General features: G+C 37.9%; 1 protein-coding gene, 1 long non-coding RNA gene and 1 other non-coding gene across 4 annotated transcripts; all 3 read left to right on the top strand.

The window, feature by feature from the left end:
* The first annotated feature begins 12488 nt into the window (after positions 1 to 12488).
* On the top strand, positions 12489 to 48440 carry LOC148208634 (uncharacterized). 2 transcript variants are annotated; one of them, XR_015788407.1, is made up of 4 exons: positions 12489 to 12751; positions 13455 to 13498; positions 47574 to 47689; positions 48230 to 48440. It is a non-coding gene; the product is annotated as an uncharacterized LOC148208634 (long non-coding RNA). The 2 variants fall into 2 exon arrangements; XR_015788406.1 differs by lacking the exons at positions 12489 to 12751; positions 13455 to 13498 and adding an exon at positions 37834 to 47472.
* Positions 33030 to 33136, top strand: LOC148208635 (small nucleolar RNA R71). Its single transcript, XR_015788648.1, has one exon. It is a non-coding gene; the product is annotated as a small nucleolar RNA R71 (small nucleolar RNA).
* A 2498-nt stretch (positions 48441 to 50938) lies between the features above and the next one.
* On the top strand, positions 50939 to 59699 carry LOC148208636 (exopolygalacturonase-like). Its single transcript, XM_088119131.1, has 5 exons — positions 50939 to 50956; positions 52350 to 52685; positions 58258 to 58557; positions 58881 to 59399; positions 59448 to 59699. The coding sequence occupies exons 1-5, from the start codon at positions 50939 to 50941 to the stop codon at positions 59697 to 59699; spliced, it is 1425 nt and encodes a 474-aa protein (XP_087975257.1).
* Positions 59700 to 72089: the final 12390 nt, after the last annotated feature.

Here is a 72089-nt window from a genome sequence, read left to right on the forward strand (position 1 = left end):
AATAGCAGAAACAAAGATAGGCAACAAGGAATAATAACAGCAGATTAACCTTACCGTACAAGCGGCCTAACGTCGGGATTGTCGGGACTCCAAACCCACGACTCACTAGCCATTGCCCCACTTAAGCTAGCACTCACTCTACCCTCCCTATGTTGGTACTCCAGGTCTAACTCTTCGAGGCGTAACGGCGCTTGACATTTATCCCCAAGGCACTGACCCTCTTCTACCCCGCTTGGTGCTCGACCTTGCCATTTATTCCCAAGGCCTTGAATTATTACCCATACACATCACTTCACATTAGTCCCCCAAGTCTAACTCTTCGAGTGTATTGGCCCTTGACATTTATTCCCAAGATACCAATACTCCTCTACAGAAGCTTGACGTTCGGCCTTGCCATATATCCCAAGGCCTTGAACTGTGCACCAGTCCTTGACATTTATCCCCAAGGTACCGATGACTACCCGGCGTATTGGTCCTTGACATTTATCCCCAAGACACCAATACTCCTGTACAGAAAACTGTGGTTCGGCCTTGCCATTTATCCCCAAGGCACTCACTCAAGGCTTTGCGTAACCAAGCTACCAAGCTACTAGTGTGCAATTTCTCTTCAAACGACCCCCGGTTAACGAACCACTAACCCATCACATCACACCTGACAATTTCTACTAATCCCTCCAAGACAACCCATAAGCACATCACCCACCCTTCAATTCACAGCACAATTTACCAGCATTCTTTTCATTATGCCAAACAAAATCACTAACACAACATCCTCCAACAAAAATAACCAAACAATAAAAACTATGTAACAGGCTTTCAGCACTTGTATATCATTCACAGCACAATTTTACCAACATGCTTTTCATCATACCCAACAGATCACTAACACAACAGCTTCCAACAAAATATAACAAAACAATAAAACTATATAACAGGCTTTCAGTACGTGTATTTCATCTTCGACCTGTTTACAAACATCATAGGCCAATTACTCCCAACCACTACAATCAGAAAAGACCAGCCCCCTCCAACGATAATAAGTCATGCAATTTTTTATTACGTCTAGCAATGAAAGAGTATCACGAAACTCGACACAATCGCTAGAAGCCCTCAAAACCAAGACTAACAACTCCTACATTCACGAAATAAATTATTTTAATTAAAAATCAGCACAAAACTACTCCGTTAACACTAAACAACGCACGCACACGCCCCCTGGTGCTACTTACACACTGTTATGCTCCTATATCTTGCGTCGATTCACCACCTAAGCAACAATAGACAAACGAAATAATTAATACAAAATTTCCAGCCGTCTAAATTCATTATAAGAGATCTTGTAATGTCCATTACCGCAAAAATCGACTTCGTATAGGTGCGGGTAACTCAGGACTAAGTCAAATAAATGTGGGTTGCGTATATCGAGCCTCTAATGGTTATGGGTAGGCGCCGAGATCGAAAACTGCTGCCGTCCGGACTATTTCAGCAGTAAAAACTCACCAAAACGATACCCACGACGCTGTGTGCAGCAAGGACCCGCGCCAGGACCCGCTGCTACCGGAATCCGCGCACCACCACTGCTGCCCGACAACCCGCACACCGCTGCTGTCCGACGCCCGCGCACGTCTGCTGCTGCCAGAAATTCGTGCACCCGCTGCTGCCCGACGCCGCGCACCACCGCTGCCCGGAGTCCCCCGCCGCCGCTGCCTGCCGCGCCGCCTCCTGCTGTCAATCGGAGGTCGCCGTCCGTCGAGTGATTCGGGGAGGGTTGAGGCGCTGGTAGGAAAAACGAAAACTAAAACGGGGGGGAAAAGGGAGATGCTTCGCGAATGGGAGGGGTTTTTGGGACTAGGGTTTTCTTCTTACCTTTCTTTTGTTTTTACAAAGAAGGGACCCACTTGGGCTAGGGTTTTTCCTTTTCCCTCTTGTTTTAAAACAAGGAAGGCCCACTACCTAGATACTTAATTTGGGCCCAACGAACCAGAACAATTATAGAGAAAACAATTTCCTCGTTAAACAATAATTAGATACGTAAGTATACGTCAACACTCATAACAATTACCGCAGCAGCTCGAAATAAAATGAAATGGAACAATTAAATTAAATAAAAATGAAATTTCTAAGAAAGGAGGCCCCGAGACTCGAGGGTAAACTAACCTGAGTAACGCGGGGCGTTACATATACGACCATTAATGACGAGTCAATCCTTCACGAGTGTTCGTAACTCAAGTTGGATAAAATTACCGTTTTACCCCTGAGTTACATCTTACTCCTTAAACACCACTGCTCCTCTAATGAACAACCCGGTTATGGTCCAACGAATAACCGGAAGTCCCTCTCGGCCAATGAGAGGGTGGCGTCCCTTGTTCAAGTCCCGGAGTCAGCATTTAACGGAACACTCATCTACTTCCCTAAAGTCGGGGAGGAGTGAATTCCATCTTGTGAAGTTATGTTCCCAGCTCCACACTCAGTCTCGTCCCAAAATGGTAGGAATGTTGAGTCGGCGACTCGGGCCACCCTCACCCATACATATCAAAGGACGAGCCCTCACGGGCAGGAGTCCATAACTCACTCAAGATTGAGAATGAGTTGCCTGGTCATCCTAAGAAATAGCAACCTATTAGTTAACGGTGTTACATCTAAAGACTGCCTATTTCGTGGTCCGGTCTTATACAAACTCATTGTATAGGATTCCCCCACTCACATGTCTCCACACGAAGGACCTGGATTGAGTCGTCTGTAACCTTTACAGAGTGGACCTTATTCATAGTGTTGCCAGGATAAGGTACCCAGCCTTATCCATATACTATAGACCCTTTATGTTATTCACGGGACATTATACATTCATATATCAGGGGTATATCAAATATATACCCCGTATATCAACTATATACTCAGTATATATACTGTCCCGATTACGTCATAAATAACGTTGAATGTTTAGTTTATTGGATTTTGGACAAGGCAAAGCTATGATTCAACAACAAATTTATTTAATAAACTTTATTAAATAGACATTTGTTTTTACAAAAATACAAAGTACGAGTTTAGGGCAACACACCCAACAAACTCCCACTTGAACTGAACTCGAGTGGGGTGTACATTATCATAAAGCAAAAGGGAAAATACAATAAACTAGGGCATACACTATACCCAATTACATTTCTCCCACTTGCCCTAGACTAACTGTACAAAGCTCGTAAACCTAGACTTTCTAGACGACCCTCAAACACTTTAGCCGTGAGTGCCTTCGTAAAAGGATCAACAATATTGTGCTCTGTAGCGATCTTTGTGACAATCACATCTCCTCGCTGCACTATTTCCCGTATAAGGTAGTACTTCCTTTCGATGTGTTTGCCTCTCTTATGGCTTCGAGGTTCTTTAGAATTTGCCACAGCACCACTGTTATCACAATAAAGTGTGATGGGCAATTTCATGTTTGGAACGACTTCCAAATCTGTCAAGAACTTTCTAAGCCAAACCACCTCTTTTGCTACTTCACAAGCTGCAACATATTCAGCCTCCATGGTGGAGTCTGCGATACATCCTTGTTTGATGCTTCGCCAAACCGCTCCTCCGTTAAGAGTAAATACTGACCCCGACGTGGATTTCCTTGAGTCCTTGTTTGTTTGGAAGTCAGAGTCAGTTTATCCTGTAAGGATCAAATCCTTAGCGCCATACACGAGCTTGTAATCCCTCGTTCTCCGTAGATACTTGAGGATTCCTTTAACAACAATCCAGTGATCATATCCTAGGTTGCATTGGTACCTACTAACTATCCCTACCGCATAGCAAATGTCAGGCCTAGTGCACAGCATAGCGTACATCAGGCTGCCCACTGCTGAAGCATAGGGTATACGTCTCATATCCTCAACTTATTGAGGTGTCTTAGGACACTGTTCCTTAGACAGATGAATTCCATGCCTGAAGGGTAATAAACCTTTCTTGGAATTCTGCATCGAATATCGAGCACGCATCTTGTCGATATAAGTTGCTTGAGACAGGGCTAACGTTCTGTTCTTACGATCCCTTAGAATTTGGATGCCAATAACATACTGAGCTTCTCCAAAATCCTTCATTTGTAACTCAGTCGCTAGCCACTTCTTTATGTGAGTAAGGTATCCTACATCATTCCCAATGAGTAGAATATCATCCACATACAACACTAAAAAGGCTACGGTGTTGTTGACGATCTTCTTGTATACACAAGGCTCATCAACGTTTTGGTCAAAACCATAAGATTTGATCGCAGTATCGAACCTTATGTTCCAAGATCGAGATGCTTGTTTTAGTCCATATATGGACCCTTTAAGCTTGCAAACCTTTTGCTCTTGACCTTGTTCTATGAACCCTTCGGGTTGAGACATAAATACTTTCTTCAAGATTGCCATTCAGAAAAGCAGTCTTGACGTCCATTTGTCATATCTCATAGTCATAATATGTGGCAATGGACAAAAGTATTCTAATAGACTTAAGCATAGCTACAAGGGATAAGGTTTCTTCATAGTCCACCATTTTCCTTTGTGTGTAGCCTTTTGCCACAAGTCTCGCCTTATAGGTCTGTACGTTTCCTTCGGCGTCTCGTTTTCGCTTATAGATCCATTTGCACCCTATGGGTTTTACCCCGTCAGGTTGATCTACAAGTTCCCAAACGGAATTGAAGTACATCGACTCCATTTCCAGGTCCATTGCTTTGACCCATTTGTCCTTGTCAGTATCTTCCATTGCCTTCTTATAGGTTAATGGATCCTCGACGCCGTCATCAGGTATGACAACTTGAGTTTCAGTTAAACCCACGTAGCGGTCAGGTTGTGACACAATCCTCCCACTCGTCGAGGCACCCTCAACACTTGAGGTGGATGTGAATGATGCGATGTACTGGCGTCATCAACAACTCTTGTTGTAGCGCCAGCTTGATCAACAACTCTTGTTGACGTGTTTGTAGCCTCTTCGAAAATCTCGTTAATTACTAACTTACTCTGTGGTTTATGATCTCGAACATGGCCTTCTTCTAAGAAAGTAGCATTTGTCGATACAAACACTCTGTTTTCTTTATGATCGAAGAAGAGGCCACCTCTCGTCTCTTTAGGGTAACCTACGAATAGGCATACTTTTGAACAAGGTTCAGTTTCTTCGAGTTAGTCATGAGCACGTGTGCCGGGCATCCCCAAATGCGAAAGTGACGTAAACTAGGTTTACGACCCTTCCATAGCTCAAAGGGTGTTTCAGAAACACTCTTTGATGGAACTACGTTCAAAATATAAACTGCAGTATCCACTGCATAACCCCAAAACGAGTTAGGCAACTAAGCATAACTGATCATTGATCGAACCATGTCCAACAGGGTTCTGTTTCTCCTTTCTGATACACCGTTTTGTTGAGGTGTACCAGGGGCTAAGAGTTGGGACGTGATTCCATGTTCTATCATATAGTCCTGGAATCTCAAGTCCATATACTCTCCACCCCGATCTGATCGAAGTGTTTTAATGGTTTTACCTAATTGATTTTCAACTTCAGTCTTGTACTCCTTGAATTTTTCAAGGGCTTCAGACTTATGTTGCATTAGGTATAAATAACCATACCTTGAATAATCATCGATAAAAGAGATGAAGTATTCATACCCTCATCGAGCTCTAACATTCATTGGACCACAAAGGTCTGAATGTATAAGTTCTAAGGGCTCTTTGGCTCTATAACCTTTTTCCAGTAAAAGGTCTTTTAGTCATCTTGCCTTCAAGACAAGACTCACATGGTGGTAAAGAATCGTCTTCTAACTCACTTAGAATGTCATTCTTAACCAACCTCTCAATCCTATCGAGATTAATGTGACCTAATCTTAAGTGCCAAAGCTAGGTATCTTCCTTTTGAGAAACTTTTTGCATTTTATTTTGAGTTCTAGCATTTTCAAAGAACTCGGTATTTAAACCTGCTTTAGTTATGGTTGGTCTTAGCACATAGAAGTTGTTTTCAAGTAAAGCTGAACAAATATTAACACCATTTCTTGAAATGAACGCTTCATTTAAATGAAATGAAATTGAATACATCTGTTCTAACAAACAAGAATTGAAATTAAGTTCCTTTTAATTTGAGGAACAACATACACATTATTTAATAACATATACATATTCTTGTTTGTAAACAACTTGAGCTCCCCTACCGCCACAGCTGAGACGACCTCTCCCGTTCCGACCTTGAGAGTCATCTCTCTGGCGTCAAGCGGCCTCCAGGAACTAATTCCCTGAAATGAAGAACAAACGTGATTAGTGGCTCCTGAATCCAGTATCCAGGCGGAGTCATAATTCTCCACTAAACATGTTTCCAATACAAGTAAATCATATTTACCTTCGTTGGATTTCTTCTTTTCGGCCAAGTACTTTAGACAGTTGCGCTTCCAACGCCCGTCCATATTTCAGTGGAAACACTTTCCTTTCTCTGCAACCTTGACCTTGCCTTTATGGGCAGCAGCAGCTGAGTCAGGTTTAGATCCCTTACCAGCAGCCTTATTCTTCTTAAAAGTCTTACTTCCAGAAGAAGAGGGCGCAGACTTGGTTCCAGAGGACGATCCTCTGTTGAAGCTCTTTGAGGTGGCAACATTTGCCTCCTTTTCTTGTCCCTTACATTTCATAAGAGACTGGTAGGTCTGCAGCTTGTTTAGGAGCGTGGTAAGAGTGTACTCCAGCTTATTCATAACCGCATTGCTGCGGAATGGCAGGAAACTCTTCGGAAGAGATTCCAGAATGAAGCTGACCTGACTTTGCTCGTCTATGACGGCCCCGTTTGACTCAGCCACGTTGAAGTTGACCATCAGGTTGAGAACATGTTCTCGCACTGAGGAGCCCTCCTTCATGCGGGAGTTGTAAACGGACTTAAGGGCTTCATGTCGAGCCTGTGAGGACGGTTGTCCAAACATGCTTTGCAGCGAGTCCATGATCTCCTTAGCGGTGACCGTGTCCTCGTGCTTCTTAGCAAGCACATGAGATATGCTCGCCAAGATGTAGACCTTGGCCTTGTCATTGGCCTTGATCCACCTGTCATAGGCATTGCGCACCGCCACAATGGCGTTAGGCGATGGAGCTTGAGGACAATCCTCTTGTAAGACGAACCTAAGATCATCTATCACGAGAATAGTGTTTAGGTTTGACTTCCATTGTTTGTAATTTTCGCCATTAAGTCTTTACGCGGCTATGAGTGCAATAATAGAAGTAGACATGCTCAAAGTAAAAAACAAATCTATATTAGTTTCATGCATTAGCCTTTTAAACCCAATCAAAATTTTAGCAAAAGTAATTAAGCACCCTAACAAAATTGTTTTGCAACGACGCTTCAGTGATTTAGACCAACAGCCACCGTAGGGCGGACAGGTACTCCTTCACTGAATTGAGACATTCTCAACTAAATTTTACACCAGAATAACTCTTATTCCTATAAATTTTAGTCATCGTTTATTTGGTCAGGAAATTGCTAACTAACTTAACAACTCCTCGTAAGTGTGACCCAACATTTTCGGACCTCAGAGGTCCATCCCAATAATCCTGCCATAGGGAAGGAAAATATTGGAGCAAAACCTAAGAGACTCCTATCCATTTCTGGAGTTTGCCTTGGTTTTGATTTCCATACAATGAACCGTCCGTATGGATGGTCGCTCCAGGACGACACGCACGCCATGTATGAAACCTCACGGTGCAAACCAATTGCGGAGACCGCAGGATGTGTTGTCACACGTCCTTCTCCCACTTACTATGAACACTATCTCCATTCACCTCGATATTGAACCATACAAACACCTTCCGTAGGGAGGCCGCGGCCAGGGCGACACGAGGTCGAGCATGGAACTCACAGCGTGAATTTAAAGGAGAACGTGAGAGAGAGAGTAAAGTATGTTATATATACTTTGTATATCAAATATATACGCTGTATATTACATATTCTCTTTTGCTCCCACTTAGTATTCTAAGACTAGGGTAAATTACTTAGATAAATCCCGACTAAGTGAAATTAACTAAGTGAACTTTTAGTCGGCCAATATAACTATTATATCGGAAGTTGTACAATAATGTTTTAGTTCGTTAAACACTTTAATAAACCAACGACATTATTGCTTGTATATAAAATATTAACTAATTCAACCCCCAGGTCGGTTCCCAGGTAGAAGTGTTCCCTTACGGTCAGCTTAAATACCTCAACCTAGACAGAACCTTCCTTAGACAGGGTTCCCTTATAGACAACATTTTATATTTAGTCTTTTATTATTTCATTTTAAACCTAGTTAAAACAAAATAAAAGACTACCCCCTAATCACATTAGAAGATATAACCTAAGGTCTAATTAATTTTAAACCCCTTTAAAATTAATTAACTTAGACCATATGTTTGCATGCAACTCTTTATTATAGATTTTAATATCTATCTACCACATTTTATAACTCTTATAAAATTTAAGAAATTAAAACTATAAACATGCATTGAAAGCATACATTAATATAACAATTATACTATCCAAAATAATGTCATGCTCAATGCAACTTTATTTTCATCTAATTAATACAACACTTATATTAATTATGAGAATAAAACATGCATACATACATTATAACATTTATAACTATATGATGCATGACCATACATACATACTATATACCAAACATACATATTATGCATGTAACCTATGGTGGGATTTTAAAACTATATGGCATACAATATGCAATATGATTTGAATTAAAATACACATTCATAATGCATAAAATAATTAAATAGCAAATTTGGAACGGTTTTTGGCACCCTAAGAAAACGAAATAATAAAAAATAAGAAAACCGACTGCATCCGCCATCGAACCGCGAACCGGAGCCTCGGAATCGCGCCGAAAAACATCCGGGACAGCGCCTCAGCGCCTAAGGGCAGCGCCACGGTGCTGCTGCAGCAAAACGATGCAGCAGTAGCGCCATGGCGCTGCACAGTGCCGCGGCGCTATAGTGTAGCGCCGTGGCACTGTGTGCTGTCCCGCAGCGCCATGGCACTGTCTGCGCAGTCTGCTTCGTCTTCTTCGCTGTTTTCTGCAACTTTTTGTCCAATCCGACGCCACGAACGACTTTCGAGCGACCCATACTTACAGAAACAAAGCAGAAACATAATGCCCAAAACACCGGGCTCTTACATGATCGAATCACGAAGAAAAACGCTATCTAAGTGCCAAAACTGGAAATTTTCCAACCCGCAAACCCACATTTCGAAAACATGAAATCACCCACCAAACACAGCGATTTTGATCCCAAAAAATCAGAACTACAACCTGGCTCTGATACCAATTGAAGGGATGTGATTCCCGGAGCGGAAGCGGATCTTCGTTGTTGTTTCTCGGGATACAAAATCCAAATGGAAAGAAGGAAATACAGGGGGAAAATCAAACCTTTGAAGAACGTTTCTTCAGTGAGTTCCCCTCGAACACCACCACCGGATCTTCCTCGCTATCCTCTTGGGTCTCGGGATCATGCTTGTGGTAGCACCTTGGTCGAAGAGAGGGAGAGATTGAGAGAATTTGAGAGAAAAAAGTGATGGGAGTTTCCTTATTTTTTTTTTGTTCTGTAAGACCTCTCTTCTAATTCTCCAACACTTGGAGAAGAAGAAGGGTGACGTGGGGTAACTCCCCACGTCACAAAACCTCCCACTCCCCTGCAATATTGCAGGGGAGTTTAATAATAATAATATTTATTATTATTATTAATAAATAATAATATAATATATATATATATATATCATAATTAATATATATATATAATTAATTAATATATATATAATTAATTAATCAAATTAATTAATTAATAAATATAATTAATTATTAATCCAATTAATAATTAATAAATATATATACATAAATAATTAACACTTAATTATTTATTATAAAATTAGAATCATATTCTAAAACATTTCTCTCGTATAACCTATAGTTTGTACATCTTATGTACATTATTTTTAACCTATAGTTTTAATATGAATCTTATTCATATTAATTTTATTTGAATCTCATTCAAATAATATCTCTCATAATATATAGTTTTAATTTACAATTAACTATATATATTATAATGTATCAATATACATATAATCCCTTAAGTAATTTGAACAATTCAAATTCAAATACAAAATTTTGATCCTCGTTTTACCCGTTATGAGCTAGCAAGCGGACCTAATGGACCTACAGATCCGAAGCTCCAACGATGCAAGATTAATCGGTCAAACTCATTGACCGAGTTAATCTAGATTCGTTAACTATGGGTCATTCCACTAAAGACCTGCAGTTGCACTCTTCTCACTGCAGAATGTTTTCGTGTCCATGGATATACGACCATTAATGACGAGTCAATCCTTCACGTGTGTTCGTAACTCAAGTTGGGTCAAATTACCGTTTTATCCCTGAGTTACATCTTACTCCTTAAACACCACTGCTCCTCTAATGAACAACCCGGTTATGGTCCAACCAATAACTGGAAGTCCCTCTCGGCCAATGAGAGGGTGGGGCCCCTTGTTCAAGTCCCAGAGTCAGCATTTAAGGGAACACTCACCTACTTCCCTAAAGTTGGGGAGGAGTGAATTCCATCTTGTGAAGTTATGTTCCCAGCTTCCCACTCGGTCTCGTCCCCAAAATGGTAGGAATGTTGAGTCGGCGACTCAAGCCACTCTCACCCATACAGTTCAAAGAACGAGCCCTCACGGGTAGGAGTCCATAACTCACTAAGGATTGAGAATGAGTTGCCTGCTCATCCTAAGAAATGGCAATCTATTAGTTAACGGTGTTACATCTAAAGATTGCCTATTTCGCGGTCCGGTCTTATACAAACTCATTGTACAGGATACCCCCACTCGCATGTCTCCACACGAACGACTTGGATCGAGTCGTCTATAACCTTTACAGAGTGGCCCGTATCCATAGTGTTGCCAGGATAAGTTACCCAGCCTTATCCATATACTATAGACCCTTTAGGTTATTCACGGGATATTATCCATTCATATATCAGGGGTATATCAAATATATACCCCATATATTAACTATATACCCAATATATATACTGTCCCGATTACATCAAAAATAACCTTGGATGTTTAGTTTATTGGATTTTGGACAATGCAAAGCTATGATTCAACAACAAATTTATTGAATAAAACTTTATTAAATAGACATTTGTTTTTATAAAATACAAACTACGAGTTTAGGGCAACACACCCAACAACAGCATAGTTAGGGTGGCCTAGAAGAGTCAACTTAATCTCCCCCTTGCACACTTTTTTTTTTACAAGATCTTACTGAGTGATTGTGGATGTTGGGTACTTCTAACGAATTTACCCCTTGTGTTTGCTTTGCGATATTTGTTTCAAAGTCTATTCTCAACACTGTTTAGTTATTGTTTGGAAGAAAATTCTCTTGCTTGTTGCAATACTTTCTTGAGTGATTATTGAGTGTTTAAGCATTTAGTCTCTGTGGATTCGAAGTTTTACTACTTGCTACGACGATTGTGTACACCTGCATATAGAAGAATTGGTCGCACAATTAGTGGACAACAACGGCGGCGGTGGCAGACGGAAGGTGTCAAGCGGTGGTGATTGCAGACGGAAGGTGTCGTCGGTGGATGACGAGACGAGGGGCGGACGATGCAAGGTATTTTTAGGTGGAGGCGGGTGACGGGACGCCTCGTCAGGCGACGACAGCAGACGGGAGGTGTTGTCGGAAGACGGCAGCAAACGGAAGGTGTTGTCGGACGGCGGCGACAGACAGAAGCTGGCGAGTTCTCAGCGGCGGAGCAAACGATGCAGGGAAGGGGGGCTGTGTTCGGAAATAGTGAAATGAAAGACATAAGGATTTGAGGATTTTGGGGGACTTTCGGCGACGACTTTAATTTCATCGCCAAATGTCCCAAATATCGTCACTGGAAGTTTAGGAAAAAATTGGCGGGTGTTTGGCCACCTAACGTTCGGCGACAAACTTTAAATTCGTCGCCAAAGGATCTCTTTTGGCGACGACTTAAGTCGTCGTTGAAAGATTCCGCTTTTAGGAACGATTTCTAAAATTCATCGCCTAAAGTCTTTAAGAGCGAGGTTTATTCGTTGCCTGGGTTATCATCCTCTAGTTATTCGTTGGGCTTTTAAGAGCGAGGTTTATTCAAGGAAGAACCATTTTCCCCTATCACAGTTATTCAATGAATTTCAATATTCAAACACCACAATAAAGAAAATATGAAGCACATAAAATGACATAGGAGATTTATATTTGTTCATCCAACAATGAGCCAGGTCCACTCTTTTGCAATGTGTAGGTTTTACTATAATTGGGATAATACAATGGGATACAACTCTTGTAAGGACTGTTTGGTCTTTTTGTAAAAAAAAATAGACATATTTGAAATTATTGAAGTTTAAGGTTTTACGGGCATTTTGGTCTTTTGGCCAAAAAAAAAAGAAAGAAAAAAAAAGAAAAGAAAAGAAATTTGGGTTTTGTTTTAGGTGATGTGTGTGTGGTGTGGGTTTTGATGTGTGTGACGTGTGTTTTAAGGAACAAAAGAAAAGAAAAGAAAGGAAAAGAAAAGAAAAGAAAAGAAGAAAGAACAAAGAAAAGAAAGAAATGTGAAGAAAAGAGAGAGACAACGGAGGAGAAGAAGAATGAACAGGAGAGAGGAGAAACGAAGGTTTTTTGAGAAATTGAGGTCAGGAATCACGATTTTGCTTTTGATTTTGAGAGCTCTACCATGGAGAGCGACAAATTTGGGTAACTAAACTTGTTTTCCTTAAAGATGTAGAAAGAAATAGAGGTTTGTTAGGGTTTTGAAACTTGGTCTGTGGTGTTCAAGAAATCATTTTGAAACTTAAAAGAAGTAGTTTTCGTTCTCCAATAAAGGTTTAAGTAGAGAAGACAGTGGTTCTCAGTTGGTTTCCTTCTCTTAAAATCCTTGGTTTCGTGGATTTTAGGTATGCTTAAGAAATTTCAAGGGAGGAAAGAAGAATTTAATTTGTTTAATTCTGTGGAACATAATGTTTGGAGTAAATTTGTGGGTTGTTTCATAAGTTTTGGGAGTGTTTGTGTTGATTAGGAAAAATGGTAGAAATGTGAATTGTGAGGGAGAAAGAAGAGACCTTGGAGAAGAAAGAAGAAGAAGATGAATAGTTATTCGAAGAGGGAGAAAGAAATTTTTTAATAGAATTTAATTAAGAAGAGTAAAATGAATTGGGAAAGGAAATGGGTAGTTGCGTGTGGTTTAAAGAGAAATGAGAAGGAAAATGTGAAGTTGAAAGGAAAGAGAAAATTGAGTTGTGTTTGTGGGTCCCACATGTGTAAGGTGATATGAAAGAGAAAAGTCATGGTTTTAAATGAAGAGAGAGAATGAGGAATTTGGATAATTGGGTTATTTTAAAGTTATTGTGATTTATGTTGGATTTAAGTGAACTAATTTGCTATTGAATCAATATTTCAGGTCAAGCGGAAATTGGAATAGCGTACGACTCGGTTAAAGGATTTGTGAGTGGTTACTTTACTAAATGTTTTGGATATTATTATTGGAATTTGTGGGTGGTTTATTTTAAAAATGTTTTTAGAAATATATTATGATAGAATTTCAAGAAAGTACATATATTATGTGTGTTTTAGCATTTTTGCTGAGAAATTATGTTTGCTGAGAATTTAAAAATGTTGGGAGAATTTATGAATGTTTCTGAGAATTTTGAAATGATTAGAGAATTTATGAATGTTTTGAGAATTTAGAAAATAACTCTGGTTGTTTGAGATTTTAGAAATGTTATAGAATTTTGTGAAATGATCTTAGAAAGAAAGATTTGAGAAAGTTAAAAAGAAATATTTTAGAAATGGTTTGAGAAAGAAAGAAAAATTCTTAGAAAGAAGAATTTTAGAACAGTATATGAGATTGAGAATTTTATACAGAAATAAGTTTTCAAACCACCATAATGTTGTATCTAGGTGATTGATTACCCGTATACTATATGAAACACTCCACAAGTTTGATGACCAACCTAAACTTGCATGTTTCAAGGGTTTTGTGCAACTAGATCAAGAAGCACCAATGCTCACGGTTTTGGGAGCAAGGAAGAAAACTCAATGGCTATTTTCATTCATCAATAATCCACCCCTCAAATGTACAAGAAGAAGCCTATTTATAGGCATCTTGAATTTCCCTAAAATAAAAGGAAAAGGACTTTAACTAAACCTAGACTAAACTAGTTACAAAGGGACTTAACTAAGTTATATAAACCTAAAGTTGGCTCTAAGAGCTATTACATAAATTTTACATTAAATCCAAAAGAAGGTTTTAATTCTAATTACATGAAAACACTAATTTTAAATAACCCCTAAAAGTTAGAGATCTCATGTTTTGTGTTTTCATGTTCCCTTGAAGTTTCTTTCTCCACTTGTTCTCCTTCCTCATGAAGCTTGATAATCCACATGTTGAAATGGAGATCTCCTTCTTCATCGGTTGAGCCTCATGGCACGATATTCGTTGCTTGAAGCATATCATCCCCTCCCTCTTGAAAAGGATTCGTCCTCGAATCCTACTTGTCACCTACAATGAAAATAATTAAATTAATAGCTGTTGGATATTTAATATGTGAAAGAAAGTGAGAAAACCGTTGAGTATACAAATTTAACATCCAAAAATTAAATTTGTATATTAAGAATTTGAAACTTATTTTACATTTGTAACAATTTCATTATTTATTTCATGAAGTTGTTTTTGTTTCAATTTTGTGTTATGTAACTTTAACAACTTTATTTTGTTAAAGTTACATGTTGTTAAACTTGAAGTTATACTTCAAATGAGAAGTTTTTTCTTTATTTTGTTAAAGTTACCATTTGTAACTTTATATGTGTTAAAGATGCTTGTGAGATGTTACTTGTTATGGACAACTATATATAGTTGTGGTTTTGTTCATTTTGAGATATCCAAGCATACCACAATTGGGTATTCTCCTCCTCCCACAAGAATTCTCTCTTCTTTTGAGTTGTTCTTCTTGTTTATGTTGAGAGCAAGTATCTAAGAGTTCTACCAGATCCGAGTAGTTCGAGGTTGCAGTTCTACCGGAGTTAGTCGTTGTATCCTGCTGAGACGATCGCTGTAGTATGCTAGCAACTTGTGCAGAGCGAATAATTGTCTTCAGGTCAGCGCTATTGAAGCGTGCCTCGACTATTTTTTTATCAAGTTTTGGTGTTCATCAAGTTGTTCAAATTTATATCGTTTGTAGCCAGTTATGTTGTAATCCGTTTGACAGTACTACACAGTTCATATATACAGCGTATATTTACCCAACAATAGCTTCATAGGAAAGATCATGACATTCTCACCTTGTAAAGCAACTTTGAAGTCTTGTGAGGATCTTAGTCTAGCGTTCAACATTCCTTTGAAATCTCCTTTGAAAAACTTGTCTCTCCAAAAGTATTTCCAAATCCACCCTCGTGGCATGTTCACTTTATGTTTTGATTTCCTTGGTCTCCTTTTGGGATTTGGCTTTCGAATCCTCCACAACACATTAGATTGGCGGTCTTTTTCTTGACTATCCATGTACATGTAGCGTTGGACAGATCTTCAAGTGATTTTTAAGTCATGTCTCATAATTAGATCTTTAATTTTCTGCAAAAACTCAAGGGAAAATCTAGGCAAACAAGGTTTGAGTTTGCCCATTAGATAACATTCCTTAATGTGAAAAAGTTCATGTATATTACGCTTTGTAAGTACAAGGGAATTAACTTCACAAACCTTGTCACAGGAGCTGGGAATTAACTTCACAAACCTTGTCACATGAGCTCAAAATTTGATCACTAGGACTAATGCTCATATGCAAGTCAACTTCATTGTTATCGTCATTCTCATTCACTTCTAACTCACAAACACCAACAAAAGATTTTTTATGCATTTTGAGTTCAATGGGACATGCATCTCCAAGTGTATAAATTTCATTAGTCTTGGTGTTACCATGCTCTTTCAAATCATAAACATCAAAACATGGTTCTTTATGCATGAGTGGTGCAAGAGTAGTGATCTCACATGGATGTAATGATGTTATAGCTAAAGAATTTGGAATTGCATACTTTGCATCACAGACTAATTTGTTTTCATTCTCACTACATTCTATTTCTACATTATAAATACAATCATGCATTTCATGGTTATCCAATTGAAGAGATTTGGCATGCTTAGCATCATAAATGATTTCTTTTTCATTCTCAACAACAAGTGAAGGCAAACTAACCTTTTCTAAATGTGTATTATCATTAGAGAATGATTTAGGATTAGCATACCTTGTAGACATCCTTTGGATTTTTCTTTCAATCTTTTTGGCAATGTATACCACATCCTCAAAAGTATCACATGGTTGAAGATCAAATTGTTGAGAAATTTCTTCATTGAGTCCATTAAAGAACCAATTCATATTGGCCTCCTCATCTTCCCAAAGGTCAAGCTCATCAAGAATCAAGCACATCTGTTGGTAGTATGTTTCACACTTTTGCTCCCTTGCTTCAAGGTTTTCTCAATTTGAGAAATTTCTTAGGAACAAAGTGTTTCCTCATTATGTGCTTGAGCTCATTCCATGAAGCAATTTTTGGCAATTGATTCCTCAACCTATGCAACATCAAAGAATCCCACCATTCTATAGCAAAATCTTCAAAACAAGAGATAGCGAGTTGTACCTTTCTTTCCTCGCTACGTTGGTAGTTTTCAAGGTTTCCTTCAAATTTTCTCTCCCAATTGAGATATTCCTTTGGATTGTGGCTTCCATAAAACATAGGATGTGCAGGTTTGAAACTCCCAAAGTTGTGAATGACATCTTCATTTGATGTTCTCCTATGATTGCTTTGTCCATAATATCTTTGAGTATTCATTGCTGCAAAAGAACGTTAGAAAACAAAGATGGACCTCACCATTCAATTCCTCCCTCTCTCATTCACTCAAAGAATGAAGGGTTCACTCGTGTTTAGCACTCAAAGGTTGAAGGTCTCTCATTCACATACACACAACAATTTGTAGATGATAAGGTAACTGTGAGTGTGAAAACTTGTCTTTAAGCAAGTAATTCCCTCCAAACACCGAGCTTTGCTTGTGGCGAATCACAATGAACCAAGGACAAGTTAGAGTACAAAGAAGGCAACATACACATTGAATAACATAGACAAACAACAAGGACAAGTCTAATACCGAATACTACAAATAGCAGTCAACATAAAATTTTCCAGAATTGAGGCAAAATTCAAAGCATCAGTGTGAACAATCCACTCGTGCAAATTTAAATTTAAAAACAGATCCAGAAAGCTTATGAAATGTAGTTCAAGCATGTAAAATTTCGAAAAGAGATCAATTCTGGTTTATGACGAATTTAAGAAACAAGACAGACTACTCAGAGGTTCAAAGTAACAGTGAAATTCAGCATATGATCTGACTTGTAACTATTGGCGTGAGCAAATGGCTCGTGCCATTTCAAAACTAAAAGTACATTCATACAAGTAATTGATCTAATAACACTTACTAGGGCTGCACCTCAGTTTGGATCAATAGATTTGGACAAATTTCCCTTGCAAGGTCAGAAGGTCAAAACCGAAAAAACACTGTTTTCGAAAAGAGTGGCTGAACAGTGTTCACTTTTATTGATGGCGTGAGCTGGTCTTTAATGGGATTGGTTTCAAACCAATTGGAAATGAAACTATACTCACAGTGGAAGGTTATGATAGGCTGCAACTAAATTTAATTGAGTGAGGACGGCTGGACAACGTTTTAAAGTCAGACAACAGTGTTTTGGGTTGGTAGCAGTACACTTCTTTTTCTTTTTCTGTTTTCTTCTTTTCTTTTCTTTTTTCTTTTTTCTTTTTTTTTTGTTCTTCTTCTTATACTCTCTTTTTCTTTTCTTTTTTCTTTTTTTTTTTGAACTACAAGCTTAAAACAGAAACACAATGCAAGAAAGCAAGTAACATAGAAGCTCAAGAAACACCTCTTGATTAGCAAGCAATGGTTGGAGCTTGAAAGAAAATTTGGAAAGCAAGTAAAGATAGATGGATAGATAGGGATATGTCCGATCTTGAGCCAAAGCTCTGATACCAAATGATGTACTCAACCCTACCACAAGTGGCTTAGGCAACCCTTGTAAGAACAAGCACCTCCTAAACACACACGGTAACACCTAGTACACACACAAAGAATCACCCAAGGGGAAGAAGAAGGGACTTACCTTGAAGGTCAAGGCTTTGGATGAAGAGAACTTATTCTAGATCCAAAGTGAAACACTCCACAAGTTTGATAACCAACCTAAACTTGCATGTTTCAAGGGTTTTGTGCAACTAGATCAAGAAGCACCAATGCTCACGGTTTTGGGAGCAAAGAAGAAAGCTCAATGGCTATTTTCATTCATCAATAATCCACCCCTCAAATGTACAAAAAGAAGCCTATTTATAGGCATCTTGAATTTCCCTAAAATAAAAGGAAAAGGACTTTAACTAAACCTAGACTAAACTAGTTACAAAGGGACTTAATTAAGTTACATAAACCTAAAGTTGGCTCTAAGAGCTATTACATAAATTTTACATTAAATCCAAAGAAGGTTTTAATTCTAATTACATGAAAACACTAATTTTATATAACCCCTAAAAGTTAGAGATCTCGTGTTTTGTGTTTCATGTTCCGTTGAAGTTTCTTTCTCCACTTGTTCTCCTTCCTCATGAAGCTTGATAATCCATATATTGAAGTGGAGATCCCCTTCTTCATCAGTTGAACCTCATGGCGTGATATTCGTTGCTTGAAGCATATCACTAGAAACACGTCAAAAAGAGTTGTTGATCGAGTTGACACTTCAACAAGAGTTGTTGATGAAGCCAGCATATCACGTCAGTCACATCCACTTCAAGAATTAAGGATGCCTCGACCTTGTGGGAGAGTTGTGTCACAACCTGACCGCTACGTGGGATTAATTGAAATCCATGTTGGCGTACCCGATGACGGTGTCGAGGATCCGTTGACCTATAAACAGGCAATGAAGGATGTGGACAATGACAAATGGGTCAAAGCCATGGACCTGAAAATGGAGTCTATGTAATTCAATTATGTTTGGGAACTTGTAGACCAACCCGACGGGGTAAGACCTGTAGGGTGCAGATGGATCTATAAGAGAAAGCAAGACATCAAAGGAAAGGTACAAAACTATAAGGCGAGGCTTGTGGTGAAAGGCTACACACAACGGAAAGAGTGGACTATGAAGAAACACTCTCCCTTGTAGCTATACTCAAGTCCATGTGAATACTTTTTTTCATTGCCACATATTATGACAATGAGATTTGGCAAATGGACGTCAAGACTGCCTTTCTGAATGGACATCTTGAAGAAAGTATTTATATGTCTCAACCCGAAGGGTTCATATCACAAGGTCAAAATCAAAAGGTTTGCAAGCTTAAACGATCCATTTATGGATTGAAACAAGCATCTCAATCTAGGAACATAAGGTTGCAATAAAATCTTATGGTTTTGACCAAAACATTGATGAGCCTTGTGTATAGAAAAAGATCGTCAACAACACTGTAGCCTTCTTAGTATTGTATGTGGATAATATCCTACTCATTAGGAATGATGTAGGATATATTACTGGAAGAAGCGTCTAGCTACTGAGTTCCAAATGAAGGATTTGGGAGAAGCTCACTATGTCCGTAGCATCCAAATTCTAAGGGATCGCAAGAACAAAACCTTAGCTTTGTCTCAAACAACTTATATCGACAAGATACTTGTTCGATATTTGATACATAATTCCAAGAAAGGCTTATTGCCTTTTAAGCATTGAATTCATTTGTCCAAGGAACAATGTCCCAAGACACCTCAAGAAGTTGAGGATACGGGACACATACACTTCAACAGTGGGTAGCCTGATATACTCTATGTTGTGTACTAGGCCTGACATTTACTATGCAGTAGAGATGGTCAGTAGGTATCAATAGTATTCATGATATGATCACTAGACTGCCATTAAGTAAATCCTCAAATATCTTAGGAGAACGAGAAGCTATATACTTGTGTATGGTGCTAAGGATTTGATCCTTACAAGAGCATAATATTGCTGATCAGTTTACAAAGGCTCTCACAACTCAAGTGTTCGAGAGCCATCTAGAAAGTCTAGGTCTACGAGCTTTGTACAATAAGTCTAGGGCAAGTAGTTTATTGTATTTATACTTTATTTTATCGTAGAACCCACTGTTGCTTTTAGATTACAATCCACTAGGATTTAGTTCAAGTGGGAGTTTATTGGGTTTTATGCCCTAAACTGGTGGTTTTTAAATATAAAATAAATATTTCTTTAATAAAGTTGTTATTGATGTTTCTCTTAGAATTTTATTAACCCATATCCAATAAACTAACATCCAAGGTTATGTCATGTAACAAGAAAAGTATATATTCGATATACAGGTAGATAATATTCCAATAGTTACCAAAACGGTCTATAGTGAAGGGATGTGAATCCTGGAGCGGAAGCGGACTTTCGTTGCTGATTTTCGGGATACAAAATCGAAATTGAAAGAGGGAAAATACAGAGGAAATTCAAACCTTTGAAGATTGCTTCTTCAGTGAATTCCCCTCGAACACCACCACTGGATCTTCCTCGCTATCCTCTTGGGTCTCGGGATCGTGCTTGTGGTAGCACTTTGATTGAAGAGATGGAGAAATTGATAGAATTTTGAGAGAATTCGTGGGTTTTTCTTCCTTGGTTCTGTTCTGTAACACCTTCTATCTAATTCTCCAACACTTGGAGAAGAAGAAGAAGGGTGACGTGGGGAGTTACCCCACGTCACAAAACCTCCCACTCCCCTGCAATTTTGCAGGGGAGTTAATTTTAATATTAATATTAATATATATATATATATATATATAATATATAACAATAATTAAAATATATAGATAATAATATATATATATAATAATTAATATATATATAAATAATTAATCGAATTAATAAATATAATTAATTATTAATCCAATTAATAATTAATAAATATATATATACATAAATAATTAACACCTAATTATTTATAATAAAATTAGAATCATATTCTATAACATTTCTCTCGTATAATCTATAGTTTTAATGTACATTTATGCACATTATTTTTAACCTATAGTTTTAATATGAATCTCATTCATATTAATTTTATTTGAATCTCATTCAAATAATATCTCTCATAATATATAGTTTTAATTTATAATTAACTATATATTATAATGTATCAATATACATATAATCCCTTAAGTAATTTGAACAATTCAAATTCTTCCAAAAACTTGATCCTCGTTTTACCCGTTATGAGCTAGCAAGGGGACCTAATGGACCTACAGATCAGAAGCTCCAACGATGCAAGATTAATCGGTCAAACTCATTGACCGAGTTAATCTAGATTCGTTAACTACGGGTCATTCCACTAAAGACCCACAGTTGCACTCTTCTCACTGCAAAATATTTTCGTGTCCATGGATATATGACCATTAATGACGAGTCAATCCTTCACGAGTGTTCGTAACTCAGGTTGGGTCAAATTACCGTTTTACCCCTGAGTTACATCTTACTCCTTAAACACCACTGCTCCTCTAATGAACAACCCGGTTATGGTCCAACCAATAACCGGAACTCCCTCTCGACCAATGAGAGGGTGGGGCCCCTTGTTCAAGTCCCGGAGTCAGTATTTAAGGGAACACTCATCTACTCCCCTAAAGTCGGGGAGTAGTGAATTCCATCTTTTGAAGTTAGGTTCCCAGCTCCCCACTCAGTCTCGTCCCCAAAATGGTAGGAATGTTGAGTCGGCGACTCGGGCCACTCTCACCCATACAGATCAAAGGACGAGCCCTCACAGGCAGTAGTCCATAACCCACTCAGGATTGAGAATGAGTTGCCTGGTCATCCTAAGAAATAGCAATCTATTAGTTAACGGTGTTACGCCTAAAGATTGCCTATTTCGCGGTCCGGTCTTATACAAACTCATTGTATAGGATACTCCCACTCGCATGTCTCGACACCAACGACCTGGATCGAGTCGTCTGTAACCTTTATAGAGTGGGCCGTATCCATAGTGTTGCCAGGATAAGGTACCCAGCCTTATCCATATACTATAGACCCTTTAGGTTATTCACGGGACATTATCCATTCATATATCAGGGGTATATCAAATATAAACCCCGTATATCAACTATATACCTAGTATATATACTGTCCCGATTACATCATAAATAACCTTGGATGTTTAGTTTATTGGATTTTGGAAAATTCAAAGCTATGATTCAACAACAAATTTATTGAATAAAACTTTATTAAATAGACATGTTTTTACAAAATACAAACTACAAGTTTAGGGCAACACACGCAACATATAGTATATGGATAAGGTCTCAACCTTATCCTGGTAACACTATGGATACGGCATACCTTGTAATAGTTACAAATGACTTGATCCATGTCATTCGTGTGGAGATATGCAAGTGGGGGTATTTTATACAATGAGTTTGTATAAGAACGCACTGCAAAATCATTAATCTTTAGTTCTAACATCGTTAGCTAATAGATTAATATTTCAATAGGATGACCAGTTAACTCGAACTCAATCCTGAGTGAGTTATGGACTCATGCCTGTTAGAGCTCGTCCTTTGATTTGTATGGGTGAGAGTGGCCCGAGTCGCCGACTCAATATTCCTACCATGTTGGGGACAAGACCGAGTAGGGAGATGAGAACATAAATTCACAAGATGAAATTCACTTCTCCCCGACTTTAGGAGAGTAGATGAATCTTCCCTTTATTGCTGACTCCGAGACTTGAACAAGGGGCCCCACCCTCTCACTGACCCCAGAAAGACTTCTGATTATTGGTTTGAACATAACCGTGATGTTCACTAAATGAGCAGTAGTATTTAAGGAGCAAGATATAACTCAGTAGTAAAATGGTAATTTGACCCAGTTACAGTTACAGGCACTCGTGAAGGATTGACTTGCCGTTAATGGTCATACATCCGTGGACAAGAAAATATTCTGCGTGAGAAGAATGTAGCTGCAGGTCTTTAATGGTGTCACCCACAATTAATTAATGTTGATTAACTCGATTAATGAGTTTGATTGATTAATCTTGTATCGTTTCAGCTTTTGATCTGTAGGTCCATTAGGTCCCCTTGCTAGCTCACAACAGATAAAACGAGCATCAAGTTTTGAGAGAATTTGAAATGTTCAAATTATATGTCAAGGAATATTGTAATGTATATTATGATACATTATATATATAGTTTGATTTTGAATAAAGGGATTTCCCCTATATTCACGAGAAGATATGCTAATGATCTTAGAATTGTCCCTCGCTATAAATATAACATTAAGTTGAACCCTAAAGACATGAAAAGTGCTTGAAATCTCTCAACTTTCTTCCTCTCTCAATCTTCGTAATTGGATCCCACAATCTGGATTCTCGAACGAGTGACATAGTAAGGAAGATCAAGTGGTGTTGTCTCATTGGGATCATGCGAAGAAGAATCTTTAAAGGTAAAATCCAACATTCTTCATTGTGTTTTAAATTTCAAAAGAAATCAAGAACGTGTTCTACTGCTTCCGCTCGGGATTCACATGCTATTACCTTGCTATGTCCCCGGAAAAGATCCGGTTATGTGAGAACCAATAGGGAATTTTTTGGTGATGGAGAGACTTTACAGTAGAGAGAATTTATTTTCTCTATTTCTAGTTTTTCCAGGTACGAAGCAAGGGATATGATCTACATAACATATTCTGCAGATAACTAAAGGTGACGTGGGGTAACTCCCCACGGTACCACCTCACCACTGTCCCATGTGTTGGGGGTAATTAACCATTAATTATTTTTTTAATTTATATATCACATATTTAATTAAACTATATATTTGAAATATATTTAAAAAAAAACATCTCTCTTCTATAACTTATGATTTTAATATGAATCCAATTCATATTTATCATTTGAATCCTATTCAAACATTTCTCTCATAATATATATTATTAAATTTGAATCTTTATCCGAAATTAATATATATTTATATACAATGTATCAATATACATTATATACATTGCTTTATATAATTTGAACATTTCAAATTATTTCATAATTCTTGATCCTCGTTTTACCAATTGCGAGCTAGCAAGGGGACTTAATCGGACACTCCAATGATACGAGATTAATTGGTCAAACTCATTAACCGAGTTAATCAACATTCATTAACTGCGGGTCATTCTGAAGGGACGTTAATCCCGCAACGAAAACAAAGATCTTTGTTCTTGAATTTTGAGGAACAAAACCACAATACTTAAGAAAATTATAGGGGAAGAAATTAACTTACATTTGAAGACCTTTCTTTAATATTCTACCTTAATCAATCTGTTTCTCTACCACCGATCTTCCTGGTTATTCTCTGGGTACAAGAATATGTTCGTGGGAGCAATGAACTTGGAAGCCAAAGGGACTTTTTGTTGTGTCCTTTTGGGAGAGGGATTTTCTTGGAGAATAAATGCAGGGGAAGAACTGGCTTGTTAAAATTGTACAACCTTTCCACAAAACCAACCATGATGTGGAGGTTACTCCACCTCAAAAAAACTTCCCACTCCCCTTCAATTATTCCACATCAAAAAAACTTCCCACTACCCTCCAATTTTGCAAGGGAGTTTTCCCTTTTTTTTATTTAATTAAATTAATATTAATATTAATAATACTAATACTAATACTAATTAATATATATATTTATAATCATATTAATTAATTAATTAATTATATATATGTAATATATATATATATATATATATATATATTAATCAAATCAATAATTAACATTCAATTATTTATTACCAAAATAGAATCATATTCTAAAGTATTTCTCTTATATAGCCTATAGTTGTAATGTATATCTTATGCATATTCTTTTTAACATATAGTTTTAATTTTAATCATATTCATATTAATTTTTATTTGAATCTCATTCAAATAATTTCTCTCATAATATATAGTTTTAATAAACTATATATGATTATGTATCAATATACATAATCCCTTGAGTAATTTGAACCTTTCAGATTCTTTCAAAGAAACTTGATTCTCATTTTACCCGTTGTGAGTTAGTAAGGGACCTAATGGACCTACAGATCAAAAGCTCCAACGATACCAGATTAATCGGTCAAACTCATTAACTGAGTTAATCAACATTCCTTAACTACGGATCACTCCACTAAAGACACGCAGTTGCACTCTTCCACGGTAGAATGTTTTTGTGTCCATGGATATACGACCATTAATGGCAAGTCAATCATTCATGAGTGCTCGTAACTCAAGCTACGTCAAATTACCGTTTTACCTCTGAGTTACATTTTACTCCTTAAATACCGCTGCTCCTCTAATGAACAACTTGATTATGATCTGACCAATAATCGGATGTCCCTCTCGGGCCAGTGAGAGGGTGAGGCTCTTTGTTCAAGTCCAGGAGTCAGTATTTAAGAGAACACTCATCTACTCCCCTAAAGTCGGGGATGGGTGAATTCCATCTTGTGAAGTTATGTTTTCAGCTCCCCACTCGGTCTCGTTTCTAGAATGGTAGGAATCTTGAGCCGGCGACTCGGGCCACTCTCACCCATAAAGATCAAAAAACGAGCCCTTACGGGTAGGAGTCCATGACTCACTCAAGGATGAGAATGAGTTGTCTGGTCATCCTATGAAATAGCAATCTGCTAATCAACGGCGTTACATCTAAAGATTCTCTATTTTGCGGTCCGATCTTGTATAACTCATTGTATAGGATACCCCCACTCGCATATCACCACACGAACTACCTGGATTGGGTCATCTGTAACATTTACAAAGCAGGTCGTATCCATAGTGTTGTCAGGATAAGGTACCCAGCCTTATCCATATACTATAAACCTTTTAGGTTATTCCCGGGACATTATCCACTTGTATATCGAGGGTATATCAAATATATACCCAGTATATATATTGTCCCAGTTATATGATAATAACCTTGGATGTTTAGTTTATTGGATTTAGATAATGCTATGTTATAAACTCCACAACAAATTTATTGAATATGAAACCACAACTTTATTGATTATAAATTTGTTTTTACATAATTATACGAGTTTAGGGCAACACACGCAACACGTTCCACTAAAGACCTGCAGATGCATTATTCTCACTACAGAATATTTTCGTATCCACGAATATACGACCATTAGCGGCAAGTCAATCATTCACGAGTGCTCGTAACTCTAGCTGGGTCAAATTACAGTTTTACCTCTAAGTTACATCTTGCTGCTTAAATACCACTGCTCTTCTAAGTGAACAACCCAGTTATGATCCAACCAATAACTCGAAGTCCCTCTCGAGCCAATGAGAGGGTGGGCCCTTTCTTCAAGTCCCATAGTCAGCATTTAAGAGAACATTCATCTACTACCCGATAGTTGGAGAGAAATGAATTCCATCTCGTGAAGTTATGTTCTCAGCTCCTCACTCGATCTTGTCCTCAAAATGGTAGGAATATTGACTCGGTGACTTGGGCCACGCTCACCCATACAGATCAAAGAACGAGCCCTCATGGGTAGGAGTCCATAACTCACCTAGGATTAAGATTAGTTGTTTGGTCATCCTATGAAATAGCAATCTATTAGTCAACAACGTTATATCTAATGAGTGGCTATTTGGCGGTCCAGTCTTATACAAACTCATTGTATAGGATACCCCAAATTTCATGTCTCCACACGAACGACCTGGATCAGTTCGATTGTAACATTTACAAAGTGGATCGTGTCAATAGTGTTACCAAGATAAGGTACCAAGCCTTATCCATATACGATAGAACCTTTAGGTTATTCCCGGGATATTGACTGGCGTTTATGCTGAACGCACGCACTAAGCGTGGTAACAATTCTATAGATGCAAGCGCACACCTGTCAGAGTAATATAAAATGGATGGAGTATCCAAGTATCGATCCTCAAGGACTTCTAAATAATTTTCAAACTCTAAAGTTTTAATGAATAGTGAACGTTGAAATGAGTGATTCTTGTAAAATGGGAACTGGTCACAAGTAATGGTTTTGGATTTAGGATTTGGTCTTATAATGGTAAAACCTAGCCCGAATTACTTCAAGTTAGCCAACAAAGAATCAAGGATACGCTAAGGACGATATGCATTTTACTTTAGGAACCAACGACTACGCTTTTCACTTGACTTATGTCTAAGCAAGTTCAAAGTCCTAAGACATTCCCTAATATGTCTATTATGAGAGATATCTTAGTTTTAGGATGGAAATAGTCGCAACCTCGGGTTAAGGTCCGATGTCTAGGCTACTTAACCGAAACCCTTATGTCTAAGGCATTTCTCTCCTCGGTTTAACCACTCAACAATGCAAATAAGCAACCTTTTCAGTATTGACTTGTTAAGACTTACAGTGGCCTTCTCTAAATCCTAACTTTTTAGGAAAACATGTTGAGCAATGAGTGGAAAGCAATGAGTGAAAATTTACATAACCATGTGGACCCATCATAGGAGGTTGTGTAGGAGCTTGGGAAGGAGAAGTAGGGAGTGAAGTGTGTTGAGAAGAAGAAGCCATAGAAAGAAATAAAGGCTAGAAATTTTTGCTTCTTCTTGGTTGTGGCCGAAATCGAAAACAATGGTGGTGAGGGAGTGGTTTTTTCGAAAAACAAAGGGGAGGAAAATAGTTGTGTGGGTTTGTGTTGAGTTGTAAAGCTTAGGCAATGGGCCTATTTAAAGCTTTCTCCAAACTAAATCCTAAATGGAAAAGGGTTGAGTTTTAAGTTCAAACTAGGTTTCGTAAACCTAAAAGGAAAAAATAAGTTTCAATTCCAAATATGATTAGGGAAACAAAATTCGAAGTATTTTTTAGTTTTAAGGAGAGATTTGAAAACTTAAATCACAAAGGAGTAATGTGTGACCCAAAATAAAACCCACAAATTTCGAAATTGAAACCCAAATCACGAAGGAAGAAGGATTTTCGAACTGCTGTAAAAACAGGGCGGGCGCCAGGCGCCTGCGTGATTTATTCGTTCGCAAAGGACAGGCGCCAGGATCCTGCGTAATTTTCTTTTTTTTTCTTTTTTTTTTATTTTCATTTTCAACCTTTTCAAAAACATTCTCTTAATAAGCAAAACTTTTTATGATTAAACAAAAAGAATGTAAGATACAAAAACTTTCTTCCTTTACTTTTGTTCTTTCAAAACGGATAAGAAGGAAAAACATTTTTCGCAAACATTTATTGACCTGAAAGTTGAATAGAGGTTTTTCCTCTATCCACTGGTTCTCCAAAATAAGGCTTAAGTCTCTGCCCATTTACTTTAAAAATACTTCCCTTAGAGTCAACTAGATCCACTGCCCCATATGGGTAGACTTTAAAAATTTTAAAGGGACCAGACCATCTAGACTTAAGTTTCCCAGGAAAAAGTTTCAACCTAAAATTGAATAACAGAACCAGATCACCTTCTTGAAGATTGTTCGGCCAAAGACGCCTATCATGCCACTGTTTAGTTTTTTCCTTAAACATTTTAACATTATCATAAGAAAATTGCCTGTGTTCTTCTAATTCCAACAATTGTAATGTCCTCGCTTCACCTACAGCCGACAAATCAAAATTTAATTTCTTAGTAGCCCAAAATGCTTTATACTCTAGCTCAAGAGGCAAATGACATGCTTTTCCAAAAACTAGCCTATAGGGGGACATGCCAAGGGGAGTCTTAAATGTTGTCCTATATGCCCAAAGTGAATCATCAAGCTTCAAAGACCAATCCCTACGGTTAAGATTTACAGTTTTTTCTAAAATGTTTTTTATCTCCCTATTAGATATTTCGGCTAACCCATTCGACTGAGGATGATATGTTGTTGCAACCCTATGACGCACATTGTATTTAGCCAGCAACTTTTGCATAGACCTATTCACAAAATGAGCCCCCCCATCGCTTATCAGACAACGCGGGGTTCCATAACGCGTAAAAATGTGTTTTTGAAGAAAACGAATGACAACTTTAGAATCATTGGTAGCAGTTGCAATGGCTTCTATCCATTTCGAAACATAATCTACTGCTAACAATATATAAAGCTTACCATTAGAAGATGGAAATGGACCCATGAAATCTATACCCCACACATCAAATATTTCAATCTCCAGGATCGGGGTTTGAGGCATTTCGTGGTGTTTAGATATATTACCTGTCCGTTGGCATTTGTCACAAACCTGGGCAAACTTATGTGCATCTTTGAACAGAGTGGGCCAAAAGAACCCACTTTGCAAAACTTTGGCTGCGGTTTTGTGTCCTGCATAATGTCCTCCATATGGAGACATATGACAAACGTCTAATATCGCCTCGTGCTCTTCTTCTGCTACACACCTGCGTAAGATATTGTCAGGTCCTAGCTTATATAAAAAAGGTTCATCCCAACGATAAAATCGAACTTCATTTAGAAATTTCTTTACCTGTTGCTTGTTAAACTCATAAGGAACTATTCGACTTACCAAATAATTTGCTATATCGGCATACCACGGAACTGAATCAACTCGCAAGAGTTGCTCATCAATAAACTGTTCACGTATAACAGTTCCATCATCACAGAGCGGGGATTCCAATCTAGACAGGTGATCAGCAACTTGGTTATCAGTACCCTTCCTGTCCCTAACTTCAATATCAAACTCTTGAAGTATCAAAATCCACCGTATCAAACGTGGTTTCACATCTTTTTTAGCAAATAAATATTTTAAAGCAGAATGGTCAGTAAAAACAATGACTTTTGTGCCTATCAAGTAAGACCTAAACTTATCAAAGGTGAACACAACTGCTAACAGTTCCTTTTCAGTAGTAGTGTAATTGAGTTGTGCACCGGTCAGAGTCTTACTAGCATAATATACAGGATGCAAGATCTTGTTTTTACGTTGTCCTAACATAGCTCCTATTGTATAATCACTAGCATCACACATGAGCTCGAAAGGTAAATCCCAATTAGGTTCGATAATTATAGGGGCTGAACTTAAAGCAACTTTCAACATTTCAAATGATTTCAAATAGTCATCATAAAAAACAAATGGTCTATCATGTTCTAACAATTGACACAAGGGCTTAGAAATTTTAGCAAAGTCTTTTATAACGCGGCGGTAAAATCCCCCATGCCCTAAAAAACTTCTAATCCCTTTAACATTTGTGGGAGAAGGTAGCTTTGAAATAATGTCTATCTTAGCGTGGTCTACCTCTATTCCTTGCTTGGAAATTTTGTGACCCTCTTGTACCATGAAATGACACTTCTCCCAATTTAGGACTAGGTTTGTTTGTTCACATCTCTCCAATACTCTCTCCAAATTAACTAAACATGCGTCAAAAGAATTTCCAAAAACAGAAAAGTCATCCATAAAAACTTCTAGAATATTCTCTACCATGTCAGAGAAGATGGCCATCATACACCTCTGAAAAGTCGCGGGTGCATTGCATAATCCAAAGGGCATTCGCCTGAAAGCGAACGTACCATACGGACACGGAAATGTTGTCTTCTCCTAGTCTTCTGGAGCAATAGTAATTTGATTATAACCCGAATATCCATCTAAGAAACAATAGAAATCCTTACCTGTCAGATGGTCGAGCATCTGGTCAATAAACGGTAGAGGAAAATGGTTTTTCTTCGTTACCTTGTTGAGTTTGCGATAGTCAATGCAAACTCTCCACCCAGTCACAGTTCGGGTTGAAATGAGCTCATTCTCCTCGTTGGCCACCACGGTTATACCCCCTTTCTTTGGTACACACTGTACTGGGCTTACCCAGCTGCTGTCGGATATTGGGTATATAACACCGGCGTCAAGCCATTTAAAAATTTCTTTCCTTACAACCTTTTTCATCTTCGGGTTCAACCGCCTTTGACTCTCAATAGAGTTCTTAGCATCTTCTTCCAATAAGATTTTGTGCATGCAAAAGGCCGGGCTTATCCCTCGGATATCTGCTATCGTCCATCCAATGACCTTTTTGTGCTTCTCCAAAATCTGCAATAAAGAATATTCATTAGTAGGTGATAAATTGGAAGCTATAATAACTGGTAAAGTGTCGTTATCCCCTAGATACGCATATTTCAAATGCGACGGCAATGGCTTCTGCTCCAAAGTGGGTGGTTCCACTATGGACGGAAGTAACGACTTGCATTCTTCTTTTTGTATTTTTTCAACAGGATTAGTCACATCTTCCGGTCCTTCTGCTATTTTATCAAGCTCTTCTTCAATCTCTATAACTAATAAGTCATAAAACTCATCAAACATAACAGGATTCAAGCTATTTATAGCAGAGCACTCTTCAAAGTCTCCTGGTAATTTCGTGGCGTCTAGAACGTTAAATTTAACTTCTTCATTATTTACCCTCATTGTAATTTCTCCCTTCCTCACATTAAAAACTGCATCCCCAGTGGCTAGAAATGGTCTTCCTAAAATAATGGGAATGTCTAAGTCTGCCTCGCAATCTAGAATGATAAAGTCCGCAGGGAAAATGAATTTGTCCACCTGGACTAAAACATCTTCTATCTTTCCCTCAGGTCTTATGATAGATCTATCTGCTAGTTGGAGGATAATCGTAGTAGGTCTAGCTTCTCCTATGCCTAAAGATTTGAAAACTGATAATGACATAAGATTAATGCTAGCACCTAGATCACATAATGCCCTACCTAAGTTTTTCCCTCCTATGGAACATGGAATGGTAAAACTGCCAAGATCGTTACATTTCATGGGTAGAGGGCTGCCTACAGCTTCACTACTACATTTTGTCATGGCTACCAGTTCATGCTCTCCTATCTTTTTCTTCCTAGAAACTATATATTTCAAAAACTTAGCATAATTTGGCATCTGTTCTAGAGCATCTACTAATGGTATATTTATATGCAATTGTTTTAAAATATCTAAAAATTTTCTAAACTGGGAATCATTATTTTTCTTAACTAGTCTTTGTGGAAACGGGGGAGTAGGGGTAAAAGAAGGTTGTACCTGTGGAGGAACACTCGAGGTGTCCTCATTACCTTTTCTAATATTTTCTTTTCTGGTGTTGTTGGATTCTCTGGTATCTTTACAGTTGGTTCAGTGGACGGAATCTGTACATCTGCTGTTGGCATTGTTGGTCCATCATATGCCAGTCCACTCCTAAGGGTGACAGCTCTGCACTGTTCTTTCCCTTCTCGTTTTGGTAATTCAGTATGGCCTGGAAAAGAACCTTGTGGTCTATTCTTCAATTCATTGGCGAGCTGTCCCAATTGGGTCTCGAAATTCCTCATTGATGCCGCTTGGGATTTATCACTGCGTCGGTTCGGGCCATGTACTCCTTCATCATATTCTCAAGATTTGAGTTGTTATTTTGAACTGGTGGAGTCTGTGTTCTCTGATTGTACTGCTGTTGCGGTGGCGGGATGTATTGCTGTGTAGGTGGAACATAGGGCTGCTTGTTCTGCTGACTCTGCCCTTGATTAAAATCGCTCGAACCTCCTTGACCTCCCCATGAGAAATTAGGGTGGTCCCTCCAACCAGGGTTGTAGGTGTTCGAATATGGGTTGAAGTTCCTATTGTTCCCATGTCCTACATAAAAAACGGAAGCAGGGTTATGTGGACAATTATCATAAATATGGTTTTCACTGCAAAATGAACAAATGAGATCGTTGACTTGGCAAACAGGGGCAGGAGTGCAATAATCCGACTGCACAGGTTGTATCGACGTGGCTAATGGATTTTTTATTCCCAACGCCATCTCTTTCAGCCACTGGTTCATTGTAACCATCTCTTTTTGCATCTAGGTCGCAATGGCTAGAGCCAAAACTCCAGCTGGATCTTGCTTCTTTGGTGCTGCCCTAGATCTTTGCGAACACCATAGTTCGTTGTGTGAAGCTAAGTCATTTAGGATGTCGACTATCTCGTTGAATGTCTTCTTTGTAAAGGCTCCGTTGGCAGCATTGTTTAACATCATCTTAGTAGGATGATCTAAACCTCTAAAGAAATGTTCTATCTGGATGCATGCCGGCAAGCCATGGTTCGGACATTTCCTGATTAGTTCTTTAAATCTTTCCCACGCCTCGTGAACAGGTTCACGATCATACTGTCTAAAGAAGATGATCTCCTCTCTGATATCAGCGTGGCGAGTAGGTGGGAAGAATCTTGTTAAGAACTTCTCCACTAATGACCCCTATGTGGTGATGGATCCCGGTGGAAATGAATTGAGCCATGCTCTAGCTTGGTCCTTCAAAGAAAATGGAAAAAGTGTTAGTCTAAGAGCATCGTCTGTTATACCAGGTAATCGAAATGCATTTGCAATTTGAATGAATGTTTTCAGATGATCATGTGGATCCTCATGTTCCTGCCCTCCAAAATGTCCAATTATCTGCAACATTTGGAACACATTGGTTTAAGCTCAAAGTTTGCGTGGGCTGGAATAGGGTTGACTATCCCTGAATCAAAGTTCTGAAAAGCCGTGGCGGCATATTCTCGCATTGCCACGTCTCTGTTGTCCGCCATCTGGATATGGTTGAATTCATTATTTCTTGCGTGATCCCTCATATTACCGTTAACAGCAGGTGGATCAACCGGATCACGAGGTGGAATATCTGCCATTGATGTGCTCGTACTCTCTACCTCACTTTCAGGACTGATTTCACCTTCTCTCTCTTTTTGCTTTTCTAGTTGTTTTCGAAGTCTTTGCTCCTTTTGAGTTTTTCGAAGGGTCTGCTCAAGCTCAGGGTCAAGGGGTAGAAGAAAAGATCTTGTGCTCATGCACTTTAACTTACCCATGTGAGATAAACGACCAAAAATATAGAACAAAAACGGTGGATGGAAATTACACCCAACAACAATTCACAAAAATAAAAACTAAAAGAATTTTAAAATAATTTTAAAACTAAAGTCCCCGGCAACGGCGCCAAAAACTTGACTGGCGTTTATGCTGAACGCACGCACTAAACGTGGTAACAATTCTATAGATGCAAGCGCACACCTGTCAGAGTAATATAAAATGGATGGAGTATCCAAGTATCGATCCTCAAGGACTTCTAAATAATTTCCAAACTCTAAAGTTTTAATGAATAGTGAACGTTGAAATGAGTGATTCTTGTAAAATGGGAAGTGGTCACAAATAATGGTTTTGGATTTGGGATTTGGTATTATAATGGTAAAACCTAGCCCGAATTACTTCAAGTTAGCCAACAAAGAATCAAGGATACGCTAAGGACGATATGCATTTTACTTTAGGAACCAACGACTACGCTTTTCACTTGACTTATGTCTAAGCAAGTTCAAAGTCCTAAGACATTCCCTAATATGTCTATTATGAGAGATATCTTAGTTTTAGGATGGAAATAGTCGCAACCTCGGGTTAAGGTCATATGTCTAGGCTACTTAACCGAAACCCTTATGTCTAAGGCGCTCCTCTCCTCGGTTTAACCACTCAACAATGCAAATAAGCAACCTTTTCAGTATTGACTTGTTAAGACTTACAGTGGCCTTCTCTAAATCCTAACTTTTTGGGAAAACATGTTGAGCAATGAGTGGAAAGCAAAAACACTACTTCTTAGCAACCTTTTTTAGAAATAAAAGGCTAACTATCCATAACCGGGCTAGAGACGGGAATTTAGAAAGACATATTCAAGAAAATACAGCAAGTAAAATGGTTGAAATTGAAATGCATGTGTGAAAAACAAAACTTAACTAACGGAGAGTTTTGCTCGGGATTGAGAGCTTCGCCCTTCTCTTTCAAGCAAGGGGGAGTGTCACGTGCTCTTTCCTCCAGAAACACAATTCTCTTAACTAAAAATAAAGTAAAGGCAAAGGAAAGGTAAGCAAAGTGCTGGATTTTTATATATTTGAATAGGTAGAAAATAACTAAGTACAAACGGAAACAAAACAAAGCTCAATAAAGAAATGTAAAGTGCTCGGGATTTAAAAACTAAAAGCAACTAATGAAAGCAACTCAAAAGTACTTAGAAAGCAACAAAGAAACACTAAGAATGATCAAGAGAAGGAAGCAAGGCTTGATGATTTTGGTAGAGAAGCTGCTGGAATTTATAGCTGTGCAGAATTGGTTAGGTAGGTCCTAAAACGCTGGTGGATCACCCATTTCCAACTCCTTTGACTGACTAAATCGTGCTCAAACTGATAGTGGAACACTTCTTCTACACGTATGCATCGGTTGGAACCACCAAAACTCATTGGAAGACACGTTTCATTAAGGGCAAAGTTGGAAGAAAACCAGTTTTCCTGCAGCCACACAGGTGCCTGGCGCCTCCCATGATGATGTTTCCGTCTTTTTGCTTCTTTTGATTAATTTGCACTCTCAAATGGTTCTAAAATGTCATAAATACGATATAAGCCAACCACAAACCATCATATATGAATTTTGCATGAATTGGAACTCAAACAACCGAGAAAAAATCCGAAAGAAAGTTAAAACATAGTAAAAACAGCATCTAAAACCTTCTTTTTACGCATGTAAACAGAAGGAAGCAAGGCTTGATGATTTTGGTAGAGAAGCTGCTGGAATTTATAGCTGTGCAGAATTGGTTAGGTAGGTCCTAAAACGCTGGTGGATCACCCATTTCCAACTCCTTTGACTGACTAAATCGTGCTCAAACTGATAGTGGAACACTTCTTCTACACGTATGCATCGGTTGGAACCACCAAAACGCATTGGAAGACACGTTTCATTAAGGGCAATGTTGGAAGAAAACCAGTTTTCCTGCAGCCACACAGGTGCCTGGCGCCTCCCATGATGATGTTTCCGTCTTTTTGCTTCTTTTGATTAATTTGCACTCTCAAATGGTTCTAAAATGTCATAAATACAATATAAGCCAACCACAAACCATCATATATGAATTTTGCATGAATTGGAACTCAAACAACCGAGAAAAAATCCGAAACAAAGTTAAAACATAGTAAAAACAGCATCTAAAACCTTCTTTTTACGCATGTAAACAGAAGGAAGCAAGGCTTGATGATTTTGGTAGAGAAGCTGCTGGAATTTATAGCTGTGCAGAATTGGTTAGGTAGGTCCTAAAACGCTGGTGGATCACCCATTTCCAACTCCTTTGACTGACTAAATCGTGCTCAAACTGATAGTGGAACACTTCTTCTACACGTATGCATCGGTTGGAACCACCAAAACGCATTGGAAGACACGTTTCATTAAGGGCAATGTTGGAAGAAAACCAGTTTTCCTGCAGCCACACAGGTGCCTGGCGCCTCCCATGATGATGTTTCCGTCTTTTTGCTTCTTTTGATTAATTTGCACTCTCAAATGGTTCTAAAATGTCATAAATACAATATAAGCCAACCACAAACCATCATATATGAATTTTGCATGAATTGGAACTCAAACAACCGAGAAAAAATCCGAAACAAAGTTAAAACATAGTAAAAACAGCATCTAAAACCTTCTTTTTACGCATGTAAACAGAAGGAAGCAAGGCTTGATGATTTTGGTAGAGAAGCTGCTGGAATTTATAGCTGTGCAGAATTGGTTAGGTAGGTCCTAAAACGCTGGTGGATCACCCATTTCCAACTCCTTTGACTGACTAAATCGTGCTCAAACTGATAGTGGAACACTTCTTCTACACGTATGCATCGGTTGGAACCACCAAAACGCATTGGAAGACACGTTTCATTAAGGGCAATGTTGGAAGAAAACCAGTTTTCCTGCAGCCACACAGGTGCCTGGCGCCTCCCATGATGATGTTTCCGTCTTTTTGCTTCTTTTGATTAATTTGCACTCTCAAATGGTTCTAAAATGTCATAAATACAATATAAGCCAACCACAAACCATCATATATGAATTTTGCATGAATTGGAACTCAAACAACCGAGAAAAAATCCGAAAGAAAGTTAAAACATAGTAAAAACAGCATCTAAAACCTTCTTTTTACGCATGTAAACAGAAGGAAGCAAGGCTTGATGATTTTGGTAGAGAAGCTGCTGGAATTTATAGCTGTGCAGAATTGGTTAGGTAGGTCCTAAAACGCTGGTGGATCACCCATTTCCAACTCCTTTGACTGACTAAATCGTGCTCAAACTGATAGTGGAACACTTCTTCTACACGTATGCATCGGTTGGAACCACCAAAACGCATTGGAAGACACGTTTCATTAAGGGCAAAGTTGGAAGAAAACCAGTTTTCCTGCAGCCACACAGGTGCCTGGCGCCTCCCATGATGATGTTTCCGTCTTTTTGCTTCTTTTGATTAATTTGCACTCTCAAATGGTTCTAAAATGTCATAAATACAATATAAGCCAACCACAAACCATCATATATGAATTTTGCATGAATTGGAACTCAAACAACCGAGAAAAAATCCGAAACAAAGTTAAAACATAGTAAAAACAGCATCTAAAACCTTCTTTTTACGCATGTAAACAGAAGGAAGCAAGGCTTGATGATTTTGGTAGAGAAGCTGCTGGAATTTATAGCTGTGCAGAATTGGTTAGGTAGGTCCTAAAACGCTGGTGGATCACCCATTTCCAACTCCTTTGACTGACTAAATCGTGCTCAAACTGATAGTGGAACACTTCTTCTACACGTATGCATCGGTTGGAACCACCAAAACGCATTGGAAGACACGTTTCATTAAGGGCAATGTTGGAAGAAAACCAGTTTTCCTGCAGCCACACAGGTGCCTGGCGCCTCCCATGATGATGTTTCCGTCTTTTTGCTTCTTTTGATTAATTTGCACTCTCAAATGGTTCTAAAATGTCATAAATACAATATAAGCCAACCACAAACCATCATATATGAATTTTGCATGAATTGGAACTCAAACAACCGAGAAAAATCCGAAACAAAGTTAAAACATAGTAAAAACAGCATCTAAAACCTTCTTTTTACGCATGTAAACAGAAGGAAGCAAGGCTTGATGATTTTGGTAGAGAAGCTGCTGGAATTTATAGCTGTGCAGAATTGGTTAGGTAGGTCCTAAAACGCTGGTGGATCACCCATTTCCAACTCCTTTGACTGACTAAATCGTGCTCAAACTGATAGTGGAACACTTCTTCTACACGTATGCATCGGTTGGAACCACCAAAACGCATTGGAAGACACGTTTCATTAAGGGCAATGTTGGAAGAAAACCAGTTTTCCTGCAGCCACACAGGTGCCTGGCGCCTCCCATGATGATGTTTCCGTCTTTTTGCTTCTTTTGATTAATTTGCACTCTCAAATGGTTCTAAAATGTCATAAATACAATATAAGCCAACCACAAACCATCATATATGAATTTTGCATGAATTGGAACTCAAACAACCGAGAAAAAATCCGAAACAAAGTTAAAACATAGTAAAAACAGCATCTAAAACCTTCTTTTTACGCATGTAAACAGAAGGAAGCAAGGCTTGATGATTTTGGTAGAGAAGCTGCTGGAATTTATAGCTGTGCAGAATTGGTTAGGTAGGTCCTAAAACGCTGGTGGATCACCCATTTCCAACTCCTTTGACTGACTAAATCGTGCTCAAACTGATAGTGGAACACTTCTTCTACACGTATGCATCGGTTGGAACCACCAAAACGCATTGGAAGACACGTTTCATTAAGGGCAAAGTTGGAAGAAAACCAGTTTTCCTGCAGCCACACAGACGTCTGGCGCCTCCCATGATGATGTTTCCGTCTTTTTGCTTCTTTTGATTAATTTGCACTCCCAAATGATCCTAAAATGTCATAAATACAATATAAGCCAACCACAAACCATCATATATGAATTTTGCATGAATTGGAACTCAAACAACCGAGAAAAAGTCCGAAACAAAGTTAAAACATAGTAAAAACAGCATCTAAAACCTTCTTTTTACCCATGTAAACAAGCGTAATCAGATATTATCCACTTGTATATCGAGGGTATATCAAATGTATACCCAGTATATATATTGTCCCAGTTACATGAAAATAAACTTGGATGTTTAGTTTATTGAATTTGGACAATAAATTATTCAACATAAAGTTGATTGAATATGAAACCATAACTTTATCTAATATAAATTTGTTTTTATATAACTACGAACTATGAGCTTAGGACAACACACTCAACAAACCACCCCTTAATTATTTGTGCAACAACACTTTAAACAAACCTAAAAGCAAAGAGAGGAATTTATAATTTTGTTGTAGCATTGAGACACTATGAACAAATACCTCAGCGCTACGAGCACCCTAGCATCAAAACAAAAAATGCACGGGCTACGTTCTTTCTTTTGATTTAAGACAGCGGCGAGACATTTCTCATAGTGTCTCGACGTTGTGCCCTTAGGTCCACTGGCTTTGCAGCATTTCAACATCCCCCTTCTCTCATTCTTCCATTGTTTTGATCCACAAATCCCAACGATATTCTACTTAGAAACAAATAAACAAGTTTGCCTCCCACTACAACAACAGAATTCTCATCTTGGCAAACCACCAAGATTGAGTTTTAACTGCACAAAAAATAATCGATCAACATCTTCTTGGCACAAGCAAAGGCTCTACACCGATTCCTACGACAGCTCCTAACATCTTCTCAGCAACAACTAAGGTTCAATCTGTGATTGCCTTGAGTCTTGACAATCATACATAGTCTTGTCTCAGAGACGTAAGAGACAACGCCACGTGCTCCCACTCGAACCAAGTGCTCCCTAATGCTTCCTTCTTCGATCGCACCCAACGACTTTTGAAGAAAGGCTTATTTACTTATGACTTGGCCAGCCCACCCAAGTCTGTTGCCAAGGTACATACTTCACCCACGACTTCAGCGCCAATTGTAGTCATTCTCCTCAATTTAGTCTTTCGCTCATGCAACTTTATCTACTTGTTAAACTGTATGACAATTGTGGTTATAAACAGATAATCTATTAAACAACTCATTGAACTATTATTCTTTTTATTTTCTCGACGTCTTAACTATTGAACCTGAACTGATGGCATATTCTCCACATATATTCTTACTGTCATTGCTGCTGGTTCTATCATGTCTCCCCTTGAACCATTAGTAGCCCTGTGCATAATCCATCTCTCTTATCCTCCAGCAATACCAAATCTCAGTACATACACTAAAGCTTCTTTGTGGGAAACAACCACTACCTTAGATCCTCTCATTAGCTTCTAAATATTCTCTACAAACTCACTTCTGTAACCTTCGTCTTCCAGCTTCCCTACATATATCTAATTCATTATGAAAATGGTTATAAATCTAACACCATGCAAAACTAGCTCCATCCTACTGTTGGTCCTCGAACGAAGATTGTCCCCAATTCCTCTGATCTTTGAAAGTCTACCCATTTTCCATCATCATCGTGCCATGATTTGATTTCACTTAGATGGCTGGTCTGCACCTTTGCTGACATGAAATTTGTAGTGTCGTCCATTTTCTGATCCACCGTAAGCTTTGTAGAGTGTTTCTTGAAGTTGCCATTCTTATGGAAGTAAAAATATTCAACAACGCTACTCCCACTCTTCTAGCTAAACCACTGCTGTCTATTTTAATATTTCATCTTTCTCTAGCCTTTGCTTTTAATTGTAACGCCCCAAGCCTAGGACCAGGATTTTGAATCCGGATTTGGCCCTAATCGTCCCGGTATTCCCATGCGTTTCCTACGACCTGGCTGCACCACCGTCTAGTTTTGAGCTACTTAGAAGAACGTAGACTATCCCTACAAATCAACACAAGTCCTTTCAGCATGCTTTGTCCTCATTCACATGTTTCCTATTAAAGCAACTAAGAGATTACCTAACCGAAGATTGCTCCAAGTCAAGCACACTTAACTTTGGAGTTCTTACGATTGAGTTACCGAAAAGGAAGGTACACCTTGTTGGTATAGGTAGTGATTATCATTTCTTTATGCCTTTATTGACCATTCTTCCATGCTCTTAGGATCTCTCTCATTCGAAAGTGGTATCTGTTCATTCATGTACCCCTCCTCTCTATTCGGACGTCACAAGCCCACCAACTTCCACCTTGGTTCATCCCCGAACCACATCGTACTAAAAGAGATTCCACTCTGATACCATTCTGTAGTGCCCTAGGCCTAGGATTCAAACCAGGATTTGGAATTCAGATTTGGCCCTAATCATCCTGACATTCCCCTGTGTCCCCTGCGACCCGACTGAAAACTGTAATGACCCCAATTTTCTATATGTATTTAATAATGTCAAATTGAGATAATTACTAATAACAATATAAGTTGATTAAAATAAAATAAGATAAAAACTTGTTATTTCATTTAAAAAAACGATAACTTAATAAAACTTATAAATCTCTAGTAGTGGAAATCATAAATTGTCATCTTTAAATAAAACAAAGTAAAAATGTGGTCTAGTCATAATTAAAAGTATAAATTATAAATAAAATTTAAGTGTATCTCATATCTCCTCTTCATCAATCCGAAGGTCATCATCGGCATTGTTCTTGTCGTTTACATAACTATCTGTAAAAAAAATTGAAACCAAATAGAGTGAGTACAAAAATATCCAGTAAGTAGTTCCCATCATAAGGAACCTTTATGCACAAACACACGCATCATGCTCAAATGCATGCATACCTCAACCTAGCATATAAACTACTGAACAACCTAACTTAACATACTTGTGCTTGCTAGATAAATTTTTATATCTAAATCCTTAATTTGGCGCCATGATATGCAAACATACCCCATACCATGACCATCAATTCTGCATGTAGTATTTATAAGGTAATTACGCCCCATAAATATCATTAACATGAATAATTTGTTTCTTGCGGCCCAGCCCAATCGTAAACCATATATGTTATGCATCTAGCTGCATAACATAATTGCTTAATTTGGGTATTTCATGCATGACATTAATCTCACCTAGATCTACGACACATAATACTAGTAACTTAATTACGAATGCAATGTGTCACACATATGTGATGTTTTACCTTAATATGATTTGCTATTGAACATACTTAGAATGAAATGATAAAACCACATAATCGTAACATGATTTTCAATACATCAAATTTAAGTACAACAACCATTGTATAACATAATATATTTAAGCAACATGACTAACATAATTCAATGACAAACTTTTTCTAAATAATAATAATAATAATAATTCAATGACAAACTAAGGTAACAAATAACATAATTCACTTACAGTCAACCAATAATACAACAAAACATACATGGCGGTAACTTATGATATAATCTACTTACCTGAACTTCGTAAACTAAAGGTAATTTCTTAAAGTTGCCTAATAACAATTAACACAACTAAAATTAGGACTCAATTACCTAAACTAAGCTTTCTCCAATAAGTTCTCATAGGTTCATCATTCTACTAGTATAACTCTCGTAATAATTCACCTAGTTCATAGTAATTATAAAATTAATATTTAAATTTGTGAAAAGTAATTTAAAATCTCCATATATATTAGCCTCTGATTTTTATACTATAAAACCCGTAAAAATATTTACATATTTTGCAAATTTACAAAAAAAACTAGAGAAAACACATAGCACCTAGTTTTTCACAATTTTCAACCTTATGTAATACTAATCATAAAAATCAATTTTAGTACATTTAAAATACATTTTAGGCTAGTTTAAAGGTGCTGGTCACAAAATTAAGAATTAAAAAATCTGATTTTTCATACTAAACAAACTAGAACTATGAAAATAATGTAAACCATTAAAAACTGTTATGAAACAATTTTATGAACATTTTTAATATCTTTTTAATTTTAATATTTAGACCTCAAATTTTAAAAAAAAAATAAGGCCTAAACAGTAGCTATTTTATCTTAATAACGAATCCTATAAATAATTTACACAAGGAAAAATGATGCTTACCGTTTGTAACACCCCCAAATTTCATACAACTCAATGGGACACGTTACTAAAACCTTCTATTCACTTAACGCCACCAATAGAGAATGACTACAAATTTATCCAACAACTTTAATTAAAGCAACCTAATCAACCTTTGCCACTATGACCTATCCACTAAGATAATCTTTAATACTCAAATCTTGACGAACAAAAGGTTAATCATTTAATTAATGTTAATCTCAAAAGTTCAACTCTCGCAACTCAAACAAATAATCAAACTAGAGTTCTCAAAATTATTAACTAAAAACTTTAAAATGTTCTTTATATAGGAATCTAAACAAACAAATCCACTAACCAAGCAATAACTCACACTAGAAAGTAGCACCCCAACTCTCCTAACCAAAAAACCAAAAAGGAAATAAATAACGCAGTCTATATGGTCCTTCCAGTCAAGTCGCCTCCTCGTCATCACCATTACCAAGAGTGACCCCGTTACCTACAAAACCTGCTTGACCTAACATGCAACCTACATGTCAGACCCAAGCCTCACATCACAACTCACTAGTTCTCATTCTTATTCCTCCAAGACTTATTCCTTCGAGTTGTGTCGACTCACTACTAGAAAATTGGGTTTTCGTGACTCTCATGAACAGTAAAATACTGTTCAAAATAAAAATATGTGTCACGATAGGCAAAAACAACATTTTTGGAGGGAAAAAATGGAGATTTCCAGATATTTGACCTTTCGCGACATTTTTTAACTGTCACAAAATGGTGGTCAAAAAGTTGGTTTTTTGTGACGATTAAAAAACGTCACGAAACGTTGAGGCGCGTTTTTTGCGGGAAATGACGGAGTGTTCCAAATTTTTGACTTTTTGTGACGTTTTTCTAACCGTCATGAAATGGTCGTCAAAAAGTTGGTTTTTCGTGACATTTAAAAAATGTCACGAAAGGTTGAGGCGCATTTTTGTCGGGAAATGACGGAGTGTTCCGAATTTTTTACTTTCCGTGACGTTTTTCTAACTGTCACGAAATGGTCGTCAAAAAATTGGTTTTTCGTGACGTTTAAAAAACATAGAGAAAAAATAGATAGAAAAAAGTAATTAATTAACTTAAAGATCTTTAAAGCTAATTTGATGAAATATACTATTTTTTTTTACGGATTGTTAGGATTTAAGTTAACAAAACATAAAAACCTAAAATTTAGGTGGTAGAAATTCCCACTAAGTAAATTTTGAATCCCATTAAAAATAAATATTATTTTTGTATTTCTATTTAATTTTAAAAGAAAAAATATTTAGGAATGGGTCAATTTCCATTATTTTATATTATTTTTCACCCTAAATGTAACGACGACCCGCGGTCTCGGGTTAATTTGCTTTTAAGATTTAATTTGTGCTTTCGGATTTTCCCATAATTTAAATCCTTCAATTTTCTAAATTTAGGGTTCTATTTTTAGGTAAGTTAGGATTTAAATTAGTTTAAATTTAATTTTGTTGGACCAAAATAAATTAAGTTAGCGAATTTTACAAAAAGAATTTTAATCAATTCTAGACCAAGTATTTTAATCAAGAGAATTTTAATCAAGAGAATTTCATACATTTTTTTTCTTCCAACGAAAAAGATTTAATTAATGCTTATAATTTCAATATGAAGGATTGCAATTTGAAATTACAAATCTTGGAAAAATGAAAATACAAATTTTCTTTTTCAAATTTAATTACAAAGTATAGAAAAAGAATAGAGAAAAAGAGTTAAATTAACTTAAAAGATTTTGGTAAATACGTGGGGAAGATGGTGTTTTAAAAATAATCCCCAAATTCATTTCTCTCTCATTCATTCCCACCCCCAAATCGATTTTTCATCGCCATCACCCAAGCACAGCCGCTCCTCGCTGTTCGTCTGTTCGTAGCCCTTCACTGTCGCCGTCATCCGTCATCCGCCGTCTGTGGCTGCTGCTCTTCACCCTCCACCATTCTACCTCATTCGCGCCCACCCTCCAAATCGACTTTCCTCTCCCTACTATTGTCGTTCCTCGTTCGTTGCTCGCCATCCGCCATCTGTGGCCGCCGCTCCTAGCCGTCAGTCGCTCGTGAGGTAAATATTTTCTTTAAACATTTTTCCTCCTCCTTTTGTACTTGAAACCGGGTTAGTTGATTTCTTATGCTTCTCTTTAGGGTTTGAGTGAGAAATAGGAAGGGAAAATTTTGTTGGACTTGAAATTACATATACGTGGGGTGGGGGATTCAGAGGAAGTCCAGTTGTTTCACTATTTTGTAGACTCCGACTCTCTCCTTCTCTGGCTCATCGGTGGACCCGATTGCTCTACTCTTTCTAAACTTGCATTTGAAATTGGTAATTATTCATTTCATCATAAATATTTTATTTGATTGTTTGGTGCTTTGTCCCATTGCATTTAGTTTTTATTTAGTTTCATCAACAAATTTTTATCTCCATTTGACTCTTCCGTGCTTTGCCCCATTGATTGATTGACAACTTTGATTGCAATGATTTTTGTATTGCATTTATTTAAAGGTCTATATGTTTTAAAAAAAAGAGTTATACAATGCTGCCCAACTCTTGAGATTTTGACACAACTCTTGAGATTTTGACATAGGGGAGTTGAGACTTTAAAGAGGGAGAGACAAAAACTTTTTCTTTTTTTAAACACATTTGAAAATCTCCAAAATGGGCAATCAGTAGGTAAGTTTTGTCCTTAAGAAGATTAGTTTTTAACTTCTTCATGGTATCTCATCCATTGTTAGACTAACTTTTATTGTTGTAAATAATCCTTTGTGTACCTGGATCACAAAATGAAAACAAGTGCACAAGAAGGTAATTGATGTAGACTTTTGATTCATCATGTTAAAGTCTTTTACTCCGAAGATTTAATTGATGACTATTTAGTAATTATGAAGCATATTTGCATTGGTTTGAGACCATAAAGTGTAATTTATTGGTGAGCCTAATTAGTTGTATGCATATTGTAGGTGTAACAGTTAGTTTTTCATTGTTAACTTGAAATCTAGAGATACCTTTATTTTTAACTATTATACAAATATTCCTGTTTAAACTCTTCCTAGTTCTTCCAGCTTGCTTAATTAATTTTATTTTATTTTCTTTCCTAAATAGGAAGTTGGGTGGTTAGTAAAAGACTAAGCCGTCAAGATGTGTCCCTATTAAATTCATAGTTAATTTTGTGTGAGAAAATTCAAAAAAATTGTGCAGCTTTGGATAATAATGTAATGGTTCTTGAGAATATCTCAAGCCTTGAAATTTTAACCAAGTTCACATGCGCTTCAATTTTTGAGGAACGTACGAATTCTTTCTATTGACATGGTTTTCATTAAACTGGATTAATCACTATTCCTAATTTTTTTTAATGTTATAGAAAATAACTTGTGACTTGTTTGAGGTTTGTTTTTAAGTTATTTTGATCAATCTTGAGCTGAATCTTCTGCCCTTCGTGGTGCATTCCGGCTTTCATTGTTGCTTTTATTTAAGGTACGTTGTGAACTAATTTGTATTGGTTGTTGATTTGATTAATTGTTGCTGTAAATATGAAATATTCAATGAAACCTAACTTCTTTATGGTTGGTGCGTCGATAAGTGACTTATTCGTTTATTTGTTATATAAGTAAAGTTGTTATGTTAGTGTGTTAGATTTAATTAGTTGTTCTTTTGTTATGAGTATGATGCCTTTTTGGAATTGTAGAAAGTTCTACCTTAAATTTCATTTCAGTATGAGAGATTGATCTTAAAAATTATGCTTGTTTTTTAGTATGATTTTAGTTTGACTTTTATTATAATTATTGCTATATTTGCTTTCCGGGTTCTTCTAATTTGGCTACTATGAAACTTTTCCAAGTATAATAGAATTCATAAAGCAAGGGACATGAAGCTTTTAGCTAGGTTTATTTTGAGAAATGTTTATTTGTTTCTTGTTTTTATTTATCTTTGCTTGCTTGTTTCGTGTAGCTGTTCAATAGTTCTTCAAATTATTTCCATACGTTTTTTAATGATTTCATGTGAAACGTGATTTTTGATCACCTTGTTCTATATGTTTGAAGAAGAGGTCTGTTTGTCTTCTTTGCTCTTCCTTATATATTTAATTTCTACTTTTACTTGCTTTTTTCCATGTCATTTGTATGTTATACTGGTTGTCTTGTTTTATGTGGCTACTTTAATAATTCTTGATGTTGGTGGGAAGCTTTAGTGGTTGTTTTACGTGTTAATTGAAAAAAAAAATCGTGTACTTTTTCGGTTTGACTTTCCAAGTCTGGTTAATTGGTACATTTAATTGAATTTAGTTGAAATAAACTTGGTCACCATGTTCATGGTTTACGTGGCAATCAACATTTTCATGGGTTTAAATGAGGGTACTCATCACTGATTTCCTTTGAAATAAACTTGGTTTTGGTACTTCCTATCAACAGTAGGGCTTGTAGGTTATTTATTATACTATTTTTGGATAACATCTCTTTGATCGAAGATCCAATATTTTAATCTCTACTCTACCCCCAAGCAAATACCCTGCCCTAATTGTAGTAGTGAATTCTTGGAGCATTACCAAAATAGTTGAGATTTATTTCTGTCTCCTCCAAGAAGAAAGGAAAACACTTGACGGAGAGTTGGCTCTTGCAAAAGTAACAACCAAAATAGAGTAGTTGTGGTACGATATTATTTTAAACTTTGTTTGGATGTTATTATTTATGTCAAGTTTTTTTAGAAAGCTCATTTTCCTAAGTTGCTTATTATTGGTTTATATGACAGGAGCAATCTTCGCACTAGAAGAAGAAGTTGTAAAGGTTTGAAATGCTTGTCGAACTGCGTTCGGGTGAGCTGAAGCATGTTGTGGCCGTTTCATTCAAAGTTCCATCATAACAAAGGTAAGCTATTTTAAGCTTTTCGTCATCATTCATACTATAGCATTTGAATATTAAATACTTATGAATCGAACTTGTTATATGTTGGGACTACAGTTATATTATTGAGTATGTTTACAAGGAATACTGAATATTGATTATAGACGAGGAATGTACGTTTACAATCCCTCTGCTATACTAGCTAGTTTGTGTTATATTGTTTAAGTTCATTTTGTGCTATGCTGCTGAAGGATATAGAAGAAGTGTTTGGTTATTTTTGTTATTGTAACCTCTTCTGTTATGTTGGAACTTTGTTTGATCATTTTGTTGGTTATCATATCATATTGATACTTTCCTTACAGGATGATTGTACTGATATTTTATGCTATGTAATTTAAGGATGTAGAAAAAGTGTAGGCATGTGGTTTATTTGAATCGTGTTTCTTCTGTTTGGTTGTTTTATTTATATTATCGAGTAATTTGATAAGGAAGACTATGAATGTTGATAAGTACGTTGGTTTTTGTTTAATCATTTATCTAACTTGGGTATTGTTTTTTCATTAGGTCTTTCTTACCCCAAAGATGTCGACAATTAGGAATGCAACTAATTGGTGGCTGAGCATCGTTGTTGGGGTTGGTGTGTAAGCACTACTAGAATTATTGGTTTTCGTGACGCTCATGAACAGTATTTTATTGTTGACCATTCTAAAATAACGTCACGAAAGGTAAAAAACACTTTTTTAGAGGGAAAAAACGGAGATTTCTGGATTTTTTACCTTCTGTGACGTTTTTTAACCGTCACTAAAAGATTGTCAAAAAGTTGGTTTTTTGTGACGTTTAAAAAACGTCACGAAAGGTTGAGGCGCGTTTTTGCCGGGAAACGACGGAGTGTTCCGAATTGACTTTTCGTGATGTTTTTCTAACCATCACAAAAAATGCGAAAGTAAATATGTTTTTCGTAACGTTTAATAAATGTCACGAAATGAAGAGGCACGTTTTTGGTGCGAAAAGACGTAGTTCTTCGGATTGCCGGCTTTTCGATGATGTGTAAAAAATTTCGCAAAAAGTAATTTTTGGTGATGTTTTTTACATGCCTAGAAATGATAGGACCTTTTTTTTTGCGGGAAAACCGAATCTTTGGCTTTTCATAACGTTTAAAATACATCACGAAAATATGAAAATTTAAACTTATGGTTGAGACTTAAAACACGTCAAGAAAAAGAGAGTTTTCTATAAGTGGGAAAACTATATTTTTAGTGATGTTTAACAACGTCATGAAATGGTGGAGCGATATTCTTTATAAGAAAACATGACGACTAACGAATTTGCCGCCATTTGTGATATTTTTTAAACTTCATGAGATTTTGAGCCCTGTTATTTTGCAAGAAAATGTGTCGAAAATTTGTGCTCACAAATTTTTTTGTTAATTTAAATTAACAAAAAAATCGTGAGTACAAACTTTCATGACGTGTGTTATTTAGCCGTATTATTTCTGGTGACGTATGTTATTTTAATTTTCATAACAAAAAAATTAAAATATAATCATCAATTGATGATTAAATTGACAATTTTTAAATTTACGACAGCAAAACCAAAGACGAAAAAGAGATCACTATCAAAGGACCCTTAAATTTATAGATTTTATAAAATAGATTTAAATCAAAATATTATTTAAATATTAACTCCCAAACAATTTTACATTTTATATTTTACTTTTCATTTTACCTATGGCTAAAATTGTTCATAGATTTTTTTCTTCCATCCAAAAATTTAATTAATGCTTACCATTTCAATACCAAGATTGCAATTTGGAGTTGCAAATTTTCGAAAAAAAAAATACCATTTATTTTTTGAAATTTGTAAATTTACAAAACATTGAGAAAAAATAGAAAAAAAAAGAAATTAGTTAACTTACAAGTAATTTAATTGCAATTCTTTTAAGCTAATTTGTTTAAATATTGAAACCCAAATAATTACAATTTAATTTTTTTTACATCTTCATCTTACCTATATATTTTAATTCTGTAATTATGTAATTTGTGTTTGAGAATACTAGTACATTCTAAATTAATATATTAGCCTCCTTGTTCATGTTTAATATATTTCAACTTTGTTATGGAAAATTAATATATTTGCATCTTCGATCGACAAGTTGACAATATGATATTTAATTCCGCCACATCTGCAATCAAAATTAAATACATATTCAGTGACCCTCTTTTTATCGTCACAAAATAAAATAATTAGTGACATTTTTAAACCGTCACCAAAATATTTTTTAGGACGATTATCAAACATCACGGAATAAACTTTTCATGACGTTTAAACACCGTCACGAAATACACTTTTCGTGACGGTGATGTCGCGTGACATCTCCTCCCCTGTTCAAGGTCTTTCCGTGACATTCTATAACCGTCACGAAATCATTTTTCATGACGGTTTATGAACGTCGTGGAAGTCCATGTCTTTCATGACGCTAATAAACCGTCACGGTGCTAATTTTTGTGACGTTTTTTAAACGTCTCGTATACTTTTCATGATGGGCGTATACGTGACGGTGTTAAAAACGTCACGAAAGCTTTTTGTGACGCCAAAAAAATGTCACGGTAGACCGAATTTCTAGTAGTGACTCCGTTGTACCTAGGGTCCCGACACTTCACTACGGTGCTTGGCATTCGATCTTTGATCTTTGTACCCAAGGCCTCGAACTATTGCATCGAGACTTGACCATGCATAGCCAAGGCCTCGACACTTTTCTAAACTCATTAGTTCTCTTTCCTGTTCCTCAAAGACTTATTCCTTCAAGTCGTATCAACCCCTGACCTTTGTACCCAGGACCACTACACTTATCTACAGTGCTTCACGTTCGATTCTTGACCTTTGTACTCAAGGACTCGTACTGTTTCACCGACCCCTGACCACGCATAGCTAAGTCATTAGTGACTTTGCAACATATTGGTCGTTGTCCTTTCCTCTCAGGGCCCCAATACTTGCCATCTCCTAAGATTCATTGCATCAATCCTCGACCTTTGTACCCGAAGCCTCGTCACCAATCTTTGTCCACAATTTGGCGTATTAATCCCCGGCCTTTATACTCGAAGCCTCGATACCCAACTAGTGACGTATCAGTGGGCTGATACTCACCCATTCACTTCATAACAAAATAAAACTCTTACCAGAATCCCACTACATGCTTTCTAAGCCATGACCCATGCATCAAATGTCTCACAACAATTCAGCATGCTATCATAATCACAAACAAACATGATAATCATGAAGCAATATACCAAGGTACTTCCTCAACGTAATAAATCTCAGGAAAACTCAGTATGCTTTTGTGAACAGGACAATATGATAATATAATTATCAATAATCCAGAAACACATCCAAGACTCCAACAAAATTTCATGATAGTTAGAACACAAACTAACTCACAATTAGCGATATGTATAAGGTAGTACCAACCGCATGCAATCATGCAACAACATTCATAGGCACACAAGCAAACAGAGAGGACGTGAATTGAGACTGCCATTAGACCATCACGGAGAATCTCTATTTCTCTGTTAAATGGGGTGAAAACTCAATAATTCGTCCCACTGTGAAACTTGTCTATTCTGTTGCAAAATCAGGGATTCATGCTTTCCCCCATCCCCGGTTTATCATCCACTTGGGATAAGAGAAAAGAAAGGAAAAAAAAAACTTTCATAGTTGACTGATGTAATCGAAATAGGGTGAGATGATTGAACTTACCATATATGAATTGGAATTTGAGGAGATTTCCACAATGAGAGTGAAGTAAAGTTAGATTTGACGCCCAAGCAAATTCTCGAAGTTGTGTGATGCGCAAGGAAATTTGAATTTTCAAAGCGAATTTCTATGAGATTTGTGCTGCCCCTGCTCTCAAGTTGTGTTCTTTGTGTGTCAGGTCTCCCTCATGCATGCTCTCTGCTCTTCTTAAATACACAAAATTTAAGGAAGCTACGTTGGTGGGTGGTTTTGACTAGGAAAAAAAAAGATTTTTTCATGTAAAAAAAATAAAATCTTTTAATAAAATCAAATTTATTTAAACAAATCTAAACAAAATCAATTATTAATTTCTTATTTATAAAATCGAAATCTTTAAACAAATTTTATTTAAGGTAATTTAAACTTTATCTTAAAATTAATAATAAAGTTAACCTATAGTATTTAATAAAATAAAAATTAAATAATTAAAAATAAAACTAAAATAAAGTCGGACCAAATACGGTGTTTATGGCAGGTGTAGACTTTTGCCAACATTTTGAAAAACGTCGGAAGATGGAAATTTTTGCCAACATTTTGAAAAACGTTGGCAGATGAAAACTTCTGCCAACGTTTTCAGAATTTTGACAACTCTACCAACGTTTCTGTAAAATGTTGGCAGAAGTTTCTATTTGTCAACGTTTCTTGAAAACATTAGCAGATCTGCCGACGTTTAGGAAACGTTGGTGGAAAGTCAGCTCTACCAACATTTTTTTAACATTGGCAAAAGTATTGTTTTGCCAACGTTTTTTAAAAAACGTCGGCAATGTGTTTTCCCAACACACTTCTGACGATGTTTTTGCCGACGAATATTTATCGTTGGGAGGAACTACTCAAAACGGTTTTTTGGTCTTTTCCCAACGTTTTATAGGATTGTAACAAATTAAAATTCTTGTAGTGTACCGACGCTACTCTGCATGGTCTAGCTGACGAGGACATTGCTGCCGTTGTGGAAAATCATGCACGGGGTCGCCATCCATCGAAGAATGCCGAATCCACTACAAAACATAGCAAGTCCGGCGAAAAATCACCACAAACCGTTGCCATTGTCGCACGCCAACTGCCGCCACTGCTGCTACAAAATGACGTCGGAGACCACTCAAACTTTGCACAGCCGTTGGCTGCTAAAGACTGGCACCACCGGTCGTGGGTTCGTCTGAGGGGCGCCAAATCAAGGCGGAAATCACAACTGTTTCAGGCTGACGCAGCTGTTGGGAGGATCGTCACAATGGTGGTTCGTGGAGGGAACCGCTGCTGAACACCCACATCGTTGGACGTTGTCGTCGACCACTGTGGGTCGCCAGAACAGAAGAAGAAGACGAGGAGGGTGGCAGCCGCTAGAGAGGAAGAAGAAGTTAGGGTTTTGCCCCATTTTTTTCTTTTTGTTATTTTCCTTTTCTTTTCCTTTGTCATCTTTTACAAAAAAGAATAAACCAAAAATAAAATAATAATAATAAATCAAAGGAATAGGCTAAAACCCATACTAAAGAGTAGAGATTTTTATTCATCATTTTTTAAAATAAACCTCACTTCAAAAAGGTTCTGAGAATATAAATTAAGAGATTAACTTAATTTTCAAGTTCAACAATAAAAATCAGAAAGGGAAATTAAATTTCCAAACTCTTAGAATAAGATATAATTAAAAATCTATTCCAAAATTCCAAAATTTAATTTATTTTAATTGAGCGAAATTAAACTTAAATTCTAATTTACCAAAAATTAGAATTTTGAATTTAGAAAATCCAAGAATTTAAATTATCAGCTTGGGGGAAAAATATGAAGCCACACTTGAAATCTTAAAATTGACAAACTAGAGAACGCGGGGCGTTACACCATTGGTGCGTTTTTTCCTCTCTACCGTAAAGAATAGAATGAAAAAAATTTTCAGCAACTAAGGGAGATTGAAATGATTATGAAGACCTTAGAAAAATTGGTATGGACATGCTTAGGTTCTGTAAAAATTATTAGGAAAAATTTACTTACAAAATTATACTAAAAGAAATTGTTTATTACCAAAAAGACAAAATTGATGAACGATCTTTGAAGGGTCTTGGAAAAGCAACCACAACTTTTCTAAGGTGTAATTTAAAACCATAGGATAGATGATGAAGAGAAAATTTTCAGATTTGTTTATAAATATTCTTGGAGGAAGATATAAGAAATATACATATGAAACTTAAAAGAGGAAACACTAGGAACATGAAACAAACTCTCCCCCCTCCCCTCCTTGCATGACCGAATACTTAATGAGGAAAAGTAGAAATTTTTTGTATTCCCAACAAACTTAATTAATCAATGTGTCTCTTGGGTGGAAGGTAGGTTATAAGGTAGGTTATATTGCCTAATTATGGCAATGAGTTAAATAAAACTCTCTATATTTCCCAAATTAAGTTAATTTGATCAAGGTAGAAAAACAAATAGTAAAAGAAAGGTAATTTGAGGTTTTACTTGGTTAATTATCATATAATAAAACTTTGGGTAAAATGTATGATACTTTATAAATACTCAAATAACTCCATCATTACCATTACCACAATTCACCACATTTATTTAATTATTAAAGTATTATTACTAATTTTGTTACTTAAATACAATTATAAACTTGCTAAGCTTATTAATCTCTTAGGCATATTTATTTTTTATTATCATATACAATTAATTAAACAATGATAAGATAAATCACTAAATTTTGTTGTAAGTTTCTTTTAATAAATAAATAAAATTAACTTGAGTTTAATTAGTTAGAGCATAAGAAGCCTACAATTATTAACTAGAATGAATTAAAGTTTATTGACTTTAAACTAATTAGATTTGACTAGCTTACCTAAAAAAACAATAATAATATAAAGTCATGAAAATATCCTTATAGGTAATGCGGGGCATTACATGAACTACCAAGGTTGATTCTATAAAATTCTTCGTACCTAAATCGAATGCAGAATTCTTTTCACTTTCACTTTTATGAATCTCCTCAACAATCCCAGCGTCATATATCTCATAAAATTTCAAGTTTTTATCCCCCAACGAATTTGACACAGTCACGTTCATCGTTTCTCAGCTATCTATGAAAGAAGTCAATAATGCTATAGCGCTTATCTTATCATTATACGTAATCTCCTGCAGATGCCAATCAATTGATCAGACTAGTGACTTACATTATGTGGGAATTGATCGACGCCTTCTCGGTCATTTGAATGTTGAAATATGTCTTGATGAGATATACCTTGTTGTTTGCAGAGTGTTTTTCATATCTGTTAGTCAATGTCTCCATCAGACCTATTGTCATTATCTCACTCGCCACGAGATTCACCATGTTCATCGATAAACAATGTCTGATAGTTGCAGCGGCTTGTTAATAAGTCTCTGTCCATTCTTTATCGGTTATCTTGACTTGTCGTGCATTCAAGATTTTGTGTATCTTCGTGTAAGTCTGCATCTTCCAAAACCCAAAGGTTTGTTTATAAAAATTCACAATCCGTTCAAAACTGGACTTCTCACTGAATGCCATGACTCTAAACCAAGAGCTCTTATACAACTTGTTGGGAAAAAATACATGCTACTATACGCACAACAGAATAGGTAACAGTCCTAATTCACCTCAACCAAATAATCTAAGTACCATTTTCTCCTTCCATAGTTATTCAGCGAATTCCGATATCCCACCATCACAATAAACGAAATATGAGAAAGAGTAGAAAAATTACACAAGAGATTTATATTGGTTCACCCAAACTAGGCTACGTCCAATCTTCCGCAATGTGATGGTTCTACTATGATTGGGATAATACAATGGGATACAACTCTCAATACTATCTCTAGAGGCCTCGACAAAAGCCACCTAGCTTATAAGAACTATACCAATACAAACCTAGGAATATAGGAATGAAAAATCTCACCAATACTCATGAGAACAAGTTGTCGATGACGCATTACATCTCGTGAACTCAACCTCTTCCGCTCTACCAATACACTCCCGTTGCATCCACTATTTTGTTCCTCGATCTTATCTGCTTCTCAATTATTTGTGCAACAACAATTAAAACTAACCTTGTTTGGGGGTTGAAAATCGTACTGCCACGTGGAGGACAGAAAAAATGTCCAACTTTGGAGGTCTTACCTTTGGTGGCCGACCTGAAGATCTTCCTTTTGGTGGCCGACCTAAAGAGCTCCACTGAGGGTCGACCTGAAGAGCTCCACTGAGGGCCGACCTGAAGAGCTCCACTGAGGGCCGACCTGAAGAGCTCCCCTGAGGGCCGACCTGAAGACCTTGCCTAATGGCCGACCTGAGGCCTTCCCTAAAGGCCGATCTGAAGGTCTTCCCTGAAGATCATTCATGAGAGGAACGACCTTCCATACTTAGCCAAATTTCAGATGACAAGAGTATGAACTGGAATAGTTACTCCCGACAGACCGACCTTGGTCCCAACATGATCAACCGCTGGTCGGATTCCTTGTCGGGTACCTCAACCTATAAATAGGGCACTTCACTCTTCAGTCAGGTATCGTATTCTAGCTCGGCCTCCATACTAAGGTCAGACTCAAAACTGACTTGAGCGTCGGAGTGTTTGTTCCCTTGTGCAGGTCTTTCCTCGCCAAGTGGCCTTTCAGCTCATTCCTGACACCAGCTCATCCCAGTCAGCCGACCTTGACCCTTTGAGCTGGTCATCCCTTTCCAAGGAAACCCAAGCTCTTCCCGCAGTCATATCTGAAAAGCAGGTCATACTCTCCCGACGGTCATACTTGGAGTAGGTCGAGCTCTTCCCTGTGGCCGACCTTGACCTGGTCATACCCCGTCACATTTTTTGCATAAACAAACCTAAAAGTAAAAAGAGGAATTTATATTATCGTTGTAGCGTTGAGACGCTATCTGTAGCATCTCAATGCTACGAGCACCCAGCGTCAAAATGAAAAATGTGTGCCTCTGCCTTTTCTTTTATTTGGGATAGGGTTGAGACGTTGCGCCCTTAGGTTCAGTAGCCTTTCAGCATTTCAACATTCCTCTTCTCTTTTTCTTCCATTGTTTTGGCTCCATCAATCCAAACATTTACCTTTGAATTCAAAATAAATAGTTACAACAATAAAAGTCTAGGACTGAAATTATAATTGAACCAATTTAATTTTAATTTTATTATAATAAAATAAGATGCAAGTGTGATTCAAAAATAATTTAGAAATAAGCAATATATATATATATATATATATATATATATATATATTATTGGGATAAAAAACGAATTCATATTGGACAACAATATATCTTTTTTGAATCTCTCCCAACAATAAATCTTCTAGCACGCATGGAAGTTTTTCTATATTCATTTCCTTCAAACCGAACTTCTAGAATGCGGGAAGAAATATCATGTGACATCTCTATTTTGGCAAGGTAAATTAAATGGAAAACCTAACGTAATTAATTTCAATGCAAAATTTTAAACCCCCAAACCTCATCTTTTCTGTCAAATTAATTCAAATTTATTTTTCAACAAAACAAAGACAGAAGAGTATTTTGTGGAACATAAACCGACTCTCCTTAAAAAGTTCATTCCCATTAACCTCAGTCTTATCATTTAGCCATAAAATTATTATATTGCGATTTTCTTACCAAAATAATTGACCAATAAAAGAATGAAATCTAAAACACTAGAGTGATTCCATTTTAGTTTTTAAAAAATTCTATTATATAAACAAACACAAGTAGCATAGAAAAAACCAGCCATCTTAGAGAGGGAGAGATATACATATAGGAGACAGAAAAATGGGTTTTTCATTAGCAGTTGGATGTGTAATGTCCATTTTGGTATCACTTTGCATATGTCAATGTTATGCCCAAAGTAAAGTGTTCAATATTATGCAATTTGGTGCCAGAGGTGATGCAATAACGGATAACAGTAAGGTATTTTTTTTTTCAATAAACCACAAATACTTTAATCAATTAATTATAAAATTTGGCATATCTTTTATTTACTCAAAATTAGATGATTACAAAACGCTGGGATGACTAAAATCGTTTAAGCAACGATTTTAGTTTTAGTTTCTTGTATTTTAAAAGTAAGCTTACAAAAAACTATATACATCCAAGTTTTACTTGTTTTTTAGTTTTCCATTTTCCAATAACAGTTTTGAAATTTTAGCCAAATTTTAGAACCGAAGATGTGTCTTTAAATACCAATTTAAAGTTTTTGAATATGAGTTAATTTATTGAAACTAAACTTGAAAGTAGATTATTAAAAGTTTAATGTTAATTAAGGGTGTCACATTTCAAGAGAGAGTCAAGAAAGATTTATAATATAAGTGAGTCATTCCTCTTATTGCTAATTGATATTGAGATAGAACTGCATTAATATTGATATGGTATTGGAACCGAAACAAGCTTAAACAAGCATCTAGTTTAAAAGTAGGATTCGGGTCACGATTGGTGAACTCAAAGTAGGTACCATCTTAATGAGGCATGTTAAGGATCTTAAGTTGAAAAAGTAAGACAAGTAATCCGCTTATCCCATCTGTTACCAGACGCTAGTTTGAACTTTTGGGTATTTGTAGTGTTCCATCTACAAATGATGGACAATGAGATGAGTGATGAGATGAGAGGTAACCACAGTTTTGTGTTTTTTTTTTTTTTTTTGTGAGTACAGGTAATCATAGTTTTTAACCATAAAAATAGGTTAAACTACAACATTGATACAGTTGATAAAAGTAACCGACAAGATTTTGAATTATATTGGATAAATGATAATAATTTACTTTTAACTCATTTTGAAACTGAGTATTGAAAATATAAGAGGTGGTTTGTGTTGTTTTATTCGTAGGCTTTGAGCAGTGCATGGGGCGGAGCGTGTGGAAATAATGGTGGTGCCGTGGTTTTAGTACCAAATGGAAACTTCTTGGTTGGGCCAGTGATGCTTCAAGGTCCATGCAAAGGCCCCATTGAACTACGGATTAATGGCATTCTATTGGCTCCCACCGGCAACTCTGCCGCCGGTGACAGTTGGCTCAATATCCATTGGGTTAACAACCTAGTCATCGACGGTGGCGGCTCGTTGAACGGCCAAGGTCCTACCGCTTGGCCTTGCCACTTCAAAGGCGGAGGATGCGGTACCCTTCCAATCGTAAGTCCTTTTTCTTTTGTTTCTACTAACAACATTATCATTTTCATTCATATGATACAAATATATTTCGGAGTATTTTACCATGGTTACTCAGAACACGTCACGCTTAAATTATTATGTTTGGAAGTTTCGTAAAACTAGCATTTTTAAAATTTTCGTCAAGAGTACTCGAGCAAGAAACACAAAAAAATACTTTCAAGGAAACGGCCAAGTGATTTCTTATATTGTATCCACTAAATTTCTTAGGATTAAAATATTTAAAATAAGTGTTCTCCCAAACAAATGTACCTTTTGTAATTAATATAACGTTTGATTCTACGTAGACGTTGAAACTCACTTCAATCAACACTGGGACAATTAGAGATATAACATCGGTGAATAGCAAGCTCTTCCATTTTGCCGTGCACGGAGGCAATGACATCACATTTGATCACGTTACAGTGATAGCTCCAGCAAATAGTCCCAACACAGATGGAATACATATTTCTAAGTCGACTGGTGTCAACATCATGCATTCGGTGATCGGCACCGGAGACGACTGCATCTCATTGGGCCCTGGAAGCAAAGGCATTAATGTAACCAACGTCCAATGTGGTCCGGGCCATGGAATTAGCATTGGTAGCCTTGGACGGTACCCAAATGAAGAAGACGTCATCGGAGTCACAGTAAGAGATTCCATATTTTCCGGCACAACCAACGGTGTGAGGATCAAATCATGGTCAACTTCATTGTCAAGCGTGGTTAGCAAGATTGTATACATCAATCTCCAAATGAATAATGTTAAAAATCCTATTATCATTGATCAGAGCTATTGTGAACAAGGCTGCAATCTTCATCAAAGGGTAAGAAAGCTTGATATCTGTTGGATTATTTTATGCAAATAATGTCAGCTTATAAGGAAGTATGTATGGTTGCAGAGTACGTCGAGAGTGCAGATTCGAGATGTTAGGTATGAAGGCATAAGGGGAACTTCAAGTACAAAAGTGGCAGTAGATTTGGGTTGCAGTGAAGTTTTTCCATGCCAAAGCGTAGTGCTGAAAGACATTAACCTTGCCTTCAATGGTGGTGGCCCGGCAACTTCTATTTGTTCTAATGCTAGGGGTTCTGCTTTTGGCCAACAATTGCCTCCCTCTTGCCTTTGATTTATAACTTAACCTTCTTCCACCGGGAGGAGACGGTTTTCACACAATTTAATGAACAATTCCACACTTTCTTTTTTTAACATTTGATGAACTTAAGACTTGCTGCAATTTTACTGTATAATGCATAATAACAACATAATTATAGTATGTCTAATATATAAGTACATATATGTACACACACGTAATGCCTGAAGTAAGTTAAATATTTATACAAAAATTAAAGTAAAGATTAAATGTTAGCAAAAAAATCAAAAATCAAATTATGAGTAGGGATGATTGAAATTTTAAAAGATTAACCACATTATTTCAAATTACAACAAACGTTTGAAATGACAATGTCAGTGGAAATATCAAGGTCTCGATTTACGGAAATCTCATGGATATTTCGAGAAAAATCACATAAATTGTGAAAATTAATGGAAGTTGTTTAAGTAAATGAAACATTAATTGTAACTTAATCAGACTATAATTTATCACTTTTAATCATCGTATATAAAAATAGGAGTAACTTATGTATATAAATGTCAAATATCGAACTAATATTATTGAAGATTGATGAAAATTATTTGAATTAGTATATTAAAGTTCAATGTTGCTTATATTTTATTCATAATTTATAATCAAATCTAGTCTGCAGTTAGATAATTCAGAAGAAGATCTAAAATATCGATATATAAAAGATGAAGTAATCGTAGCAAATTTTGAAATATAAAATGTTATTATATACAAGTGGTTGTGATAAAAAAAACATTGTTTTTGCAAAAATAAATATATTAAACAAAAAAAGGAGAAGAAAGAAAAGTAAATCAAGAAAACAAATCCAAGGTCGAGATAATCATAGGATCAGAACTCAAATAGCAGCTCTTAGGCCAGGTAGTACAACAATAATAGAACTCAGCTTTCATGGTGCACAAGAGGATAGAAGGCCACCAACCCACCCCACCCACATGAACTGTAGCATTACACTCCCTTTAGATAAAAGAAGCAGTCGAACTCCATGCCAAGCGCCACACACGATGAAAAGCAGACTTCCTGACACTAATGTGACAAACCCATGCAAGCTCAGTAGACCAATATGAAACCCGGTGAGAAGAATCATCCCAAGCAATCGTGCCAGAACATAAGATAGATGATCTAGGGAATCCATGCCAGCACAATATGAAGTAGGGACAGAAGAGTCCCAAAGACATAAACGATCCTTCGTAGCAAGCCGATCACGCATCGCCAACCAAGCAATGAAAGAATGCTTTGGAATTTTCCCACCGAACCAAACCAAAGAAAATCAAGGAACATGAGGCTGGGCCGACCACAATACACCCCACGTACTGGAAACAAAGAAGAGACCCAATGGCGCCCGAATCCAAATGGGCACATCAACCCACCCGACAAAAACCTGCACTTATGAAATCTCAAAGACCAGCTGCAGAGAAACAACCCACCCCCAAGGCCAGCACCACGAACCATCAGGAAACAAAAAATAAGTAACGTTCACCCAAGACAAGCTTGCAGCATCATAGATAATCTGATCACCAAACCTCGGATAAATCAAACCCCTCGAAAGTCAAGTGTCATATGCCACACAAAACAACGCTGACCATCTCCAATAACAAACTGAACCAAAGGCCGAAAAACATCTCGAAAAAAAAGGATATCCCGCCAACACCAAAACAACCGAGGCGAAGCACGAACGATCCAAATACCCCCCCCCCCCCCCCCGAAAAATGTAAGCTTCCACCGAAGCCACCCAAAGAGAGCCAACCCGTATAATGAGAAACCAGAGCAGCTTCATTATAGCGACAGAATTCAAAGAGGCCAAGTGACGCACACTCAAACCACCCTCCTGCAAAGGAATAGCACCTCATACCAAACCACCTTCGCCTCCGATCATTGGCTTTTGAACTCTTCCACAAGAAAGAACGCATAATCCGCTCAACATCATGAACAACCCGAATCAGAAGGATAAACACACTTGCCTAATAGACTTGAAAACTCAACAAAACCGACCGAATAAGTTGCAATCGGCCAGCAAAAAAAAGCACCTGAGTTGATGAACACCATGAAGGGGAAGTGAATCACGGAGCGGAAGCAGGAGAACGTGTTCTTGAATTTCTTTTGAAATTTAAAACACAGAAAAATATAAAACAGGAAAGAATGTTGGATTTTACCTTTGAAGACTCTTCTTCGTGCAATCCCAATGAGACGACACCACTTGATATTCCTTGGTAAACCTCTCGGTCGAGAATCCGGATTGTGCGATCAAATTGCAAGGGACTGAGAGAGTTAAGAGATTTTTTAAGCCTTTTTATTTAGGGTTCAGCTTACTATTATATTTATAGAGAGTAAAAATTCTAAGACCATTAGGTTATATCTTTTTGGAGGTAGGATATCTTCTCCTGAATCTACGAAAAATCCCAAAACGATGAGGATATCTTCTTCTTTTAATTTAATTAATAATAAAAAAATCAATTAACAAATTAATTAATTAAATTATTAATTATTGATCTAATTAATAATTAATTAATTTAATTATTAATTATCTGTAATGCCTCACGTTCTCTGACTCGTTTATTTTCAGAGATAAATACTGCCTTCGATCTTTCCCTAAGTTGATAACATTAATTCTTGGATCTTCTAACTTCGAAATTCTAATTTTCGGCTAAATTAGAATTAAGTTTATTTTCATTGCATTAAGATAATTTAAGTTCTCGACCTGTTCAGGAGATTTTTAGTTAAATCTTAAATTGATCGTTTTTTTTTACTCTTAATTTCTACTTTTCTTTGAATTATTATTCTTGGGTTTTAGAGTTTAAGTTAACTATTTTATTTGGGGTTGTTGTGGGGTTTATTTTATTTCTAAAGCATAATTATTGGGCTTTTGTTTTGGACCATTGTAGTTTTAGTTGGGCCTCATTTAAGGGAATTGGGCTATTGGTTTTAAAACAAAATAAAGAAAAAAAAACCCTAAATCTATTTTGTTTTTTTTCTTATTCTTTTTCTTTTTATTTTTTTTTCCTTTCTTCTTCTTCTTCCTCTCGTTTTGGAGCCGCCCCCCCCCCCAACTTCTTCTTCTTCTTCGATAAACCAGCCACCCCCACCCACTCTCGTTCTTCTCCTTCTTCGACGGCACCCACGACAGCAGCTTCATCCTCCAGCCGACGACTCGTCTGCAGCAGACTCACGGAACCTCCGGCGATCCTTCCTACAGTGAGTAAATTCGGCGTTTTGCGTGCAAAGCCGCGGCGGTCCACCGCGAACGGTAAGTCCGACGAGAGGCGCACAAGTTCCACGAGCAGTGATGCGTTACCTTCGGTGGCTGCAGCAAACCACGAACTTCGACAACCACTGTGACTCGTAGCAAACCGAATTCGGTGACCCCGCGCCCGTTTTTGCAAGGACCAGCAGATTTGGTGACGTTTTCCGGCCCTTCAATGACGTTCGACGTTGACCCACACCCAAACGGAACTTGGTTAGTGTTACCCACTCCTTACGGCATCGGTTCGGCATTGACCCACCTTCAATCGGACCCAAATCTATGTTACCCATCAGTTTTTGACATCGGACAGCAAGCCTAAGGCCATTCGAAGTCGAATTTGAAAGCTCAAGCCTCCTCGGCGTCGACCCACTCCTTACCCAAGAGGTTTTATGGTGAGATAGTAGGTAACGGATCATCTAAACTCACTTTCGATGCAAACTAAGTGTTTCTAACATGAATTCTAATCAAGTTTGGTTTGCTTTTGGATTTAGGAACCCTTCGGTGAACTTGGTAGTGCATTAGAACTTTGTAGTAAGTAGTTTCTTACTGGAGGGGTTGGTTGTTGTGTGCTGATATGATATGGTTGTTTGCTCGTGTGCCCATGTGCGATATTTGCATGTTGCTTGTCGTTGTTATCATTTAGCGAACGTCATTGTTGATAAAAAATGTTGATATATCTTGGGAAAATTATGTGGTTGTGTGAATAAATTGTAGTCAAGTAATCTTGGATCACTATGATTGAATTGTTGTTATGTTCTAATTGGTTTTCATGATGAAACTTGTATACCGGTACTATAATCTGTTGTTTCGAAAGCATGTTGAATGTTTATGAGAAGTTAGTAGTGTTTGATGAATGCTGGGTATCTATCAACTATATTTTGGTTAAGTGGTAGATTGTGCTTTTTCTGTGAACGATGCCTGCTGGAGCCGTTGGATCATGTTGGACTATTTTAGATTGATTGGCTTTTACATATGATCATTTCGGTGTATCGCATATTGGACTGTTATGAGATTGTTGATGCATGAGGCATGGTAGTAGCAAGTAGGACTCTTATGAGAATTTGGACATAACAAAGTAAGTAGCACGGGGGCGAATGTGTGTGCGTTGATGTGTGTTAATAGAAATTGTTCTTGCTGATTTTACATTATAAACATGTTTCTCTTATTATTTTAATTGTTGACAGGTTTGTGAGGTCGATGCTGTTATTGTAACTTGCGGTTATTTTATATATTGGATATGTATATGACTGGTATTCATGTTTGTTGTCTGCAACTTTAGGAACTTACTGATATTGTATGGTTGGTTGGAAGTGATTAGGATTTGTTATGTTGTGAAAAGCAGTTATGTGAAGAATGTCATAGGGTTGTGTTTGTTGAAGCTTTGTGTGCGCTATGCTGTGAGCAGGTTGTTTGTTGTTAGACTTTGTGTTATTGAGACCCGTGATGCATTGAAATCTTACCAGTGGTTGTTTTGTTGTTGGCTTTGTGGTGGTTGGTGTTATTAGGGAAGTAGTACTGAAATCCTGGTTGGAGGCTAGAAATGATATGTGGAGTTATGAAAGTTACGAAGCGAATGGGTGAGTGTCAGGGCCTTGGGTATAAATGGTTGAGGGCTACGTCACTAATTGGGTATCGAGGCCTCGGGTATAAATGGTCGGGGGTCGATACGCCAATATTGGATAAAGATGAGCGTCGAGGCCTCCGGTATAAATGGTCGGGGGTCGATGCGAGGAGTCTTTCGAAAGGAGAACTATTGGGGCTTTGGGTATAAATGGTCAAGGGCCAATAGATTGTAAGACATCGAGGCCTCGTGTATAAATGGTCGAGGGTCGATACAAAGTTCAAAGCCTCGGGTATAAATGGTCAAGGGCCGATGCTGCAGGGTCGGGGCTCTGGGTATAAATGGTCAGGGGCCGACTCTGCTCGAAGGAGTTAACTGTTGAAGGCTAGAGTAGCTGTGATAAGCGTAAAGATACTTGAGATGTTAGGGAGACTAGAGGTTAGTACTGGTAGTTAATGTGTTCCTGGTTGTGGTTGTCACCAAATTTTATAGAATGTGTCTGTGTTTGAATGCATAATGTGATGAAAAGCTTGACTATGAATGTTTCATGATTTGGTTGAGCATGATGTGTGTGTGTTGATCCTTTAATAAGCATGACACGTTGTTCCTTGATAAGTATGCTGTTTGTGCGTGGCCCTTCAGATAAGGGCTGCTTACTGAGTACTGTGGTTGTACTCATCCCTCTTTTCCCCTCCAGTTTGCAGGTATCGAGCTAGCTCTTGGGATGGTGATGGCGAGGAGGAGATTTGATCGGAAGGACCATTAGCTTTGCTGCGTGCAATTAATTTCTTTTAGTTAGGATAGTGGTGGCCATTTAATCCTGTAGTTGAGTTGGTAGTGGTTGGTTTTGTTTAGTTCTATTGTCTAAAGGATGTTGTAAGGTTGCCGATCCATTATTCTTTTAGAGCATTAATTTTGTTAGCCTCTTGAACTACGGGATTGTAATCTACTTAGGATATTTATGTATACATTCGTTTAAGTTGTTCGTACTTGAATTAGTTTTTGCTTCAATGCCATTCGAGATGTTAAAATTCACTTAGTGGATGGTTTATAGTTAGTAAAGGTTTCCTTGAAGGGTTTGGTTAACGTGAAGTCGATATTAAATGGTTTATCTGTATAGGATTTGAGTTTCTCTTAAAACTTTAGTGTTGTTGTTCTAATTGTTCAAGCTCTCGTGAGTGTTGAAAATCAGAGTAGCGCAGCGGAAGCGTGGTAGTTCTATTGCTTAGTATTGTTGTGAAGAAAATTCTCTTGTTTATGTGAAAATTTTAGGTAGGCTTAGTAACGGTCCCTGTTTGGAGATGGTGAAATTCCTGGGGCGTTACATTATTAATCTAATTAATAATTAATTAATTTAAATCAAAATATTAAATAAATAAATATTTAATTAACAATTAATTATTTAACTTTTAATTAAATAACATATATTTAATTAAAACTATATATTTGAATCATATTCAAATTCATCTCTCTTATATAAACCTATATTTAGTTTTAATATGAATTCAATTCATATTAATTTTTTGAATCCTATTCAAATATTTCTTAAATAACATATAGTTTAATTATTGAATCTTTATTCAAAATAAACTATATATATAATGTATAAAAATATACATTATATAAATTCGATGATATATAATTTGTACATTTCAAATTCTCTCAAAATCTTGATTCTCATTTTACCCGTTGTGAGCCAGCAAGGGGACCTAATGGACATACAGATCAGAAGCTTCAACCATACGACGTTAATTGATTAAACTCATTAACTAAATTGACCAATGTTCGTCAACTGCATATCATTCCACTAAAGATCTAGAGCTGCACTCTTCTCACTGCAGAATATTTCATGTTCCACGGAAATTGACAATTGACGGTAAGTCGATCCTTCACAAATGCTCTAACTCTAGTTGGGTCGAATTATCATTTTACCCCTAAGTTACATTTTGCTCCTTAAATATCACTGCCCCTCCAATGAACAACCCCATTATGGTCCGACTAATAACCAGAAGTCCCTTTTGGGCCAGTGAGAGGTCTAGCCACTTATTAAAGTCCTAGAGTCAGCATGTAAAGGAACACTCATCTACTTCCCTAAAGTCGGGAATAAGTGAATTTCATCTCGTGTAGTTACGTTTTCGAGTCCCTACTTGGTTCCATCCCCAAAATGGTAGGAATGTTGAGTCGGCAACTCGGGCCACTCTGACCCATACGAATCAAAGGACGAAGCCTCATAGAGTTATACCATCAACCTGTGAAATATTAATATAAATAGTTAACAGTGTTACAACTATTGATTAATGATTTCGCGGTTCGATCTTATACGAACTCATTGTATAAGATACCCCCACTTGCATGTCACTAATGAAAAACCTAGATAGAGTCGTTTGTAACTGTTACAAAGTGAGTCGTATCCCTAGTGTTACCAAGATAAAGTACTCAACCTTATCCATGTACTTTAAACCATTTACGTTATTACTGGAATATTATCCACTTGTATATTAAATATATATTGTATATCAAATATATATTATATATCAAATATATATTATTCCAATTACATTAAATAACCTTGGATCTTAGTTTATTGGAATACGAGTAAGACAAAGAAATAAGAAGATAACTCTTTATTGAATAAATAATATGTTCATAAATTACAAATACACAAGCTAAGGGCACCAAACCCAACAATCCGAACACGAGAGACGATTCGCTCAAGCAAAGGCTGACAATCGCGATGAAAAAGCCGACACACGAAAGGAGCAGAACTCCGAGATAACGCAAAGGAAGCAAACCTACCGAAAAGTCTAAGAAAGCCGCCAATCGCTCCACCTTAACATCGGGAAGACCAGTTCTGAAAAACGAGCTATTCTGAGTATTCGCAACAAGACCCGCCTACTTTCCATAAGAGGCCAAAACATCCTTAATAATAGATAAAGAACCGAGAAAATCATCAGGTCATCTGCAAAACATAAATGAGTCAGACCAACCCGATCACACTTTTGATAAAAAAAACATTATTGGAAATGGCAAGACTTTTTAAACCAAATACGACCAAATACTTTTAGTTTTGTCATACATTAGAAGATTTATCCATGCTAAAAGTGTTTTATATAACAAACCTATTTTATGGGCATGTAAAAGGCATTTAGGGTGGGTCTAAAATATATGGTAGACAGCAGCTACCAGGAAATTAAAAAAAAATTTGCTAAAAAAAAATTAAAGTTATTAACAAAGAAAAAAAAATATAAATGTATTTTATAACTTAGAATTTCTAATATAGTTTTCTTTTTTCCTTTCCCCTTTCCCTTTCTTCTCATGGGGCGAACCCGCCCCATCTCTCCCTCCTTCTCTAATAACAGACACAACCCCTTCGATAGCCGCCCTACCCCTTCCTTCTCACACACACCATTTCTGTTGTATCTTGTTTCCGCCGCTCTCCATTGTAGCCAATCACTCATCTCTTCGTTCGTTACATCCAATTGCTCCTTTCCGCCATTTTGTCGCATCAAAGTCATTTATGTCTACCCCCATCTAGCCATTCCTCTCCACCGCCGCATTAGGCCACAATTTGCACGACATTTGGATGCGAAAATAACTGCTATAAGAAACTTTTAAAAAAATTACATGACATTTGAATGACATGTTGACATTTAGATGTATCATCATCGACAAGGGGGGAAATAATTTTCCCTATCGAAATGTTGATCCCCTCAGACATGTCGACATGGTCGACTTCTTATACCGTGATCACAAAGCATTAATGTAAAGGAACAAAGAAGGATAATTGTAAAATATATCTTAGGAATCATCAGAGATGGAAATAATTTAAAATGAGTAGATTCTTAATTTAAGAAAATCGAAATATGCAATAAATAATGAAAGATTTAGAGTTAGATTTTATTGCAATTATGAGAAGCTACTATAATAAGAAGTTTGTAGTGTAATTTAAACTAAACATATGTGTTTGGGGAAGAGAATACCCTGGACACGTGGAGGACCCCTATTGGTGCTCCAAGATGACTCATGAGTCATGCCCAGCTCGGACGACCGAGATCACCACTACTAGCGTTGATAGATGCTAAGTATGAGGGCCGAGGTGAACCTGGCCGAGGTCCGACCTATCGGGAAGCTCGGTGGGGGCCGATGCGAATTATTGTCAGCGGCGTGATTATCGGGCATAATCGTCGGTCCCGAGATTACTGGGCGTAACTGACGATCCCGAGATTACCGAGTGTAACTGTTGCGAGATTAGCGGGACTACCACCCATAAGTAGAGGACTTCACTCCACGATCAGGTACGATGATTTCTGGCCTCGAACTAAACTGGGAATCCGACCTATACTGACTTGATCGTCGGAGTGCTCACCTTTTTGTGCAGGTCCGCCCAAGTGTTCAGATCGGTCCGGAGGCCAAGTTCGAGCTGCAATCTGAAATACACTGTTGTGCATATCCTTGCATAAACATTTGGCGCCGTCTGTGGGGAGCTGACAATCTAAGTCATCCCAATCTTTTTAAACCATTACGCGAGCGAAAATGGTTCAACCCCCAAACTCGACCAATACAGCGGATCGAAGGACCCTAGCTGCCAGCGATGCCTACCAGAGGGAGGTCGGAGCAACAACGGTAGAGGGGCAAGGTCACGACGGCCTAGCAACAGAACCCCTCCGCAGGTCGGCACGGATCACCGCGCCTACCCTACCGCCTGCGCACCCGAGGACGTCCAAGGCCACCCGTGGTCGAGGTGGGACCTCTAAGAAGGGCGCCCGAGGTCCAGCCCCGGCTCCAACAAGCGAGAACTTTGATGCACTCCAGAGAGAGATGGAGGCAATGCGCACACAAATGCCGTCCATGGAGGAAATGTATAACGAAATGATGCTAGCTGCAGGCGCACGGTCCCGATCTGAAAATCGAGTGACGCGCGTGGACGTACGCGAGCAAAGGGGTTCCCACCTCGGCCCAGCTGAGGAGGAACGTCCCGAAGACAACGAGAGCGAGGGGTACAGTCGCCAGAGGGGAGACCTCCGTGAGCATCTCAACAGAAAGAGAGGCTCGTCTCTCCGAAAAGGGCAGTCACCATCCCGCTCACACAGGAGCTCCAACCAGCAGGCTGAATCCTCTCACAATCCCGCAGGGATAATCACAAGGGAGGAGTTCGACCAGCTGAGGGGCAAGCTCGATGCTCAGGTGGAGGCCTTAAAGGCTAAATGTGAGCAGAAAGAAGATTCACTGAACGATGGCGACTTGGGAGAATCGCCCTTCACCTCGGACGTTTTGGAAGCACCGTGAAGCCTTATGATGGGACGAAGGACCCCAAGGACTATGTTGAGGTCTTTGAAGGCCTCATGGACTTCCAAGCGGCATCAGACGCAATCAAATGCCGCGCCTTTCAGATCGCGCTTACTGGCAGCGCGCGATTGTGGTATCGGAGACTGCCAGCCAGGTCGATCTCGACCTACTCTCAGCTGAGAAGGGAGTTCCTCGCCCAGTTCTCTTTTCGGTACTATGACAAAAAGACAGCGACCCATCTCGCCACCATCAGACAGAAGGAGGGTGAGACGCTGCGGGAATATGTCACCAGATTCCAGGAGGAGCAGTTGAAGGTCGCACACTGCTCCGATGACTCGGCCATGTGCTATTTCCTCACCGGTCTAGCCGACGAAGCCCTCACGGTGAAACTTGGAGAGGAGGCCCCGGCCACCTTCGCCGAGGTGCTTCAGAAGGCGAAGAAAGTCATCGATGGACAGGAGCTCCTCCGAACCAAAACCGGCCGACCGGAACGAAAGATCGGCTGGGGCAGAAGTGGAAAAGATGTAGAAAGGGCAGATCCCAAGTCCAAGGACAAGGGATCCTTTTCCAGCGGCCGAGCTGAGTATCAAGGGCGGAGAGCGGACCTACCAGGAGCCGACCTTACGAGCGCTTCACCCCGACCACGATTCCAATTTCCGAGATCCTAACGAACATCGAGGAATGTGGAATGGAAAAACTACTCAAGCGTCCTGAGAAGCTTCGGGGAGCCCCGAGAGGCGCAGCAAGGACAAGTATTGCCGCTTCCATCGGGAGCACGGCCACAACACGTCGGACTGCTGGGAGTTGAAGCGCCAAATTGAGGATCTAATTCAAGATGGCTACTTCAAGAAATTTGTGGGAAAGCCTAGGACCAGCTCAGCAGAGAAAAAGGGAAGAGCGAAAGCGTTCAAGGACGCCGCCCCGGCGCACTGACCGACCTGCGGTCATCAATACCATTTTCGGAGGGCCAAGCGGGGGTCAGTCGTGCTGCCAGGCGCGAGGTGTGCATCATCAGGGAGCAGGGGCCGACCTGCCCAATCACCTTCGACGGTGCAGACTTGGAGGAGGTCCACCTGCCCCACAATGATGCACTTGTGATCGCTCCCTTGATTGATCATGTGGTGGTCAGGAGAGTGCTGGTAGACGGGGGCGCATCCGCTAACATCCTGTCCTTACCGACCTACCTCGCCCTGGGATGGACGAGGTCGCAATTGAAGAAAAGCCCGACACCGCTGGTTGGGTTCTCTGGAGAATCGGTCATCCCAGAGGGTTGCATCGACTTGCCGGTCACGCTGGGGCAGGACCAAACTCGGGTCACTCAAATGGCCGAGTTCGTGGTAATTGACGGTAGATCGGCCTATAACGCTTCCTTTGGGAGACCCATCATCCACTCATTTCGGGCCATTCCCTCAACACTTCATCAAGTTTTGAAGTATCCCACCCCCAATGGCGTGGGCACGGTCCGAGGAGAACAGACCGCTTCGAGGGAGTGTTATGCCTCCGCACTCAAAGGCTCATCGGTCTGCGCCCTCGAAACTCTCGCCGGTAGGGATGGGACGCTCGAGTTCGAGCCCGACCTGCCGAGGAAGGAGTTTGCCGCACCCACTGAGGAGCTCGAGCTTGTTCCTCTGCTTAGTCCCGAGAAGCAGGTAAGCATAGGAACCAAGCTGGGGGCCACCGACAGAGAGGAGCTAATCCACTTCCTCAGATCCAACTCGGACGTCTTTGCGTGGTCCCATGAGGACATGCCTGGCATTGACCCGCGAATTATAACGCATCGCCTCAGCATAGATCCATCATTCCGACCTGTGAAACAAAAGAGAAGACCTATAAACAATGAGAGGAGTGATGTAATTGTTGAGGAAGTTAGCAAACTTTTGAAAGCTGAATATATAAGAGAAATTTCGTATCCCGAGTGGCTCTCCAATGTTGTATTAGTTAAAAAATCTAACGGCAAGTGGAGAATGTGCGTAGATTTTACGAACATAAATAAGGCATGCCCGAAAGATTGCTTCCCACTGCCAAGGATTAATCAGCTCGTGGACGCCACAGCCGGGCACGAACTGCTCACCTTCATGGACGCCTACTCTGGGTACAACCAAATCAAGATGCATGTCCCAGATGAAGGTCATACCGCTTTCATAACAGACCAAGGTCCGTACTGCTACAAGGTCATGCCCTTCGGGTTAAAGAACGCAGGAGCGACCTACCAGAGAATGGTGAACAAAATGTTCGCCAAGCAGATCGGCCGGAATATGGAAGTGTATGTGGACGACATGCTTGTCAAGAG

Source organism: Momordica charantia (genome assembly GCF_013281855.1).
Source record: "Momordica charantia cultivar OHB3-1 chromosome 10 unlocalized genomic scaffold, Mcharantia_2.0 BLBB01000010.1, whole genome shotgun sequence".
Taxonomy (NCBI): domain Eukaryota; kingdom Viridiplantae; phylum Streptophyta; class Magnoliopsida; order Cucurbitales; family Cucurbitaceae; genus Momordica; species Momordica charantia.

What these genes read in the sequence shown, in the direction of transcription:
- LOC148208636 (XM_088119131.1), top strand. An exon ending in GGAGGATCGTCACAATGGTG is followed by an intron (nt 52,686 to 58,257) that starts GTTCGTGGAGGG and finishes TTTTATTCGTAG; the next exon opens with GCTTTGAGCAGTGCATGGGG. An exon ending in GATGCGGTACCCTTCCAATC is followed by an intron (nt 58,558 to 58,880) that starts GTAAGTCCTTTT and finishes GATTCTACGTAG; the next exon opens with ACGTTGAAACTCACTTCAAT.